This window comes from Capsicum annuum, chromosome 3 (genome assembly GCF_002878395.1).
Source record: "Capsicum annuum cultivar UCD-10X-F1 chromosome 3, UCD10Xv1.1, whole genome shotgun sequence".
NCBI classification, from domain to species: domain Eukaryota; kingdom Viridiplantae; phylum Streptophyta; class Magnoliopsida; order Solanales; family Solanaceae; genus Capsicum; species Capsicum annuum.
In genome coordinates this window covers 34820970-34893058 of record NC_061113.1, presented here as the reverse complement: position 1 = coordinate 34893058, position 72089 = coordinate 34820970, and the positions used below count along the sequence as shown (strand labels likewise).

The 72089-nt window shown below is 35.5% G+C and overlaps 2 protein-coding genes across 6 annotated transcripts; one reads left to right on the top strand and one right to left on the bottom strand.

The window, feature by feature from the left end:
• Nucleotides 1-20450: 20450 nt before the first annotated feature.
• Nucleotides 20451-33605, top strand: LOC107863961 (serine/threonine-protein phosphatase BSL1). Of its 3 annotated transcripts, XM_016710181.2 has the most exons (23): nucleotides 20624-20805; nucleotides 20896-20921; nucleotides 21105-21333; nucleotides 21444-21504; nucleotides 21657-21735; nucleotides 21824-21903; nucleotides 21998-22092; nucleotides 23920-24019; nucleotides 24918-24987; nucleotides 25368-25469; nucleotides 25735-25816; nucleotides 25907-26077; nucleotides 27644-27809; nucleotides 27895-28093; nucleotides 28164-28331; nucleotides 28474-28712; nucleotides 31392-31476; nucleotides 31565-31663; nucleotides 31804-32003; nucleotides 32079-32154; nucleotides 32685-32820; nucleotides 32903-33042; nucleotides 33132-33605. In XM_016710181.2, exons 3-23 carry the CDS (start codon nucleotides 21129-21131, stop codon nucleotides 33213-33215), a joined length of 2637 nt encoding a protein of 878 aa, XP_016565667.1. In that variant the 5' UTR covers nucleotides 20624-20805; nucleotides 20896-20921; nucleotides 21105-21128; the 3' UTR covers nucleotides 33216-33605. The 3 variants fall into 3 exon arrangements, with proteins under 3 accessions (XP_016565665.1, XP_016565667.1, XP_047265250.1); XM_016710179.2 differs by lacking the exon at nucleotides 20896-20921 and having other exon boundaries at nucleotides 20451-20805; XM_047409294.1 differs by lacking the exon at nucleotides 20624-20805 and having other exon boundaries at nucleotides 20896-20955.
• A 57-nt stretch (nucleotides 33606-33662) lies between these two features.
• Nucleotides 33663-60620, bottom strand: LOC107863960 (nodulin homeobox). 3 transcript variants are annotated; one of them, XM_016710176.2, is made up of 18 exons: nucleotides 60477-60620; nucleotides 60268-60367; nucleotides 59123-59248; nucleotides 58855-59013; nucleotides 57953-58036; nucleotides 57746-57865; nucleotides 57398-57616; nucleotides 56473-56604; nucleotides 56254-56349; nucleotides 54826-54987; nucleotides 54386-54677; nucleotides 54186-54320; nucleotides 54039-54108; nucleotides 53713-53776; nucleotides 35468-35992; nucleotides 35338-35372; nucleotides 34344-34858; nucleotides 33663-34145 (listed from the first exon to the last, which is right to left on the bottom strand). In XM_016710176.2, exons 2-17 carry the CDS (start codon nucleotides 60340-60342, stop codon nucleotides 34366-34368), a joined length of 2787 nt encoding a protein of 928 aa, XP_016565662.2. In that variant the 5' UTR covers nucleotides 60343-60367; nucleotides 60477-60620; the 3' UTR covers nucleotides 33663-34145; nucleotides 34344-34365. The 3 variants fall into 3 exon arrangements, with proteins under 3 accessions (XP_016565662.2, XP_016565664.2, XP_047265249.1); XM_016710178.2 differs by having other exon boundaries at nucleotides 54186-54308; XM_047409293.1 differs by lacking the exon at nucleotides 60477-60620 and having other exon boundaries at nucleotides 54186-54308; nucleotides 60268-60461.
• Between the last annotated feature and the right edge of the window lie 11469 nt (nucleotides 60621-72089).

Genomic DNA, 72089 nt, shown 5'->3' with positions numbered 1-72089 from the left:
TCGTTAACCTGGAACTTAGACAACAAAGGACAAGAGTCATACCACAGTCACAAGTGCACACCGTCTAATTATTGGGATGTCCAAATTTAACTATTATTCATGTTTTCAAATGGCACCAAACAAACTAGCAAAAGACTTATGTCGTAGTTGAGAGTGAATGCTAAAAAATGTTTTTCTTGCGAAAGTGATTAGATATCCAGAAAAATATGCTCGATGTAAGCTGGAACAGAGAAGTAACATGACGAAAAAAAGTTTGTTGTATGCTCAAAGTAAGATAGCCATGATGAACCACTTGCCCCTAGTTACAGAAGAGTAACCGAAGAGTTGTCTAGAGGCCATATAATTAATCTGCAATCAAGAACTGAATGTAACCAACCCCACATGGCAACACCTAGTAGGACGACTTCAAAATAGCACATATGTTATTTTTCACATCAAGAAAAATCGATTGTTCCCATACTTTAGAGTGAAATGGTTTAAAGGGTTCATCATGTAGTGAACTCTAACTAAATGGTAAGGAAACCAAAATTTAAACTGCAAATTTTAGTTACAGTTACAGAAACTTCGATTTAGTTGGTTATAAGAGTAACAACATCAGCAAATAGGACCATAAGGGTTCTTAACAGAGAAGTAATCATAATATAGGACCATAAGGGTTCTTAATAGAGAAGTAATCATAATATCTTGATATTCTCAAGATAATATATCTTCTTTCATGCTCACTACGTCAAAGTCACACTTTCACATTTTTTTTAGACTCGATTTCATATGGGACAAATTCATTAGCTAAGTTGTAGCCCAATAAAGTTAAGCTAAAACAGAACTTTTAACAAATCTTTAAGCACCCACATACATAATATTCAGAATAGGAATAGAGACGGGATCATTTAACCTTTAAATTAAGTTTAAGCTCGAAATAAAACTCCATACTTAATTCAACCCTTCTAGACTTGAATTACAATTTCTAAATCACATTGTATGAATAAGCAAAATAGTGACCTACAAGAAGAGTGGCTAGTACAGTTTTAGAGATGTAAAGATGAGTCTTTTCATTCTAATTTGGAAAGCCAAAATCACTTTGCAGGTGCACAACTGATTAAAGACATAACCACCTACCTACCACGATATTCAAATACACAAAACCAAATTCAGAATGCTTTTAGATACTTTTTCATGATAAACCAAAGGTTGTGAACATCTTATGAACACGCGATTATGCACGCAACAAGCTAGACAGCCAGTGCGTCATCAAAAGACATCCATAATGATATAACAGGTATCCCATAATAGGCAGCCAAACTAAAACAACTGTTAAACTTTGTAGAATTTGCTCAGACTAAATCGCAAGTCGCGAGCACTTTTATAAACACATAACACATAGCTTAATGTAAATTAAAAACCAAACTAATTTTGTTTTGCATTTTTCATGCCCAAAATCAGTCGGCTAAATAAACAACATCCTGTCTAGTCGCACAAATAAGCATTTATGAAAAAACTAAGCATGAACATTTGAGACGAGATAGAATTTACCTTGTGTGGGGTAGCGAAGCTGAGGGTTCCTCGTCGAAGATATGAAATCGAACTCTAACTTCGAATGCAAAGGATGAAAAGCAATGAAATTAAATGAAGTGTAATTAAAAATTATAAAATAAAACAAAGTGAGTGAAAGAGTATGGTGCCCAAACAAATTCCCCAATTTTTACCACTTGAACCCCCTCAAGATGAAAAAAAGCCCCCCTTTTATAGGCAAAAATCGAATGGCTTCTTGGAGGAGCCTTGAGAATTTGAAATTTGAATTTGAAAAAGTGATAGTTTAGTGAAGGAAAATCACCTTTTCAGAAGGGATTTGAAAGATTGAGACTTTGATTGAAATTTTGATATAGTAGGCTTGAGTTTTTCAAGAAATGCAAGATTTTTGTCTATCAAGAATGGACCAAAGACCATTGAACCTCCAGTTACCCCCTTTTCAGAGGTTTGCAGTGGAGGATGAGAGAAACTCACTGATGTTCACCATTGTTCAGTGGTCTGAAGATGGTTCGATGTTGTTGGTTGATGTTGTTCGATAGAAATCGGGTTGTTGTTGCTTGTATTGCTGATGTTGTTGTATTGTACGGGTAAAAAGAAAAGGTTATAATATGGGTCGAGTCAGATAGTTATAATTGGACTAGGGTGGTTTTGGTTGTTGGGCTAGACAGGGTTGGTTTTAATTATGTTTTAAGGATTGAAAATTAAAGGAATCGACCCAAGTGAATTAATCTAATTCTCCCAAATTTATTTCACTAACTAATTCAACGATGCTTATTTTGTTCTAATTAATTTTTTCAAAGCCGTACATATACATGCATGCGTGATTGTACATACGTTTAGCTATAATTCAAAAATAAAATAAAATAAAATAAAATAAAATTGCAAAGATATAACCTTAATACGTTAATATGTATTTATTTATTAAAAAAGGTAGTGAACTGATAATTTATTTTAACAAAAAAATATCATTATTACTTTATTTTTCTCCGAGCAAATTTATAAGATGTGTTATTAGTATTTTTAATAGCAATGATAAGGAAAACATCATTTTCAAACTATTAATAAAAAAATATATTTGAAAAATATTGAAGAATCCTAAGCATCGAGAAATTAATTTTATGAAAAAAGAAAGCCAAAATTGGGTGTCAACATGGGTCATCGTAGATCAAATGACCAAATTAGCTGATTTTTCACCTATTTATATTTTCTTCAGTTTTGAGAGGTTAGCCCATATATATGTTCATGAGACAGTTTGCCTTCGTGGGCTACCCATGTCCATTATCTCAGACAAAGGCTCAGTGTTCACTTCTAGCTTTTGGCAGAATTTTTAAGAGGATTTGGGTACTCAGTTTGACCTTAGCACAACTTTCCACTCCTAGACCGATGGTCAGTAAGAACAACATTTGGCTTTGACGAAGATTGCTTATAATAATAACTACATTTTGAGTATTGAGATGGCCACTTTTGATGCTTTGTATGGTAGGCATTGTTGATCTTCTGGTAGTTGGTTTGAGACTTCAGAGATTAGACCTTGTGGTACACTTGCTCAGCGAGTTTTTACATAGGGTTTGGGTGATTCGAGATACGATTCTGGCAGCCCAGAGTATGCAAAATAATTATATGGACCGTAGGTTTTGTGCCTTGAAGTTTGGGATTGGTGATCGAGTTTTCCTTCGTATATCTTTCATGAAGGGCATGATGAGGTTTGGGAAGAGGGGCAAGCTCAGCTTGAGGTACATTAGACCATTTGAGATTCTTTGGACTTTTGGAAAGGTTATTTATGAGTTGGCGTTACCTCCAGGCTTTTTATTCGTTCATCCACTTTTTATGTATTTATGCTTTGGCGCTATAAAGTATCATGTACTTTATTTGAACTCGGTTCAGTTAGATGAGAGGTTGACCTTTATAGAGGAATCGATGTCCATTTTAGCTAGAAACGTTAGACAGTTGTGTTCTAGAGATATCTCTGCAGTTAAGGTTCAGTAGAGACACCATCCTATTGAGGAGGCTACTTAGGAGGTCGAGTCTGACATACGTAGTAGTTACCCTCAGCTCTTTATCAATTCAAGTATTTCCTTGCCTTTTAGTTTAAGGATGAACTAGATTCTTAGTAGTGGATGTTGTAATGACATAATTTATGAAAAACTTTCTTATAACTGCTACATGTTGATTTAGGGTGTTGGATGATTAGCACAATTTTCGACGTGATCGGGGTTGATTTTGATGAGATTGTGATTTATAGAAGCTTAAAAAGCCATATAATTGACTTTGATCAATATTTGATATTTAGAGTGTCGGATGTCAATATGGGCAGCTCCATTAGGTTTGAAATGTCGAATTTTGAGTTAATAGCATGATTGGTTTGGGTCCAGGACCTTTATCTTGTATCTTAACCCTTCGTTTGAAAAATAATAAATAGGGGCTTTGAGGGTTAATTAGGTAAAAATAACTTTTTTAAAAAATTCAATGTTGTCACTGAGTCCGAAACGTCGAAAATAGCCTAGTAGCATAGTTTTTTGGATTCAGGAGATTCCAAATGAATTTTAAAGGGTCAATCGACAACTTTACAACTTCGCAAAGTTGGTGGTGCAGCCGCTTCAGTTGCCAAAATATCTTTTTTGTGGCTAAAATAACTTTTTAGCGGTCAAACTAGACCAGTCTCCTACCACTAAAGTGGGCACTTTACCACTTTAGTAGGCCTTGCCACATAGGTCAGATTGCTTTAGAGGTCACCCATTACTTAAGTGATGATCGGTTAAGAAGTCATTTGAATGCTTAAGCAGCTAGTGCTGGGTTTGTATATCTGACTCATTTTCATGTTTCCTCTATTTTTGGACTTTTGAGCTTCATATTTGGGTGATTCTTGAGGAATTCTTCACCATTTAAGCTTGGATAAACTCCAAAACTCTATTTCCATTATTTTACATCGATTATATCATAAAAAACATCTTTAAATCGTAATTTCAAAATGGAATTTTGAGGATTTTACTAGTAAAGCTTAAAAAGGATTTTTCTTCGATTTGGACCTCGCTTTTAACCTATTTTGCGTGAATTTTCTCTTGTAGACTCCTATACCCTTGAAAAAAGTATTCCTAGAGAGAAATTTCAGTTTTACCCCTTTTATTTTAAAATTTATTTTTCAAATCCATTTTGGATACGACCCAAATATGGACAATATGAGTATCATTAGCTTTTTGGGGCAAAATAGCTCGATGGACCCTTGTACTTGGTTTGATTTGTAAAGTGGATACTTTTACTTATACATTTGTCATCTGGACCCTTGAATTCAATAAAAACGAATCTTTTAAACCCTTTTGCATATGTGGCATTAGCTTGATGACTAGGCAAAGAGCGTGTAAAACACATCATTTTCAGCGAGTGCGGCTAATATTTTTGCCATTAAAATATTTTTTTAAAATAACTGTAATTTTTTTTTGAAAAAAAAATGAATCATCTTCTTTAGCCCCCCTCTCCTCATTCCCTCACCTCCCCAGCCCCTCTCCCCCGCTACCCCCCAACCATTTCCCCCGTCCCACCCCTAGCCCCTCTCTCCCGTTACCCCCAGTTCCCCAGCACCATCTCCCAACTCCACCCACCCACCACTGTAGCCCTAAAGCTCCAACACCATTAGAGCCCCCACTACCACCACTGCAGAAAACATATTTTGTTTCTTTCCTTCCTAATGGTCCTAAGCAAATCTCCAGTGAAATTCCAGCAACCCACTAGTTTTGGGCATAGTCTATGGCATTCCGTTCATGCTCAAAAAAAAAGTCCAGAGAGGTCTAGCGAGTGACAGTGTAAACATAAATGTCCACCACTTTCGGCTTCATTCCCATATAGAGAGCACCAAGAACACAATTGCATTCTTGTTCTCTTCAGAATATCTTGTGTTTAAGCGCCCACCACCACCACCACCACAAAATAAAATAGCTAAACCCACATCGACAAGAATACAAATTATCAGGAATCCAAGTCCACCCTTTAACAAATACACTCACATAATCCATCTTTAATTCATTACACTTGAATTCACCATCATTAACATTTTGGAAAAAAGCATAGGAATAATTTAACTCTTTGTATTTTTGTCTATCTAAGACAACCCATTTGAGAATCCCATTTCTTGAAAGCACCCAACAAGTTTCTAAATGGGTCGGGTTTGGAAAGTGAGTTTATGGTGGTGGGTTGGGGGTGGTCAAGATTTGATTTTAGTGGATGAGGTTGAAGAAGTAAAGTGGGAAATCAAGAAAAGTAGAGAAAAAAGCTACCATAGAAGGAGATCAGTGATAACGCTCAACTTACACGTCAATTTAGTGCAAGACGGTCATTGTCAATATATATTTATCCTACAAGAGTCGGGGTCGAATCCACGAGGAACAATGTGAGTGGAGATTGAGTTAATTCAAAATAGGAGTGCTTAACCAATTCAAACCGAAGTTCCAAAATGGTTTGGGGGGTTTCAATCGTGTTGGATGTGAAAGTAATTCTTGAGCTTCTAAGGGACTAATTTGAAACTAAGAACAATTAGAGTGTAATCAATTAAAACGGATCTTGGGACTGTGCTTTCCTAGGGACAAGATGTGTATGGGAAAATGACAATTTGATGCAGGTTCTAATTATTGATAATATGGTAGGCTAGGTTTAACATCTTTGAGGCTAGTCTTTCAATAAAAATACAAAGATTTCACTCGTTGGATCTTTCGAGCTCCGAACAAATATGTCAATCAAAACTACCAAATACCTCAATTGGGAATCTCTATTTCTAGGATGAAACCTAAGGCATAGTTAACTTCACAACCACCCTTACATTTAAGATAGTGATAGATTCGCAAACTACACATATAATTGTCTACCATTGCTTTGGTCTTCACATTCCTCTTTCGAGGATGATATGGATTCCTAAAGTTCACTCAAAACCTTCTTTCGAAGATGGCCTTGAGCTTTCTAGAGTTTGGAGCTTTCACCCATCAAACCCAATGGGTATTTGGGGCTTTCACCCATCAAATCCCAATCACATTACTCAAACAATAATAGAACTCATCATCAACAAACTAGCATATGCACAAACTAATCACTACCCACATATAATTGCATCCTAATCAAGCATAATCCCAAAAGGTAGATTTAGCAACTCATAATGATAATAAACACAAATAAACCAATATTTCCATCAAAGTTATCCATAGAAAAATAAAGAGAATGCAAACCACACTTTAGAATCTAATGAATCTTCAATGGGTGAAGCCAAATCTACACTTAGAAGTCACTTCAATGTCTTCTTAGCTCAAAATTAGTATAAATTAGGCTCCAAGCTCCAAGAAATTACAAACCCTAATCTAAGCTTAGATGGGAGATAGAGTAGTAGAATGATGGGTGAAAATGAGCTACAAGACCCCTTAAATAAGCCCCACTTGCACATTTGAAAAAAATTACAAAATTGCCACCTTGCTCTTGATCTGCTTGAGTGGATCCAAAGCGGATGGAGAGCAGATGGGAAGCAGCTCCTAAGCAGATACAAAGCATATCCAAAGCAGAAGCAAAGAGGATGGCTCTTTTCCTTCACATTTGGCCTCTTGTTGACTTGAATGACTTGTTCATCTTCCCTTTTTAACTTTTACCTACACAAATGAGCATTAAGTAAGAGATTACCATCAAATCAATGGAAAAGCATGATAATTTAGGCCTAAAAGGTGCTAACAAGTCGTCAAATTGACGACTTATCAACCCCCAAAACTTAAACTATTGCCTGTCCTCAAGCAACCAAGAATAGTTCAATGAGATAGGGTATTCAACTCAAATCCACCCAAAAGAAAGCTATACTAAAGGAACAAGCTAACAAAGCTCTACAAAGACTTTTCAAACACATCATGGCAACAAGTAAACCAAAAATTTTCAATAAGCTCATATTTAAAATGCAAGGATGTAATTTTATATCAAATGAACCTTCCAAATCAACAAAGCATCTTAAGAGGAAACACAAAATTTTCAAAAATTATCTCATTCTTCACAATGCAACTTACTTCACCCATTTACCCAAACCGAAAGTAAGACTTCACCCTCTACCCCAAAGTATCGATGCCGCTCACAAGCAAGAGTTAGATCCACACACACAAAATATATGAAAATATCTAAATGAGCTCAAATAATGAAAGAATTCACACTCACTCTCGCAAAGAAATTCAAGTACAATGCGTAAAACCATAGGCTTGTCCTTTATGTTTTTCACTACTAATGTAGACTTACCTAGTTTGAAATCACCAAGGCCTTGCGGGTCAAGATGAAGATTTAAGGTGCGGGAAGGAATAACTATGGATCAAGTGACTTAAATACCTCCTTCAATAAAATTTCTCACCCTTCTACCCCCAAAATTTTTTAACTCTCACCTTATTCTCCTTCAAATCATTTTCAATATTTCCCTATTTTTTTTAGCATTTACAAAACAATTTAAAACCACCATTTTTTTTCATTTCTTTGTGTTTTTCAAGAGACATCCTTATTGCATTGCATTGCATTTGCACATGCACCTTTCATGATCTCTTTAATTTTCTTGACTTGTGTTTGGTTTCAACGTATTTTTCGTGTATGTTTGCATTTTTTTTTTGCTTATATATTAGAATTGTTAGTTGAGACAGTATGGCTATCGTTTGGGACTTTTCTGCTTGTAGGTGATCGCTTATAGTGTTATTTTACTTATCTTATTTTCTGTTTGCTCAGTCGGTTTATTATACCCATTGAGTACAAGTGGACAGTACTCGCCCCTACTGTGTCCTTTCGGTGCAGATCCTAGCTCGAGTACTTCATGTGGAGGTTGAGGTTTCGAGCGAAGTTGATCAGACTCGAGATATTGGATCGTTCTAGTGTTCAAGGCAAATTCCAAATCTCATTCTATTTTAGCTATGTCTTTATTTAGATTAGAGAGAGATTTTGTATTTTTTTGTTTTGAATTTGCATTTAGATGCTCTTACATTATGACACCACATTTTGGGTGGTTTATGCTACTTCTTTAGATTTTCATTTTATTATATTATGTTATTGGTCTTACTTTGTTCTAGAAGTCTCGTCTTACCAGTTTCATTTTTGTTGAATATTTTCTACTGATTGGTTATTATCTTACTTGGTAAGGTTGGACCGCGACAAGCGTCATCATGATCCATTTTTTGACATTAGATCCTCCGTTCAACTTAATTATACATGTGAGAAAGTGTTAGAGAACACACTTATTCTTTTCTTGTTGTGTAAGAGCTTTTAAAAAAATTAATAATGTTTTGACTACTTCACCCACTGCCTCACAAACTAGAATATAATATATCTCACTCCGAAAATAATGTAATTTATATCGAAGCATTCATAAAATATGCATGCAAACAATTTTCTCGGGACTACATAAAACTCAAAAAAATAGAAGAAAATACTTAGCAATAGTTAAAGTGGAATTGGAATAAAGTCTCTTTTATTATGATTCGTTTTACACATTAAATGAGACTTTTCAACATGAACACTAAATTAGTTAGATAGTCGAAATATATTTTGACACTTATAAGAAACTAAAAAGAAAAGAATCAAAAGAAAAAAACCGTGTTGTAGTTTAAATGTCATTAAACGCGTAACCAAATTAAAAAATTAGCTCTTGTTGACTAGTTCCTAACCAATTAAAGAAATAGCTCTTACTAAAATCACCAGTTTACAAATTATTTTAAAAAGGAAACCTAACTTTTAAAAAATTAAAAACAGCTTGAGTAGTTCCAGGACGGCTGCTAAAAATGTCCATTTTTTTCGACATATAAAATAAAAAGCACATTTTCATTAAACAATTAACTATTGAAGCAACAACAAAAAAAAATCACTTCCCAATCAAATTGAATTTCAAGTGGGCTTAGGTTTCTCGAAAGCAGAAAAGGGACAAGGTAAATATTGGGAAATCTTAGTAGATTAGTTGGTTAGTTACCTGAATTTTCATCTTGTTGGTGAGAGTTTGATTCCCCACATTATACTCCCCTACCTCCAATTTCTTTTTTTTAAAAAAAAAAGAGACAAGATAAATATTATAAACAAAATGATAAGTTAATTAACGAAACTCTTCTTTTTATCCAATGGAGCACTTAAGTTTCCACCGGAGAATATTCTAAGCAAATTTGGAGTAACCGTAATTATCAAATTTGTTTAACCTTGTATTCGAAACTCGGAACCAAAATAAACCATAAAATAAAAAAAGTGATCAAAAGACCACCTATTTAAAAAGTTATCAAAATAGGCTAAATATAATAAATTATTACGTTTTCCACTTTTTTCTTAACGGTCAACTAACGGTCAACATAGTTTGTAAAACGTAATAATTTATTACGTTTTATAAACAGTGTTTGTAGACACGTAATAATTTATTACTTTTGTAGACACGTGATTTTTGACCCTCCACAAGTTTTAACCTATTTTTCGGTATTAGATGTTTATATTTTTATCCAATATCTATTTTAGTTCTTATTTCAATTTTTAATAAATTTTTGTTAAAAAAATAAATAACTAAATGAAGTTAATTTTAGGATATTTTTATTTTTATTCTAATTTTTTTAAAAAATAATAATATGAAAATTTAAAAATATTGTTTCTTTTTAAATTTTAAATAAATAAGCTAGTATTTTTAGTACTATCTTAATTATATTTATTTTTGGCTATTTATAAACTTTTATTGTATTTTTTTTAATATAAAAATTAATTAGTTAATATTTTTTTTATTTATTTATAGTTTTATTATTATTTATTTTTATACTTATTTTAAATTTATTTTAAGAAAAAAAAAAAAAAAGAGAGAGAGAGAAAGAATTCTTATCCTAATCTAACTCCCACCCAAAATCACCCCACTAACCTAAAACTATCCCAACTTCTTTCCCACTATTCCCCAACTTCTTTTCCACTACACACATACACTATATATCTACACACACAGATAGAAGACAGAAGGGGGAGAGGAACACATTTTTAAAAAGAGAACGAGAGAACATTTTGTGATAGAAGGAAAAGTGGAGAAAAGCCGAAAGAGAAAACAGAGAGTGGAAGAAGACAAAAGCGAAAGAAAAACAAAGGGAATTAAAAAAAGAACGAGGAAAATAGTGAGGAGAGAAAAGGAAAAGTAAGGAAAAAATTCTTCCTTACACGCACACGAATTGGACGAAAACAAACGAGGAAAGAAAAGGGTAGAAGTTGTGAGGTTTTGGTTAGAGTTTTCGGATGTCTTTCGTGCTTCTTTTAATTAGTTCAATCTTACAGATTTTTATTAAATTTATACTATTTATTTTTATAAGTTAGTTGTGAATGGAATAATGAATGAAGTTATTAGAATAATATTTTAATATTATTCTGTGTGCCTAATTTATTACTATTATGTAATTCCTGTCTACATCTTTATCTATAACTCGTGTGTTATTTTTTAAAATAATTTCAATTAGATAAATTTTGTTAATGATGCATGCAATGCATGTACAAAAAAAAAAGCAGAAATTTTTGTATTCAATAGTAGTAGTAAGTATTATAGGAAGCACATACACACTAAAGAAAACAATATTTGTTTGCCTTTGTTCTCTTTTAGAATGGTAATGTTAAAAAAAAAAGTAATCATTTAATATAACAATTATATATTAACTAATAATTGTTACTATATTCGTGATAAACGACCCAGTGATTTTCCCCTACATAAATTATACTAGAGTAAAGCATAAGTGTTTAATTTATTTTTCTTTTCTTTTACTTTTTCGTCAATATTTCTTCATCATCATGATTCAGTTGCTATCTCAATGTTGTATGCATAATTAATTACTGTTTCAATTGGTTTTATTTAATTCTATATCTCTTGTCCATTAAACAGTTGTAATACCATATTTATGTATGAAGTAGCATAAAAAATTAAATCATTTTACTTTGTATTTTCAATTTGTTGTTTGTTTGAATTTGTATAGAAGGAAAGAATTAAAAAAAATGAGTACGTTTAGCTATCTCGAATTTATAAGAGTCGAACCAATGCTTTAACGCTAGGCAAATTTTAGATACCTTTAAAATATTGTCTTTAATTGAGGATGCGGCATACGCATCTGTCTGAGACATTTTAAAATTCAAAGATGCTATAATGTACCTTGGCATATATTTTTCAAAAATTAATTTTCACATGATTTATTTAATATAAGATAATACACAAGTTTTCGGTATAATAAAATGAGCGAATTTAGGCCTTCACACAATTTATCGAAATAGTTTTAGTTAAGTATAAGTCAATAAAGCGACCTTGCTAGAACCACAGGACTTGAGGGGTGTCTCACACCTTCCCCTCGGTCAACAGAATTTCTTACCCGATTTTCTGCTTTCGCAGACCAACAAAGAGTCATTTTTTTTATTAGAGGTTCAATAAGGTGACTTGGAACACCACAACTCAATTCCAAGTGACGACTTTATAAATAAACTAATCCCTATTCAAAATCGTCACTTTAATTGGAAAAACCCTTCGACTCGACCCTTCGGGCGAAAAAGGGGTGTGACAACGTTTTCCACAAAGAACAAAAAAAAACAGTGTGCTATCACATCTTCTTTATGTCAAATCATGTAGTTTGTAATAATTTATTACGTTTTACAAACAGTGTTTGTAAAACGTAATAATTTATTACAAACTACAAACAATGTTTGTAAGTTGTAATAAATTATTACAACTTACACATTTATACCTACTCACATCACATTTACTTTTTCCACTTTTAAATTTAACTTACCCACCCCACGTAGAATCCTCCCACCCCATCCCACATAGAACCCTTCCACTCCACGTATTAATACTTTTACAAATTAGAACCGTGTTATTACAATTCAAAAATTGTACGTAACTATTAATTAAGTTTTAAGTCCAACAAAAATTTAAAAAAAGTTATTGCTTCGTTTTGTTAATTCAAGTACTACCTAGCCCACTTTTTTTACTTTTTTTCATAAATAGTATTAAAAAGTTACTTTTTATAAATAAAAAAGTGCTTAATTAAAAATTTCATTTTACAAAAACGTAGTAAAAATTACATTCTTTTCTAAATTTGTCAGTTGAACATATATATATATATATATATATATATTATTGATGTGACCACTAATACACAAGGACTGAATAATTACAAATGTCGTAGTTGAAATTTTTTAAAAAAAATTTGGACTAAAAGCGTAATTAATAGTCACACAAGGACTACGTTTTTGTAAAATAAAATTTTTAATTAAGCATTTTTTTATTTATAAAAAGTAAATTTTTAATACTATTTATGAATAAAAGTCAAAAAAGTAGATTAGGTGGTACTTGAATTAACAAAATGAAGCAATAATATTTTTTAAAATTTTTTTGGACTAAAAACGTAATTAATAGTTACAATTTTTGAATTTTAATAACAAGGTTCTAATTTGTAAAATTATTAATACGTGGGGTGGAAGGATTCTACGTGGGTGGGGTGGGAGGATTCTACCGTGGGGTGGGGTGGGAGGGTTCTAAGTGGGGTGGGGTGGGTTAAATTTAAAAGTGAAAAAAGTAAAGGTGATGTGACGTGGGTAGGTATAAAGGTGTAAGTTGTAATAATTTATTACAACTTACAAACACTGTTTCTAGTTTGTAATATATCATTACGTTTTATAAACATTGTTTGTAAAACGTAATAAATTATTACAAACTACATGATTTGACATAAAGAAGATGTGATAGCACACTGGGTTTTTTTTTGTGAAAAACGTAATAAATTATAACGTTTTACAAACACTGTTGTAAAATATAATAAATTATTATGTTTTACAAACCGTGTTGACCTTTAGTTGACCGTTAAGAAAAAGGTAAAAAACGTAATAATTTATTACATTTAGCCTATTTTGGTAACTTTTAAAATAGGTGACCTATTTTGATCACTTTTTTTATTTTGTGGCTTATTTTGGTTCCGAGTTCTATATTTCGAATATTTATGTATTGCTACCCCAATTTTGATATAGCGAATCTACAATTTAAGGACTAACTATTGAAATAGGAAAAAATACATAAAGTAGCATACTTAAATATTAAATTACAAAAAATAACAACATTTTTATCAAATTACATTTTGTAGCATATGTATTTGTATGTATTTGTATTTTTGTAGAAACAGTTTGCAAAAATACAAAATACATATCGACTATAAGGACAGTAAAAATCATATGTATTTATATTTTTGTAGCAACACTTTGCAAAAATACAAAATACAACTTATTATATTATGTAATTATGAAACTGTTGCTATGAAACTCATAATTAAGGAAATAAGTATGCTATTTCTGAATTTTGGCCATTGAAATACACACGAAAACAATAATGGAATTTAGATTGTGAGAAAATACATTTAATCTGTTTAATTTTCAATGTAAAGTCAATCATATTTTTTGATATTGAAGCCGATTTATGTATATGTGCACATAAAGTTTTTTATATATATAACATTTGCTTCAATCAAAGGGGAATTCAAAATTCAAAAATTTCGAATGTCATGCTGCTTTGAACAGTAATGTATGTAACATTTTGAGAAAGTGTTAAAATAGTGCTAGTTTCCTTAAAAACTATGAATACAACTGAATTCCGACTTGAGTACAGAGGCGGATCCAGAATTCCTAAGTTTCGGGTGCCAAATTGTCCACTAAGATAAACGGGTCGATTTTTTAAAATTTTGAGTTACATTTCGAATTATTTATCTTTTTTATTTTTATATACAAATTAATCGAATATGGATATTTAGTTATATTCTCTTTCAAGATATCTGAGATTCAAGATACCTAATTAGTCCAGCTTCTTTTTACGAATAAGAGAAATTAACTCTAAAACATAAAGAAAAAAATGATGTTAAAAAATCAAACTTTGTATAAACCATCTAATATCGTTACTTCAACATATTCATAGTCCATTATCTTTATATGTTGTTACAGATATATAATTGAGAAGGAGTAAAAATTATAGTTTCAATATAGTAGTTATCTTCACTTAGCGTGAGATTTGATGAAAGATTAAACAGATCTTTAAATTTTAAAAAACTTTAGCATGATAATAAATCATTTTTAAAAACTTAATTTTTTAAAACAATTTGCTATTTTTATATATTTTTATTTGTTCATTGATATGGGATACACTTAGGGTGTGTTTGGTATGAAGGAAAACATTTTCCAGAAAATGTTTTTCAGTTTTCTTATGTTTGGTTGGCTTATATGTTTTGGAATGTTTTCCAAACCAACTTATTTTCCCTAAATCTAAGGAAAATGACTTCTCTTTAAAAAGTAAGGAAAACATTTTTCAAAACTCTCTTTCAACCTCACTTTAAAGTTGAAATGTTCATACAATTCTCAAAATCATCTACTCCGCCCCCAATACCCTATCACCTCAACACCACCCCTACCCCCACCCCACCCCACCCCACCTCCTACCCCTACCTCTATCCTACCCCTACCTCCACCCCCCAAAATTCAATTGTTTTAAAAAGTATTTTAAAATTTTTTCTTAGTCCATCCCCTACCCCCACTCCACTCCTACCTCTACCAGCCCCCCTTCCTAAAATAATATCTACATTTTATTAAAAAATTCAAACTTTTCTCTTACCCCACACCCCTTCCCTCCCCTCCCTCCTTACTAACGCCCTCTCTCATCCCTTTCTCCCACACCCACCCACCCACCTCCAACCTCAAAAAAAAAATCTCTCCTACCCTGACCCCAACTCCTACTACCCCCCTCCACGCACCAATTTTTATTTTTTTTAACAAAAAAATTTAAAAAATTTTCTTACCCCACCCCTACTACCTATTCTGACACCCCCACCCACCTGTCTACCAACCCCTTTCCCAAAAAAGGATTTAATTTTTTTAATTTATTTTTTAAAAATGGATTCTAAAATGTATTTGAATTAGTTAACGCAAAAATTTGAATTAGTAAAGAATAGAAATAAAAAAAGAAAAAGCAATGGAAAAGGAGAAGCAGTGAATGGGTAAAGAAAGAGGGCTGAAGCCCTTCCTAAGCAAGGAAGGACATAAAAAAATATAACAACATGCACCAGGAGGGATTCGAACTCGGATCAGTTGGGTGGCAAGGAACTCTCTTTGCCACTGGAGCTATAAAATTACTCTACCTTAAGGATGGCAAGCTTAATTTATATCTCATTTCTTCTGTGCAGTGGAGGATCTATTTGTACTTGTAATGGCCCGAATTCTGAACCCCGAACGCTACACGGTGCTCATAATCTTGAAGGACCACAAGCTAACCCATGACTGATATCTGCTATAATAACTATATAAAAATACTAAAATATGTGGAAATCTGGCGAAAAACTTGCCATAAGGTTCAAAACTGAAATACAACTGTATAAAGTATAACAATACCAAAACTAAAACAACTGCCTGAAAATACTCTAGTCTGTCTAAACATCTAGTCTGAAAAGCCTCTAAAACCATCTAAACTGTGGAGTTGATGAGACAATCCCCTAACTAACTGTGGCTACTGTAAAAAACTGAATCTAATGCAATAAGGAAATAAGGACCATCTTCGAATAATGAGGACTCACTGCTAAGTCTATTACTGCTAGATAAATCTAGCCGCTAAGGGTGCTCTGGAGCCCGAGCGTCTGAACCTATGGTATGAGACACCATAGCGCAAGAGAAAAGTATGCGTCAATACATGAGAATGTACTGGTATGCTAGATGAGGTAACGCTGGATGCAGGGGTTCATATGCATAAATAATACTGACTGAATAACATAAGTATGTTAAATGAGGATACATGTATGAATGTATAAACTATAATTGAAATCGTTGTAACACTGAATACTGAATTCTAATAACTAGAGTTCTGATAATTGAGTTTATTGATACTGATATCTGAGATTAGGCTTATCTAGTGGGTGATCCCTGAAATTACTGATACTGATTGACTGAATCTGAGATCAGGCCTATCTAGCGGGTGATCTCTAAATCTATGAAACTATCTTAGTCATTTTCTAAGTTGAGTGACTATATCTGACAGTCCTGATTTTTGTAATACTGAACTAATTTTTATTACTGAGACTGAATCTGAAACTGAAACTGTGGGAAGTAATCATCTAATCGACTTGCCTCTTTCTAGCTAATTTGGGGTCCAACTTGTAACCCCAGTTGGAAGGATATAAGTACCGTGCCACGGGTAAATACATCTACTAAGACCAGGATGCCAAGCTTATCTAACGGGTGATACCTGGGCGGAGCCAAGCCTAATCTAACGGGTGACCCCTAGGAGGTAGTCAAGCCTAATCTAATGGGTGACTCCTCATCCTGCACTGGCTACGCAGTTCTGGAGTACAGGGACTGCTACTAATGACTCAACCTAACTAACGGAGAAGTCGTTATCCCTGCCTTCACTCGGTGCTGAATCCTACTCCCAACTGAATAGACACTAAACTGAATTCTTAGACTGTACTAGACTGGGATAAATCTGTTATTGATCATGTTGCTTGACTGATCTAACTGAGCTCACTAGATTTCGTTGACTGACGGAATACTACTGAATTCTGTTAACTAATTGAATGCTACTGAGTTCTGAATTGATTATAGAGCCGGACTGGACTGATACCGAGATTATTGAGTTTTCCTAAATTCTGTGACTGACTGAATTCTACGGATCGTGGCTTGATTGAGAGTATTTTAAAAACTGACACTGGCTCTAGACAATCAGCTAAATTGTTGGGTATTAAATACCCCCAGGACTCGATAGCATAAATTAATAAGACTTTGCAATTCTTTAAATAACATGACAATAGTCAATTACTCGCAATACAATCAATGAGGCATTTTATCAAGCACTTAAAGTTATAAGCTTGCACATGAATAGGAATGCATGCTAACATATCATAATTCATTCACTAAGGCCTTTCAACAAACACTTTACATGCATTAACTTATACATAATTGGGGATTTCTTGTCAACATGCTATAATGACTCTATCTCATTCGTATAGGCATTTTATCAAACATATGGGGAGCACGCTTTGGTCATATAACATTCAATACATCTAATTAGCATGGTTACATCAATCAACATGCATTTTGAAGGGTTTATCATGAACACCACATATGCCATCATATATCTGGATCAAATCTTGGCATTTGTAATCTAAAACATGAATTAACACTCAACAGCAACATGGACATGAACTTCAATTCAAATAAATCATGAAAACTTATAAATATATAATCTTTATAGTTTGAAAAGTATTCTTGAACTCCATGGGTAGAAGGGACCCATGAATCAACATCTAACATACCTTACTGCTTGGATTCTTGAAGATTGATGGAGTACCTTTGAGAATTACTCTTGAAATTGATGTTATAGGATTTAGTTCTTGAGAGCAATTTGAGAGGAAAGAGTATATTTTAGTGAATTAGGGCTAAATCTCTTATTTATGGAGCTAAATAGGGGTAGGAAAATGACCCAAATACCCCTCTGGACATGGGTTTTAAAGACAAAAAAATATGCCCAGCGACGCTATAGCCGACGCGGCGCGTCAAGGGTACCAAGGCAATAACCAACGCGATGCGCTGACATCTCATCGATTCACTGAAAATTGCCTTAAGCTGAGGAACATTTTTTCTATCGACGCGATTGGTGACGCGACGCGCCAACATCGCGTCGACTCACTGTTTTGGTCGATTGAACATGGTCTAAACAAGGTCCAAAGATTTTGAAACTTGTCCGAGAACTCCTACTGACATACCTAATCATGAATCAACTTACAAATAGACATTTAAAGGTTGTATGGATCCTGAAATAAGATTGTCAACTTACGAAGGCTAAAATCAATTCTAAGTGTAAACGCTTAGCTAAAATTTTCAAGTTTGGGACCTCTTTTCAAGCCTTAACGGACTGTATATTCATGCATATAATGCAGAAGAATTGAATATATAATATACTTGTCACCCCATGTACAAAGTGGCAGTTAGTGCCACTGGCAATAGACAGAGAATACCACCCTGTAGACCAAGGATCGAATCCCTGTCAATATGAGCATTGTAATTTTTGCCTCCTTCCCTTGCTTGCACAAAGGGAAGCTGCTCAGCACTTCAGCCACCCCCACTTTATTTTTGTGTCTTTCGTTAGATGTGTGTCAAGGGCTTGGTTGTCTTTTTATTCTCCTTTTTAGTTTTTTTTTTCATTAATTTCATTTAGTTGCTATTTTTTATTAATTTAAATGGGTTATTTTTCTTTAATTAATTCCTGCTTTTCTAAAACTTTCTCTTGATTAATCTCTTGATACTAGTGTTTCATGTGTATTTGTGTGAATTAATGAGTATTAAATCTTAAACGTCACATAAATATTATTAAGAACATATCAAATTTTAAAAAAAAGTTCAAGTCTATAAAATTATGGATATTATTATGTTAGAGATATTAAAATTTACAGTTTTCGATCGTTTGAACTAAGTGAAGATGATTAAGTTGAAACTATAATTTTAATTCTTTCAAATTATATATCTGCAACAACACTCTCAACATATAAAGGTAATGGAATATGAATATATGAAGATAACTATATCATATGGTTTATATAAATTTAAATTTTTAACATGAAAAATATCTTTCTCTCTCTCAAAGTTTTGAACAATAAGACCTCTTATATCGAAAAAAAAATTAAACTACTTAGGAGTTTTTGATCTCAGAATATATAAAAAAAGAACATAACTCGCTAGACGTATTTGATCGATTTGCTTATAAAATAAAAAAATGATAAATAACCCAAATTATAACCCAAAATTAAAAGAATCAACCCACAAATCCTACTTGGACAGCATGACACCCGGTACCTCAAAATCCTGGAACCGCCTCTGCTTCTGTATATATGCATATATAGACAAAGTTTCAGTTGAGGTTATCTGGTGCCGTGGCACCCTCACCCACACACATAGATCCGCCCCTGCTTGCGTAGCAGAGAGTAAAACTTGAGCTTTAACCGTGGTACTTTGAGCTCCACTGTTACTGTGGGTACCACACTTAGCGTTATACAACTCCTTATACATATATATACTGATACGCCTGGTGTAGTGACACCTCATTCTTTAAATAGATTTATCCCTTGAATCAATACAATAAGAAATTATGATGTTCGATTAGTTAAAAATTTTAAAAATATTTTCTCTAGAAAAAGTTGCTTAAAGATAAAGAAAAATAAATTCACTAATGGAAGTAGTAAAAACAAGTTTCACCAGTGATATTCCATATTAATTGTATCCTCTATTCTCCAGCATATTGCGTATTTATCACTATCCTATAGTCTCCATCGGCATCACTCCCCATCTCTACCCACTCTACCTTCCATAGTATTTGGATCCATTTTGGTTATAAAAATGTAAGTAGTTTTTGGGAAAATTTCTTACAAATTATTTGTCAAAAAATTTATCATTTTTTGACAAAAAAAAAATCCAAATTCCAAGAAATTCGGAAAAAATAGTTTTGGGCCAACTCTAGTTTTTGGGTACTTTTAAAAATTTGCCTCCAATTTTTATGTTTTATATAAAAATAAACCCCACTAATTCTTGTCTCTTGTTAACTAATAATGAAAATGTGTACATGTATGCATATTGGTCAAGTCATTAGTAGTTGAAGCTTATAATCTATATTTTTTCAATTACTAAATATAGTTATCACGAAACATATTATTATAAAATGATAATATAAACTTGTGAGTATTTTAAATAATTTTTAGAACTTATCAGTATAAATTATATTTTAATATTTTTTCTTAAAAAGTGAAATATATTTTTCAAAAATTATGGTCAAACGCATGCTGAAACTTCAATCAAAACTGATTTATCAAAAATATTTGAGAATTTATGATCAAACACTAATTTCGTTTAGATTATATATAAATGCTTTTAGAATAAGTAATATTTTTGAACCTACTTGTTTTCTTCTGAACCAAACACACCCTTGACCATAATTACTATTTTGATAATTTCATCTCAATTTATCACCTGTCATAATTTAACATGATTAGGGGGCATTAACCAATTATGCCAAATATCCTCGGATTTTATGTTATTATATACTATCTGATTTCATTTGAGAATCTAGAAGAAAATATGATGAGAATTTAAGTTTATTTCATAGCTTTCAATTGTAGACTTCCAAGTCTAAAATTTGACCAAGTAGTAGGCAGCCATTTTACTTGCACTATTAGTTAGCAACAAAATACTCTTGCTGACTAATCTTCTTCTCCCACACCTTCATTTCCCAAATCAACAACGCCAAAGGTAAAATATTAAATTTATGATTCAACATATATACATTTTATTTTATTTTTTTGCAATTTGTTAATTTTTTATTTTTTATTTTAAATTAAGGCTATTCCCATGCCCAACTTTGGAAAGTGAGTAAGCAAACCCAGCTGCTCCTGTTACCCTGTATTACTTCTTTTATTCATTCATTCATTCATTCATTCCCTTTTTGTGTGGCTTATTTCAAGATTCAGAATCAGTAATTTCAATTGTTGGATCCAAATTCACTTTTATTTTCTGTAGAGTGACAGTTTTTTGCTTTTATTGCAAATAAGGTTGTTGTGGTTGATTAATTTTTGATGATGGGTTCGAAGCCGTGGCTACATCCAGCTCCAACCTATCGTCTGCTAGAAACGTTTTGGGATACGGATGAGGATGCCCCAGGTCCACGTTGTGGTCATACTCTCACTGCTGTAGGTGCCACCAAGACCCATGGTGCCCGGCTTATACTGTTTGGTGGTGCCACTGCTATCGAGGGTGGCAATGGGGCTGCCCCTGGCATAAGTAATTTTCTGTTTTCTACTTTTGCTTTGTGATCCTTTTGTATAAAGATTGATACTTTATTGTTTCTTGGGACTGACATTTAGTTTAATTGTGTATCAATTTGATTTTAGGGCTGGCTGGTGTAACCAATTGTATTCATTCGTTCGATGTTCTTACCAGAAAATGGACTAGGTATGTGTTGTACATATCTAATTCTTCTAGGATCTAATTCTATATCACGTCCTTTTTTGGCTTGCTTGGGCTTTAAGGGGAGAACTGGAAACGAATGTTGATAGTATTTTATGTCGGTGATACTGAGATTTTATGCTCCTTGAATTACACAGACTTAGACCAGCTGGTGAACCACCTTCACCAAGAGCTGCACATGCTGCTGCGGCTGTTGGAACAATGGTTGTATTCCAGGTGATTAAAGTTTACGTTTTTTAATTGTTAGAATTAAAATGATCATTAGAAAGAATGACTACAACATCTATTGTTGTTTTATTACTAGGGTGGGATAGGACCGGCTGGGCATTCAACTGATGATCTTTATGTGCTTGACATGACAAATGAAAAGTTCAAGTGGCACAGGTTAGCTTTTGGATAGGCAGTTGCATTTTGTCTCCCTTTTTCAATTATTACTACAGCTCTTGGTTCATGACTAATTCCTTTTTTTTGTTTCTAGAGTTGTTGTTCAAGGTCAGGGTCCTGGACCACGGTATGGCCATGTAATGGACTTGGTTGCACAAAGATATCTGGTAACTGTCAGTGGCAATGACGGTGAGTGCAATATTTTTTTGAGTTACTAATTGAGTGGATGTGTTTTTCCTTACTACCACATCAGAAGATTAAATTGGCGTTCTTTCATTTGCAACATAATTCACTGCAGGTTATATTCACATGACTATGAGCAGTTAAAATTAGGATTTTAGGACAGATTGAAGTAAGACAAAATATACATTCATTGGCTAGATTACCCCCCACCCCACCCACCCAAAGTAAAATGCTTATTTTGTAGAATATTAATCAGACCAACAATGTTATGCAAGATTAAAGGCCAGCCTCTTAGGTGGAACATACTCATAAGATGAATGTCCTGGAAATGCAAATGTTAAGATTGATATGAAGTAATACAAGTTTGGACAAGACTAGAAAAAATTAAGCTAATGGATGGTGCAATTGGCACATATGAAGACGTTAATAGTCTTACATTGGTTGAGGATATGAGTTGTTGTCTCCTTATATCATGTTAGGTAACCCTCACCTCATATGTTACTTTTAGGATTGAATTAGGCCCAAGGTCCATTTTCTTAAGGCTTAACATGGTATGAAGAGTAAGACCCATCCCTATTTTGATTTACCACAAAATTGGACCCCTATGTAATAGTGTGTTGCTCCTAATGTCTAGTCCTGCTTGTGTGTGGGTGTGGGGTGTTGGGGGGGGGGGGGGGGGGGAGGTATTAGAATCCTACTATTGTCGAGGTATGGGTTGTTTGTCTCCTCATATGGGTTTTTAGGCAATCCTCACTTCATAAGCTAGCTTTTCGGGATACCTAGAGCTAGGGTCTATGTTCTTTACATAAGATAAATGAAGAAAAGATTGCATGTATAGTTTAGTCATGTCCTAGGTAGACCTCTAGATGCTCCAGTCCGTATGAAATGTGAGTAAAAGGTAACAAAAGGAGATGGTGAATGAGTAAAATCACTTGAAGGAGATTTGTCTCAAAATATCTAAAGTCTCTAGGAATCTATACAGATTTAGCCACAATGGAAACCAAATAGGAGCATGATGCAAACAAAGTATCTGTTAGGGGATGCCAACTAGTCGGAACTAAACTGATGGTTCATGTAGAGATAATTATGAGATTTAGAGAACCTCTAATTTGCCTAAGAAAAATTTATTAGTACTCGATGAAATGGGCCTAAAGAGAGCAAAATCATTATAGGCGATTTATATAACTGGCCTGCTCCAATTGATTTGAGATTGAGGCGTAATTCATTGATTGATTGTTTACTGACTGATTATGTAGTCATAAATAAAATACATATTTGGGAGTATATCATGGATAGTTATGTCTTGATCTAGCTTAGTTTTCCACAATTTACTTCGATGGTGTCATAGCATGATCTGACCAATTCCATTTTTCCTAATATCTCAGTAACAGTGTGATGTATCGATAGTAATCTGAATTTTGAAGATTATTAATGCATATTTTATTCACAGTTGTTGGGCATACAACTTACTTTAGGATCAGAAAAAAGAAATATGCAGCTGTAGCATCACTTTATCATCTCACAATTAAACGATAAACTGTTTGATTTTTTTACGTTAATAAATAGCTGTAACGTGACTGATAAAAGATGATCGTAAGACCTCTTCTCCTTGCTGTCCTAACTCCTATATACATCCATAAAGTTGGAACAAGTTGATTTGTTTGAATAGTGAATGCCATAACTCATTTCTGCCAAGTCTAGCTTCTGTAGCTTGCATTTCAGATGCATTAAGAGTTCTATGCTGGAATATGTATGCTTCATGGCATTTTTAGTTCTCTGTCACTAGCCCTCCTTATTATGTATTCTAGATGTTTAATTTTCCCTGATTTCCAGGGAAAAGAGTTCTTTCTGATGGTTGGGCCTTGGATACTGCTCAGAAACCTTATGCATGGCAGAGGCTGAATCCAGAAGGCGATAGACCCTCAGCTAGAATGTGAGTCTACATTGTTTTATCTCAGTTCCAAGAGATCTTAGTGACTGAGAGTCTTCCTGATAGGTTCTTGTTGTTTTTTATTGTTATTAAATCTACATATCTTTAGTTACTTGAATTCATGAAATTCAGACAAGTAGATCTTCTATATCCATTTGGAATACTACCCTATTTTCATGCTAAAAAGCTGTTCTGGGTTGACTATAGAAGCGCTTCTCAGAAACTAGGTGACAAATGATAGAAAGGGTTGACAAAAATAGTTACTCTTTGAGGTTTTGAGATACTTAATTCACCTATGAGCTTATGCAACAATCGCAATGTCCAGAATCCTTTGATTCTCAGCAAGGGCTGGAGTCGCTTGACCTATTTAGGACATCTCCTCCTTAATCTCTCTTGTCAGATCACACAGTGTTTTCTATTCCATACCTTGTCATTGTCTCTGTTGAGCACAACCTGCTACTTTGAAACTTGTGATATTCTTTCAATTCTTTTTATTTGCAGAAGTACATATCCACTTCTATGTATATCTCTTTCCCTCATTTGCTATGAAAATATGTTTTTGTCCTCAAAATTGTCAGTTCTGAAAACTGTCTGATACCACTATCGCCTCCCAGTTATTATTGTTCTTGGCATACTCTCTCTGAAGTAGTTGAGCCTGAAATGTTTTGGCTGATTGCTCCAAGCTGCTGCTTCTAAGATAATTCTCTCCTTCAATCTTCCCACACTAGACTAATTTTTATCTTTCCTCTATGGCTGGCTCTCTCTCTCTCTCTCTCATTCTTTTTACTTATTATTGGTTCTTAGTAGCTTACATACTCATTCATGGTGTGGTTTTCTTACGATTAATGGTACTGTAATTTCCTCCCTCGATACTATCTTTCCGAAATGTATGTTCTTTTAGGTATGCAACAGCTAGTGCTCGGACCGATGGCATGTTTTTGCTTTGCGGTGGTAGAGATGCTTCAGGCACGGTAAGTACTCATATAGTAATCAATGTTCTTACTGATAACTCTTCCACTGGCTTGTTTCTTGCTTCACGATAGCAAGTTCTTTTAAGCTAATGAAACACAGTTAGATTTTAACTTTATTTTGTGTAGCATTTTAAAATGTTAGTCAACTTGTGATATATTGTGGAATTCATAGGAAATTGATGTAGCTGGTTTTAGGTGTCCATAAGCTCAATCTTCTTGGATATGTATCATTCTTTCAGCTGTATATTGCTGTTGAAGCAACTAATAGTCCTAAACAGGAAGGGCCTGTGAACTGTGGGTTACGACCTGGATATAGTGCTTTTGATATGTAGTCTTCTAAATGATGTGGTTGCTGATTCCTGGAGTGCTTCCGTTTGCAGCCCTTAGCAGATGCTTATGGCCTGCTTATGCATAGGAATGGCCAGTGGGAGTGGACTCTCGCACCAGGAGTGGCACCATCACCAAGGTATCAACATGCTGCGGTAAGTACTACTTCCTCCTTTCCATCTTATGTCAAAATGTTTGACTGAGCTTGGTATTTAAGAAATTAAAGAAGATATATACATGTATGTAAGCTAAATATACGTGAAGTACCAAAATTATCCTTTTAAGTGAGTGGTAGTGAGATTTCTATGTATATTTTCATTCTCTCCCCTACCAAAATTATCCTTTTAAGTGAGGCTGTTTGTCCCCCACAGCCCTCACTTTTCTGATATTTTCTGAATTAGCATTTTTGCTGGTGATTAGGTATTTGTTGGTGCAAGACTGCATGTTACAGGGGGTGCTCTTAGAGGTGGTCGTGGAGTAGAAGGTGAAGCAGCTATTGCAGGTGTGAGATTTCATCCTGTTGTGCATAATTTGATTGCTTATACTGTCAATGGATATCATTAAATATTTTCAATTTTACTGCTTTAAAAAGTGTTGGACACTGCTGCTGGAGTTTGGTTAGATAGGCACGGGCTGGTAACTGCTTCACGTGGTAGCAAGGGCCAGAATGAACAAGATCCTTCTTTGGAGCTTATGCGTCGTTGTCGCCATGCAGCTGCATCTGTTGGCGATCGAATATATATCTATGGTGGTCTTAGGGGAGGTAATGAATGCCACTGGCAATATGCAGATTTTAAACTATTCGAATGATGTCTATTCTCCTTTTTAGAACCCCCTTCAACTGGTTAATCTCTGTACTTATCTTGCAGAAAGCTTGATTTAGTGGTAAGTGTATTTACATGAGTTAAGCTATGAGAAAGTTAAGGATTTAAGGGTCTGTGACTAAGCAAAAATTCTCTTAGCATTCCATCTACAAAAGGATTGTCAATTGCTCTGAGTTGATTTACTTTCAGCAACAGATCACAGATGTACCATGACTTTTTTCTTCTTTTTTGCACTTATGTGTACTCATGAGAAATCAAAATTTATACAGACTTTCCGAACAATAGTCCAGCATTACATAAACATTGCAGAGAATGATGAAAAATGAGTTGGGAAATTTAAGCTAATTTTATGGCCATATGTCCTTTCTAAAGTAATAATAAACCACCTAATGAGCTTTTGGTGGTATAGATGACTCTTCTGAGGGTTTTTATGCCTCCCTTTGCTACCACTTTGATGACCATGCAATTTTGCTTTCTGTTGTCTAGTACTAGTATTCCTCATTTCGTCTTTATTTGTTTTTTTTTCTTTTTTAATCATAATAAGCTTAATTCTGGAATATTCTTCAAGTAACATCAAATCAGTTAAATAGGTTTGCACGTGCTGTCATTACCATTAAGATCTTTGGTTTTGAATTCACAATATATTTTTTTTTTATAAGTATTCATAAACGAGACCCCACTTTGTGGAACTACAATGGGTATGTTTTTGTGTTGTTGATAAATATTCATAATATCTTTCTAAGAGTGAGAGCAGATTGATGGTGTATCTAAGATGAATTTTGCAAGTCGATTGGATGGATGATTGTGTTGGTGAAGTAACATTCTATACTCTTGTTGTACCATTTATATGGCACACGTCGATTTTAGGACGTTCCAAAATATCTAAGGTGATCTTTCAGTAACAGTAAAAATTCAAATTCACAGAAACATATCAGCTTTAAACAATGATTCAAATGTCTTGGCTGTTACACTGACTTATCAACGAGTACCCAGTGGTGGATGGAGAGTTTATTACTGGGTTCAACTGAACCCAGCGTTTTCGATATAGAGTACGGATATATGCGTAAAAGAATATTAAAGTTTTGGCAGGCATTATCTTCTGAACCCATAATTTCAAAAGTGATAGGATTTTTATTTTTTTATTTTTATTCTAAAAATAAAAATAATAAGAACATAAAGGTTTAGCTCATTAAATTTGAAATCTAAATCCGCCTCTGCTAGTACTTTCATATTTTTTCTTCTATTATTAGTGCTAACTTTCCTTGTAATACTCCATTCCCCATACTAACTGCATCACATAAAATGAGATGGAGGGAGTACTTGTTTGCTACAGGAATATTAATTTTGCAATGAATCATGAATGGTATTGCGAAAAGGACCTTCATATGGAACCAGATGAACTTCATGATAATGGTGTTATATGCTTTTGCAAGTTGCATGCTGATCATACTCCCTGGGGTCAAGTGTTTTCACGGTGTTCTTAAATCAGATTATCTTTGCTGCAGATACACTTTTGGATGAATGTCTGGTTGCAGAAAATTCTCCACATTCTAGCATCAATTCCCCAGTCATAACGTCTGAGCGAGCCATTGGCATCCCAATATCAAACAACTCAAATTTCTTACCAGATTCTGATGGAAAACCTGTGACCCACCCATCTGGTGGGTTGAGGTATTATTTCACTTCGTCTTTAGTTCTTGGTATCATTTTCTCATTCAGTTCATCCTCATAATTTTAAAGCATCACATGTTAACAGCATGGATAAAGATTCTATGGAAAAATTGACCAAGGATTTTGCTGCTGAAGCTGAGGCTGCTAATGCTGTTTGGCAATTAGCGCAGGCTGCATCTGCCGCTCTTGAAGTAACATCGGTCTCAGACGAGGGCTCTCAAGTTCCAGACACCGCTTCTGAGGGTAGTGACAGTGAGTCAGCTGTCCGCCTTCATCCTAGAGCTGTATGTACTCTGCTCTGTTGTCTAGTGAGTTTATTTGATAGAAGGTGAAATCACTTTCCAAATACTGCAGGTTGTAGTTGCAAAAGAAACTGTCGGGAACCTGGGGGGAATGGTGAGGCAATTGTCATTGGATCAATTTGAAAATGAGAGCAGACGTATGCTTCCCTCATATAATGATATTTCAAATCCAACAAAAAAATTCGCACGGCAGAAATCACCTCAAGGATTGCATAAAAAGGTAACCCCAGCAACCTGCAACAGATTTTTTTTCCTCAAATCTTAATGGTCAACGACAATATCTCTGTTTGTTAAGGTCTCTTGTGTTCTTTTTGCTGATTTTTATTTGTCGGGATATGTAATCTTCTACTGTTGTATTGCAGATCATATCCACTTTGCTTAGACCGAGAAATTGGAAAGCACCTGTAAATAGAAAGTTCTTTCTTGATTCATATGAAGTGGGTGAGCTTTGTTATGCAGCTGAGCAGATCTTCATGCATGAGCCTACAGTTCTTCAATTGAAAGCTCCTGTCAAAGTGTTTGGTGATCTACATGGACAGTTCGGTGATCTGATGCGTCTGTTTGATGAATATGGATTTCCTTCCACTGCTGGAGACATAACGTAAGTTTGAACAAAGCTTGAGAATTAGTTTTTTCTCATTTGCAGTAGCTTGACTGCTCTGAACAATTTCAACTTAAGCTCGGATTTTAAGCTCTAGCATGCTTACCAAATTTAATCATCTCAAACTCCAAATAAAGATGAGTAGAGAAGTCTGGAATATCATACTTTTGGCATTATTTTACCACTATTGTTGGTTTGGCCAAAACTAATCACTAGTAACCATAATCCCCAGTCCCCAAAGCGTTGGTTCAACAACCAAGGTAGTACAATGCGGGATGTGTGATAGGCACACTTCACAGGTTTGAAACCCGAGTGGTGAACCAAATTTGTCCCTTATATTCCGAAGTTCCAAAGAAACAACCAATTTCTAGATTATTGTAAGAAAAAAGGTTATCGAGAATCCCCAGGTCAATGTTGTAAGTTCTTCATCCCTGTTACTAAATACCAAGTAGAAATGCTTTCACTTCCCACGGTGCACAGGTGTGCAACTTGGCCTTTTCCTTATGTAAGAGAGTTTTGGACTTTTCTAATACTTAGAACTTTAGATAAGATCTGAGAGGATGAATAGATGCAGAAAACAAAAAGTACCTGTAACTGATAAGAAGTAAAAAGATTTTGTTGATTAATATTTAATGAAACTCAATAAAAAAAGATAGAATATGGTTAATCTTTTAATCTCTTAGAAAACAAGAATTCCCTTTAATAAGTAGGAGATAATCAATGATAAATACCTAAAGAGAAATGTCGCGAAGTTAAAGATAAACTGACAAAAAAATATTAGTTACATAATTTGTAAATTAAAATAACATTTGGTTTTTCAGAAGCAAACTTTGACTCATTTCCCTGTTAGATTGAAATAAGCTGTGAAAACGTATTAAAGGTATAGGAATTTTGGAAGTATACAACAACAACACAACAACAACAAACCCAGTGTATTCCCACAAAGTAGGGTCTTGGGAGGGTAAGATGTACGCAGTCCATACCGCTACCTCCGAAGAAGTAGAGAGGTTGTTTCCAATAGACCCTCGGCTCAAGATAAAGAATAGTAAACAAGGGGATGTATGACATAACAGAAAAGGCGTAAGAAATAATAAAATATAAATCAGAGAAATACGAAATACGAGCGATAAGGTAACACGAAATAAGAAAATAGGAACTAGGAAATTATGAATGGGGCACCCACCTAAAAGTAACAAACACTCACAAACCAAAGACACCTATATACACAGTCCTAAGGTTACTAACCCGGCTACACAAGATCCCTCCTGACGGCTTGCTACAACCCACACCCTCCCGCTAGCATTCTACCCTTATCCGCGACCTCCACACCTTCCTATCTAGGGCCATGTCCTCAGTAAGCTGCAGCTGTTCCATGTCATGTCTGATCACCTCTCTCCAATATTTCTTTGGCCTACCTCTACTCCTCCTGAAACCATCCAACACCAGCCTCTCACACCTACGAACTGGGGCATCCGCGTCCCTCCTCATCACATGCTCAAACCATCTCAGTCTTCCTTCCCGCATCTTGTCCTCCACCGAAACCACTCCCATTTTCTCCCGAATAATCTCATTCCTAACCCTGTCCCCTCTATTAAGCCCATACATCCAACGCAGCACTCATTTCTGGCACCTTCAATTTTTGGATGTGGGAGTGCTTGACTGGCCAACACTTCGCTTCATACAACATGGCCGGACGGACTGCCACTCTATAGAATTTGCCTTTAAGCTTAAGGGGCACCTTCTTATCACACAACACTCCCGAGACGAGCCTCCACTTCATCCAATCTGCTCCAATACGGTTAGCGACATCCCCATCAATCTCACTATTCCCTTGAATCATAGACCCATTAAAACTATCCCTCTTACAAACATCCTGGGAGTTCAACCTCACCACCACATCGTCCTCCTGCCTTAAGTCACTAAACTTGCATTCCAAATACTCCGTCTTGGGCCTACTCAACCTGAACCCCTTAGACTCAAGGGTTTGCCTCCAAACCTCCAATTTGTCATTCACGCCCCTCCGCGTCTCAGCAATCAGCACTACATCATCCGCAAATACCATACACCAAGGCACCTCGCCTTGAATACTCCGCGTCAACACGTCCATCACCAACGCAAATAGGAGCGGACTAAGAGTTGATCCCTGGTGCAACCCTATCTTGAATTTTGGAAGTATAGCTTTAGAAATTATAAAGACTTCATATTAATGCCATATTAAGTTCTTTAAAAATTCAAGAAAGATAAATGAATAATTTAATTCTTAAAGGGTATAAAAATCCAACTTTTGATGGGCAATTGAGCATTATGGTAATCTAACTCTGCATTAAAGGGCTTCCCACTATTAGTATAAAATATGATGATGATTATATTGCTGGCTAATATGCTGCAGACCGTTTATTATCCTATTAAATACTGTTTCTTGTGCCTGAAAGGCCAATGTCATGATCCCTGAGGTCTTCTATTATTTGCAAAATTGGTTCTGCTTTAATTTCATCGTTTATAAACTAAGAAGTTTGATGTTTCTCTTTCTGAGGCTAGAAAACGTCAACAATTTGTAACAATAAAGAAAATACTGATAGTTTGAAGCTTTTTAACTATTAATGTAATATTTTCTATTTTACTCAAATTTCTTCTTATCAATTTCTCGTGTCTGATGACCACTCTTTGTGTGGCTTTCAGTTATATCGACTATTTGTTCCTGGGTGATTACGTTGATCGAGGGCAGCACAGCTTGGAGACAATCACTTTACTCCTAGCTCTAAAGGTAATCCTTGTTGTCTAACACGATACTTTCCTGTCATGTATTGACATCCCTTTATCTAACCAAATAACTCACCTGTTCTGAATTTCAGATTGAATATCCAGAGAATGTACATTTGATAAGGGGGAATCATGAAGCTGCTGATATTAATGCTCTTTTTGGCTTCCGTATTGAATGCATTGAGAGAATGGTAAGTTATAATGTCAAATATATGTACTACAGTTGTCAAATCTCAAGTTTGAAGGCGCTGTTGTGTGTGTGTGCGCACGCGCGCGCGCGTCTGTGTCTGTCAAATGTATCGGGCTATACTGATGGAAGACATCCATGTAGGGAGAGAGTGATGGGATCTGGGCATGGACGCGTTTCAATCAACTTTTTAACTATCTTCCATTGGCTGCCCTCATCGAAAAGAAAATCATCTGCATGCATGGTGGCATAGGGAGGTCAATAAATTCACTTGAGCAGATAGAGAAGATAGAGAGGCCAATAACAATGGATGCTGGTTCGATAGTTCTAATGGATTTGCTATGGTATGTTGCTTTTTTTTCAGAACCGTCTGGCAGGACAATTTAGAGAAGATTCTTATGTCATTGATTTATTTGCAGGTCTGATCCCACAGAAAATGACAGTGTAGAAGGCTTAAGACCTAATGCCAGAGGTCCTGGTCTCGTAACATTTGGGGTCTGTCCGTTTTCTTTGAATGAAGTTCACCAGACAATTTCAGCGAGTCTGCGATAAGATAAAACATTTTTGGGAGTCAAATTTCTTATTTTTTGTTAAATCATTTTGAATGTCAAATTTTTTATTTTTTGTTAAATCATTTTGAATGTCAAATTTCTTATTTTTTGTTAAGTCATTTTTGAAAGTCAAATTCCGTATTTTTTGCTCGAATTTTTGTGCTCGTCACTGAATTATTTTTTAAATTTTAAGCTCAACTTTTATTCATCTAAGTTGCGTAGACTCTTCACTTTTGATGCCGCACCCGTGTTGGATTCTCTAAAAGTTCACTACTTTTTGGAGAATCCGAGGCACCCGCTGACATTGTTGAAGAGTCCCAGCCACATAGTTATTCATTATTCGTGATTATATCCACTGTACTGTGGATTCCTACAAAGATGCACGTCTATTTTCATATGGAATCTAATATTTTTCATGTCAAGATTCACATACAAAGCTACAATGTGGTCTTACATTAATTGTGGACTTCGCAGCCTGATCGTGTAACTGAATTCTGCAAGAAAAACAAACTGCAGCTGATTATTAGAGCGCACGAGTGTGTCATGGATGGATTTGAAAGATTTGCCCAGGGGCAGCTGATCACTCTTTTTTCTGCCACCAACTATTGTGGTATGCATTAAAGAGTACAGTTTTTTCTTTCCCTTGTATGAGAGTGCATTCTAATAATTTCTAACCAAGAAAATACATTCAGGAACTGCCAACAATGCCGGTGCTATCCTAGTAGTAGGCAGAGGTTTGGTTATAGTTCCAAAGTTGATCCATCCTTTGCCGCCTCCTCTTCAATCCCCTGAAACATCTCCAGAACGAGTCATGGAGGACACTTGGATGCAGGTACCAGGATGCTTGCTTTTCTTGTTATTCCCTATTCGAGCTTACAGTTGTTACATTATTTCCTACTAAGATGCATTCTGTGTGTTTAGGAACTCAACATTCAAAGACCACCTACTCCTACCAGGGGTCGTCCACAACCAGATCATGACCGGAGCTCACTTGCCTATATTTGATGCGTGGTCATCTATTCTGGCCATCTGATTTTGTTCTGTTCTATTCTGTTCTGGGGTCGCAAATTCCATTGGTGATGCATTCATTCATAAGTTGGTTGATAATTCAGCACAAATTGCCCACGTATATTCTATAGGCTTCAAAACGCTGGATGCATTCCACAGATACCAGTCAGAATGCATCCAACATTGTAAAATAGCTGGAGTGGTAGAATTTGAGCTGTTAAAGAGTGAAAAGTTGATATAGATAGTATTATTTACAGTGAAAAAGGAGTATTGTTTAGCAGAGTGCTAGGCGTTTTGGATGTAAAAAGCTAGAGATATTTTATTCTCAAACTTGATATTTTCAGTGTGGTTTCTATATATAACGTCTTCAAATATTTTTCGTTGAAAGTTTGAGAAGTCTACGTTGATGTTTGCCAGATATATAGAGTGCATCGCAACTTCACATTGATAAGCAATTCAGACTAGAGTAAAAGAAACAAATACACTGTTTTGTAAGGTCAAATTATGCAACAATATCATATCATTTTTCAAATTACTTTAACAAGTTATACAGGATGTTGTATGAAAACAGTAATCTTGTACATCCTAAACCTCCAGAATGTACAGGGAGCAAATGACTGAGGCTTGTCTTTCAGAACCTGGGCATGCTTTCTGTAGAAGATCATCACGACCTGCCTGCACCATGCTTGGATGGGGACTATCCCGAGAAATCTGGCAGTCCCCACAAGACACACCAGGATAGTAACACCTTTCAGGAGGACTGGATAATTTTCCAGTTAAAGCATCAGATATAATGGCCTGCTCAGAGATAGCATGGGAAAATAGAATGCAAGGCCTTCCACAATATTCACAGGACTGCCCAACATGTGGACCTCAAATTTTCCTCTGGAACTATCAAATCTGTAACGATCAGCAATGCTATTCCAGCTGAAGAAAAATATAGACAATTAAACAAAAATCTTAAGGAGAAACACACACCCAGCTTTTGTTTTTTCTGAAGTTCTTGGAACATGAATCCAGTGTGCAAACATTGTAATGCGGGTTCGGTTCTATAATCTATACACAATCAAACAAGTATAGGCTAGAAGTTTCAAGAGGTAACAGAGAGAGTCAAGTAATTCTTACCCAGAACTGAGATGCTTTTGATTCACCGAGCAGGCAACACATAGAGTTTGCTGGACTGCCACAAGACTCGCATGAAACCAAATTTTCTTTCAGCCTGATCAAATGATGTTCCAGTTAGGTCTGATGGGTAAGGAAGCTTAGCAGACCTCTCAACCTTGAGATCAATAATATCCACAACACAGGTCCCTAACTCCTCCAGGTCCCTCTGATACCACTTGCCACTGACTTGGCAAACCTTTCCTCTTCCAATCTCTTCTGCCTTCTCATTTATAAGCACAACGTACTGCCCTGCCCTACACTTCGCAGATTCTGCTGAAGCTACCGGTGCCGAGCCAGTTACCCTCTGTGCATTTTCTCTAGCAGCAGAGAGGATACCAACATCCTCGACAGGACTTCCAGGTGAGTCACAAGGAGGCAGATTAAGCACCCCACCTTGTTTGTCAATATTATCCCCTTCAGACAGCATGCGCCCATCCTTGGCAGCACGAGCTAGCCTTGCTTTCCGATTGTTTAACCTGTATGTGTTCAAAATGGAAATGATTCTCCAGCATGAGGACAAGATCAGAGACACACCTCATTAAATCAATCGAGACCTATTTGTATGTCTTTTTTTCTTTTGTTCTCTCTCACAGAATAAACGACTTGTTTGTGCATTTTTTCAATAGACAGCACACTTATTAGATAGAACATGCAGCAAACTAAAGTTGCATTTTAATACATTCAGTAAAACTCAGATAGGCTCTTAGATAATTTTGTTGACTCAGCACGCCATTGGACAGGCATCTTTCACAAAGTAATAGATATGTAACAGTATCTTGGATATTCATGGATGTTGGCACTCATAGTGGGAAAGCAGTAAACAGGTTTACAAAAGATTAAATCATTTAGGTACCTCGTATTAAACATATTTAGACCCACACCATTCTAGCAATAAAATAGCTTAAGATGAACTATTCAAAGGTGTTAACAAAAATAAAAGAAATATCACTCTTACCAATTCTTGAGCTGCGATTTTGTTACCTCTGATCCCTGGAAACAAAATAGGAACATGTTAGGGAGGAAAGGCTAATTAATTGACAGAGCAGAAACGGGAAAAAGGAAAAAAAAACTGCATGGGGACATACATGAACACTTAATTCTGCAGCCCAATAGTCTAACAACGTTTTATTTCGCTGCATATCAGGTTCATCCATCAGGGCCTTCTCAATGAGCGATATCTGTTTTTCGTTCATTATAGTTCGCTTCCGTTTCCTTTGTTGCTTCTCTTCATGCTGTGCAGCTTCAACCATTTCATCCTCTCTAACCTCTCCAGGAGCATTGTACTTTATCTGCTCAACTTTCCCAACTTGATCTGTTGGGTGCCTACTTCGTGTGGAGCTGGAATCGGATCCACTAGTCTCCACATTCTGAGTCTCAATATCCTTCATCTCTATAGATGTACCTAGAAATCTTTCGTGTTCAGTCATTTCACCTTTCGTCCCAGCCTCACCTGATGGACCTTCGCCATTGACCCTGGAATTGAGTTGGTTCAATCTTCGCAGAGACGAATTATCTGGTATATCCTCTCTTGAGGTTGCACTTCTGTTGGTAAGATCCAGGGTCGCTTCCCCGAGTTGAGGGGTTAAGTATGCCCCCAGGTTCTGAGCCTCCTGGAGAAAAAGAAAATATTAATTCCTTCCTATAAATCAAATTTAAGCCCAAGTAAAGAATCAAAACAAAAATCACTAGAATAAACTGGTAAATTAAACTTCAGGCCATCATTATGTCCAATTTAACAGCATTCTAAAGTCAATTGAGTCACTTGAAAGCAAAATATTTATTTCTGCAAACACAGTGGTCGCATTTTGCAGGAACAATCATGTGTAGTCCACAAGAAATTCATATTCATTATCTTATTTTATTTTTAGATCTAAATTCATATTCATTATTTTCTCCCTGATGAGATCTCCAGATTATTGAGGAGACATGCATAATTGCATACACAGCTTCTTATCTCTTTGTCAAACAGCAAAATTTATGTGCATTTGACCATATCACCTAAAGTACACACAACCACTGCTCTCCTCTTCTCAGCGAACTTTATGTGCATATGATGATTTCCCGTAGAATATACTACACCACTTCCCTCCCCTCAGGCCAACTGCTCTTCTCCCTCTGTGTCTAGTTCATTTTTTCACGTTGTTACTGTATGATAAACTGTCTTGAGCCGGGGGTTTATCGGAAACAGCCTCTCTACTTCCCCGGAGGTAGTGGTATGGACTGCGTACATTTTATCCTCCCCAGACCCCACTAGGTGGGAATATACTGGGTTTGTTGTTGTTGTTGTTGTTGTTGTTACTGTATGATAAACTACATCTCCAAGTTGACAGGGAGACAATCCTCTAGAAAAGAAGGATCAGAAAGATTTAAAATGTCCAACTCGGTGCTCTCTAACAGTTCTGCCAGATAAAGCTGCAAACCAGAAATAGTCAGGATTCCATGTTGTCGTTATTCTCCCCGACTAACCAAAACCAGCATACTTCAAGGATAAAGAGTAAAGAGCCGCAGAGGTTCCCTAGAACTATTTAAAGAAAGAAACCAGTATCCTTGAACCACAATTTACTTATGTTAGATCCTAGACACATTTATAAAGAAGTGAAATAGTACCCTCGAAACACATTTTACTTGTGATAATATAATAAGACAGAGTACAGCAGCTTAAGCAGGCAGGACATGGTCAACATGCCTGCTAGCTCCGAAGGACAGTTTTGTCATTTCCTGCATGCTGATTCCTTTTGCTGAAATTGCCTGAAAATCTGTGGGCCCACCTGATTTTCATGTGCTACATCCTTTGCCTTGCAGCATTTTGAACTATTACTCTATTGTGGATCCATTAACCTTTCAGGTGCGAAAACGTGTATCTATTAAGTATAAGTTCGTAATAAACTTTGCAGCATTTTCATGAAGCTACTTGATAAGTCGTCAATTTGACGACGTGCTAGCACCTTTTAAGCCTAAATTATCATGCTTTTCCATTGATTTGATGATACTCTCTCTCTTAATGCTCATTTATGTAGGTAAAAGTAAAAAGGGAAGATGGACAAGTCATTCAAGTCATCAAGAGGCCAAATGTGAAGGAAAAGAGTCATCCGCTTCGCATCTGCTTTGAAGCTGCTAGCCATCTACTCTCAATCTGCTCTCCATCCGCTTTGGATCCGCTCAAGCAGATCAAGAACAAGGCGGCAGTTTTGTAATTTTCATCAAATGTAGAGTGGAGTTTAAAAAGAGGACTTTAGCTCATTTTTCAAAACTAGCCTTCATCTTTTGAGCATAGCATCTCTCTTAGCTTTTTAGCTTCTCTTCTCAACTTAACATCTATCTTTTCATCTTTAATTCTCAAAGCTTGAATGAAAAATATATGCTAGTGATTTTCCATTGAAGAATTATTGAAACCCCAAGTGTGGAACTACATTATCTCTATTTCTCATGTATGAAGTCGATGATAACTTTGGTATATTCTTATCCCTTTTATCTATGAGTAGCTAATTCTAAATCTTGGGGTTATGCTTGCTTAGGTTGTGGTAGTGCATGGGTTTTAGCTAATTATTTTTCTAATTAGTTAGTTGTGATGGGTGTTGCATTTATTTCATGAATTAACAAAGAATTGGGGGTTGCAAACCCAATCACCCTAGAACCCATGTCATTCTTGAAAGAGGGAACATGGGTGAGGAATAAATGCAACTAATAACTTGATTCATTTCATTTAATGATATCTCTTAGACATAAGGATGTCGATTGAGGCAATAGATGTGGAAAATTGTCACACTTGTGAGGTGTTCGAAAGAACTCATTTGTGAAATTTGGTGTTGTAATTGAAAGATTGACACTAATACATTGACATCTAGCCTACCCATGACTTTTAACTAAAAGTTGGATACCCATGCATGAACCCACACCTAGAATTGCATAACCCCAAGGCTTATTCTCAATTGAATTCACTTTTAGCATTTTTCAATGTCAAGATAGTGCACTAAAATTGAAGTAGTTGTCATTTATAAACACAAACTAAATCCCCCATTTTACATTTATGTTTGTTTTATTCACACTACGGGTCATCTTTTAGTAGACTATCAATACTTTTGAGTTTTGAATTCCATGCTTTCACTCCTTGTGGATTCGACCCCGACCTAAGTTGGGTTATTATATTGACAACGATCGCTTACACCCATTTAAGAGTGTAATTTGAGCGTTATCAAAAATGGCGCCGCTGTCGGGGAGTGAAACATAGTTTTCACTCTTGTAGTATTTTTAGTTACTTTGGGTTAGCCGTAGTGTTTTATTTTACATTGTTTGGTGTTTTTGTCCTTTCTCAGGTGTGCATAATAGTATACACGATACTATGAGTCAACACGGTAGTTATACCGGGACAATTGATGGGTATCATGAGGATCACCTCGGTGATGTGGGCCGAGCTAGTGCTATTCATATTCCACTGACGGAAGGAAATGGAGTATTCCACGTTACTAGCGTGATGATTCACTTGCTTCAAATGAAAGGGTTATTTGGAGGCCAAGCACATGAGGATGCTAATCTACACTTGACGAATTTTATTGAGGTGTGTTCTCCATTTGACATGCCCCACATATCTCAAGAGTCAATCTGGTCACGTTTTTTCCCATTCTCTTTAACGGGAGAAGCAGTCTTATGGTTGCGGTCTTTGCCCGCGGGGTCTATTACTTCATGGGTTAGGCTCATGGAGGCATTCTTGGAAAGATACTTTCCCCCTTCTCGGATGTTGCAACTAAGGGATGAAGTTAATGCAATGCCCAAATCATGAGGTTCCGGATAAAATGCTCCTTCAAATTTTCTATAGGGCATTGGATCAATTGAACAAGACGGTAGACGAAAATGCGGCCAGGAGTTCTCTTGTGAGATTATCGTATGGTATTGCATCAACTTAATTAGATCAAGTGGCCAAGCAAAGTAGAGGGTGGCACACAAGAGATACCGAGGTGGTCGTGGGGGCTCCCTCCGCATCTTTTGTGAGTCAAGAGCAAAAGAAAAAGGATGAACAAAGAGATCAAATATGGCTAAAGTGACGACGCAACTTGATCTTCTCAATATGATGGGAGCTCCTCCTAAGGCGGTTAACGTTGTTGCTTCTAAGAGTGCTAAAGCTTATGATGATAAGGAAACAGAGTCCCTTGACGAAGAAATTCGGTTCTTGTTGAACCAATCGGGGGGTTCCCGCCCTACATATCAAAGGCAAGGTGGGAATCAAGGTTGGAAGGAAAGAGATCGTGATAGAGATTGGCGTTATAGAGATCGGGATTGGAGAGATAAGGAGAGAGATTATGATCGGTACATACCTCCACATGATTGAGCAAAGGGTAAAGAGTCAAGTTCCATTGACCCGGATAAGCTCAAAAATAAAGATGTCCTTGCTCGGATTTTAATAGGTGTTGAGGGGATCGACAAGATGGTGAGAGATAAAAGGTGACTTCTCACAACTAAATCAAACGGTGACATCTTACTCGGCCTCTATCAAGCAACTTGAAACTCAATTGGGCCAAATCTCGGCACAACTTAATGCAAGACCAAAGGGTGGATTACCTAGTGACACAGTTGTCAATCCTAAAAATAATGTTCACATCATGGCTATTGTCACTAGGAGTGGTCGGACTTTTGGTAAAGATATTGATCTTGGTGAAGACCCCAACGAAAAGGCAAATGAAGAACAAGCCAATGCAAAGAGAAAGCGGCTAGAAGAGCCAATTGATAATGATCCAAAGCCTAATGAGACAAGTGTTGAACGGCCAATGGTAGTTGAAGAAAATATTAAAAGTGAGAAAACTCCAAAGGAGGTTTCTGATGATATTCCAAAAGTGGATGAAACTCCAATTGTTCCATTGCCATAAATCAAAATTCCTCCCCCATTCCCACAAAGGCTCAAGAAGAAGGATAATGATACCAAGTTCAAGAAGTTTCTTGCGAAGTTTAGCAATTTATCGGTGAATATTCCTTTGCTAGAAGTCTTACAAAAAATGCCCGGGTATGCTAAATTTATGAAGGACTTGATTACAAAGAAGCAAGTCATGGATTTTGAAACAATTGAGGTAACCCACAATTGTAGTGCTATAATGTCTAGCACAATGGTGGTGAAGAAAGAAGACCTGGACGCATTTACTATTCCTTGCACTATCGGGGTCTACAAATTCGGAAAAGCGTTGTGTGATCTAAGAGCAAGTATTAATTTGATGTCATTCGCCGTGTTTCGAAAGTTAGGCATGGGTGCTCCTAAGCCTACCACTACAAGGCTTCTAATGGCCGATCGTTCAATCAAAAAGCCCATGGGTGTGTTGTATGATGTTTTGGTGAAAGTTGACCGGTTTATCTTTTCGGCCAACTTCGTTATTCTCGATTGTGAGATTGATCATGAGGTTCCAATCATTCTTGGTAGACCATTCTTAGCTACCAAAAGGGCCTTAGTGGATGTGGAATGTGGGGAGATGAAATTTTGGGTGAACAATGAAGAAGTATCCTTCAATGTGTGTAAGTCCATGAAGCAACCTATGGACTTGCAAGTTATTTCGGTGATTGATGTGGTTGATGATGAGGTAGCTAACACTGTAGAAATGGATCTTGTGAATGACCCCTTGGTAGGTGTATTGTGGAACCTTGGGAGTGAGGTGGTTGAAGAATATGATGAGGTGGTAGCTTCGTTGACGGGTCTTGGATCTTACACCAAGAACCAGATCAACTGGGATGTTGATTTGAAAAAACGCGAGAGTCTACCCTCCAAGCCGTCTATTATTGAACCACGTCAACTCGAACTTAAGTCATTACCATCCCCTTCCAATATGTTTTCTTGGGTGAGGATCAGTGTTGTAAAAAGCGAGCGCCTCGTAGCCAATGGCGAATGGCGAGGCGAGGCGAGGCCTGATCGCCTCTTCACGGCGTGGCGCTACGACATTCAAAAGGCGTCGCGTTTGCGAGAAAGGCGACATGGCGACAAAGACGTCGCCTTTTAATTTTTTTAAAAAAAATTAGGGTTTTAGGTATATAAGCTAATTTTAGGACTTATTTACCCATTTTGGCTTTACCAACTTACTAATTGGTGACTGTGGCTGCTACCATTTATCTCACAATTTCGATTCCGGTGACTCCCGCTACTTCGGTAAGCAGTGAACTACCGGTTTCTATTTTTTTTCTTCTTTTTTCTTCTTCTTAATCCAGCGTCCAATACTTGTATTTTGGTTGTGTTTTTTGTTCTTCCTGTTTTTCTCTTCTTCTATTTTCCTTCCGACTTCCACTGTAATACTGTATTCTATAATAGTGTTACAACCTTACACTATAACAGTAACCAGTAAGTTGTAGCCTTATTATGTAATTTTTTTTTAATAACTTATATAAAATTAACATAGTATGATAGTAATATACTAATTGAATTGTTGAGTCATTTAAGTTCTAGACTTTTAGCATCTATCTACTATCTATTTTTAATTCTTGACTTGAAATATTTCCTAATATATTAGTGTTGTTGAAATTTTGATCATTTACATATTATTTTAATTTTTTATATTAATTATCGCCATACATTCAAAAGGTTATCGCCTCGCCTCGCCGCTCGGCGAGGCAGGGCCTTGTCGCCTTTCGCCGTCCAAAACACTGGTGAGGATAATAAATTGCCAATCATTGTAGCAGGTGATCTTGAACCTTGTCAAGTGGATTCCTTCAAATCAATTATGAAAAAGTTCATTCGTGCTATCGGATGGACTATCGCGGACATTATAGGCATTCCTCCCGGAATTTGTTCTCATAAAATCAAGCTAAATGTTGATCATGTTCCTAGCGTGGAACACCAAAGGAGACTAAACCAACCGATGCAAGAGGTGGTCAAGAAGGAAATCATTAAGTGGCTTGATGCGAGAGTTGTCTACCTAATTTCAAATAGCACGTGGGTGAGTCCGGTTCAATGTGTTCCTAAGAAGGGCGGCATGACGGTGGTCCCGAATGAGAATAACGATCTTGTACCTATGCACTCGGTCACGGGTCGGAGAGTGTATGGATTATCACAAATTGAACTCACGGACCGAGAAAGACCACTTTCACATGCCCTTTATGGATCAAATGTTGGATAGACTAGCCAGTCGAGGTTGGTATTGCTTCCTTGATGGTTACTCGGGGTACAATCAAATTTGCATCGCCCCGGAAGACCAAGAAAAGACCACTTTCACTTGTCCCTATGGCACATTTGCTTTCAAGTGCATGCCCTTTGGGTTATCCAACGCGCCAGCCACGTTCCAACGATGCATGTTGTCCATTTTTGCCGATATGGTAGAGGATACAATGGAGGTTTTCATGGATGACTTCTCCGTGGTTGGGGATTCATTTGATTCTTACCTCGCTCACTTAAGTAAAGTCTTTGAACGATGTGTGGAGACTAATCTTGTTTGGAATTGCGAAAAATATCACTTCATGGTCAAGGAAGGCATTGTTCTAGGCCACAAAATTTCGGAAAAGGGCATCTAAGTGGATCAAGCAAAAGTTGAGGTAATTGCTAAGTTACCCCATCGATCTCCGTGAAGGGCGTTAGAAGTTTTCTTGGTCATGCCGGGTTCTATCGGCGTTTCATTAAGGATTTCTCAAAGATCGCTCATCCTTTGTGCAAGCTTCTTGAAAAGGAGGCAAAATTTGAATTTGATGATGATTGTGTAAAGGTTTTTAATTGCCTCAAGGAACTGCTTGTGTCGGCTCCTATCATAGTAGCTCCAGATTGGTCATTGCCCTTTGAATTAATGTGTGTGCAAGTGGTGTTGCTCTAGGTGCGGTTTTGGGCCAAAGAAAAGAGAAGTTGTTCCACCCAATTTACTATGCAAGCAAGACGTTGAATGATGCTCAACGTAATTATACGGTTACGGAACAAGAGTTGTTAGCGCTGGTCTATGCTTTCGAAAAGTTTCGGGCCTATTTGTTGGGCAAGAAAGTGGTTATGCACACGGACCATGCTGCTCTTAGATCTCTCATGGAAAAGAAAGAGGCAAAACCTCGATTGATTAGGTGGATATTGCTCTTGCAAGAGTTCGATTTTGAAGTGAAAGATCGAAAGGGGTGTGAGAATCAAGTAGCCGACCACCTTTCACGCCTTGAATTCAATCATGAGAAGTTGGGTGAGATTGATATTGATGACACCTTCCCCGATGAGCTAGTTATGTCACTTTCGGGGAGCATTACACCTAGGTATGCGGATTATGCTAACTATATTGTGAGTGGTGTGCTTCCCGACAAGCTAAATCATTATCAAAAGAAGCAGTTCCTATTTGATGTGTTTGGGATGAACCGTTCTTGTTTAGGGAGTGTGCGGATGGTGTGATCCATCGGTGTGTCATGGAGGCGGAAATGAGAGATATTCTCGAGGCATGTCACTCCTCTCCGTTCGGTGGTCATCATGGTGGGATCCAAACGACCGCTAAGGTTCTTCAAAGTGGATACTATTGGCCTGCCCTTCATAGAATGCTTATGAGTTGGTGTTTCGAGGAAGCATGAGATGCCTCTTAAGCCCAATCTCGAGGTTGAACTATTTGATGTGTGGGGGATCGACTTCATGGGTCCCTTTGTGAGCTCATATCGTAATAAATATATCTTGGTAGCCGTAGATTATGTCTCGAAGTGGGTGGAAGCCATTGCTTTATCGAACAATGAAGGCAAGAGTGTCACTTTTTTCTTGAAGAAGTACATCTTTACAATGTTCGGGACTCCAAGGGCAATTATTAGTGATGGCGGCTCTCATTTTTGTAATTGGGTCTTCGGTGCTTTGCTTGATAAGTATGGGGTGAAGCATAAGGTTGCTACTCCTCCCCAAACTAGTGGCCAAGTTGAAGTTTCAAATCGTGAAATCAAGTCCATCCTTGAGAAAACTGTGAATATTGGTCGTATGAATTGGGCGAGACAACTCGATGATGCTCTTTAGGCATATAGAACGGCATATAAAACTCCTATTGGTATGTCCCCCTACCAATTGGTGTTTGGGGAAGCTTGTCACTTACCCGTTGAGTTAGACCATAAGGTTTTATGGGCTTTGAAAAAGTTGAATATGGATTGGGAGGATGCTTCAAAATTGAGGGTGAATCAACTTTATGAGTTAGAAGAGTTTCGGCTCAAGGCATATGAAAGCTTCGTGTTGTACAAAGAGAAGATGAAGAGGTGGCATGATGCCAAAATCTTAAAGCGAGAGTTTCATGTGGGTGATGATGTCCTCCTCTTCAATTCAAGATTGAAACTCTTCGCGGGGAAGCTTAGATCGAAGTGTTCAAGCCCGTTCGTGATCTCAAATGTTTAACCTAGTGAGGCTATTGAGTTGGAAGATCACGAGAAGAAGAAATTTGTGGTGAATGGGCAACGATTGAAGCACTATCATGTGGGTGGACCCGGAGCGACTAAGGTTGAGGCGTTTCGCTTCAAAGATCCAAAATGATGAGTAAATGATGTCGTGCCGCGACTTTAACTAAGGCGCTTCTTGGGAGGCAACCCAAGATTTATTTTCGATGTTTTTAATGTTTTTGATATTAATTTTAGCTTAGTTTTGATTGATGCAGGTAATATAGAAAAATTGGGGTGCAAGAAGATTGGCTCGGAGGCTCGAAACTAAGCTCCGAACCAAGAACTTTGTGAAGAAAAATCGTGTGCCAAGCTGGAACAACCTGCGCTGCACCAGCTTGAGCAGGTCAGACGCAGGTGAGGAGCAAATGGAAGGCAGATTCAGAGATGTTTACTGCCTAGACCTGCGCTGGAGTTGCTGCAGCATTCCAGTCGCAGGCCAGGCTCATCTTGGACGCAGGTGGCCTGAAATTGACGACAAAAAACTGTCCCTCACTGCCTCGACCTGTGCTAGAACTGCTCAAGCAGTTCCAGGCGCAGGTCCAACACACTTTGGATGCACTTCAGCTGCTATAAACTGCCGCAGGTGCAAAGCACTTGGCATGCAGGTTAAGTCTAAAAGCTGTAGTGTTTCTAAACGGGTCAGATTTTGTTGGGCTGACCCGCCCTGGTCAGACCAAAATCTCTTTAAACGCGTAAACAAGAGACAAAACCAGTGAACACTTCAACTTTTCTCATTACAACTCTTTTCCAACGTTCCTTTCTCTCAAACTTAACATTCTCCCTTTCTTTAACAAAAATTGAGCTAACAAGAATTGCGATAATTCTTTTGGACTTGTGCTTCACTTTTCCTCTCTTAAATCAAGAAAGGTATGCTCCTTCATAGTTTCACTTTTAAATTCTCTTAAAAATGGACATAGTGCTTCATAACTCAAGATGATTTGTCACTTGAATTAAGTTTGTGTGAGTTTGTTGGGATGATTTTTACTTGTTAGAATAATTATGTTGTCATTGGTGCCTTGTTTCACTAGTTTGATTCATGATACTCTCTCAAATGAAGCTAGTGCACCATGTGTTTGACAAAATATCCCTTAAACCTTTCTTGCTTGTTTTGTGTGGTGGGTGGCTCAAGTATGATAATATGAGCATCTTGACTGTGTTTGGAGATGATTTGGTGAGATGGGCTTGTTGGTCACTATGCCTAACCGGGAGACATGAATGGACAAGAATGCTTGCCTTACGCAATGATAGATTGAATGACATCATTCTTAAGGGTATTGGTCATTCTTGTTTCCATTAGAGGTTTTGGATGTCCTATGAACTAGTTTTGTGAAATGTGAAGAATGTGAGATAATTTAGAGCCCAAATGATCAAGTGTTGTAATGAATGCATCCCATGGGCTCTAATGATGAAATTGCCTTGCATCTATCAAGCAAACATTTTATTTTCTTATCTTTAATTTTCTTTCTTAACATACAAAATTCCAAAAACATGTTTTACCTTTTCTCTTTTGTTTTGGTTTCGTTTTGTTTCTTTCTCATAGGTATGTCTCCAAGGAAGAACTTGCCACGAGAAGCTAGAAAGGGTAATGCCCCGGATAAAGGCAACGCAAAGGCTACTTCCGCAAAGGGAAAAGAACCGGTCTCCAAAAATAGTTCGAAAGTCCCGGATGTCCAAGCTACCATTGATCGTACACAGGAGGTTGGAAAGGAGGCGGATCGAATCCGATTTAGTGTGGATGGTGTGAAGGAGTTATATGATGATTGGGTAACTACTCGGGGCTTCCATCCCGAGAAGGTCTTTAGCATGAAGGGAGTTGACACCTATTTCCCCGAAATCATCGCCGAGGTTAAAGAACGGGTATGGGAACTCTTCAAGGATATGACGCCTTCTACTCACCCACTATGCTACTTCCCCGATATTGTTTGTGAGTTCTATGCTTCCTACGTTGTTCGGCACAATGAACAAAAATATAAAATTCCAATTGTCGAACAACCGTGTCTCGAGAGTGTATTAATTCGAGGGGTGGAAGTTCCTTGCACGGCCTCGGAGATCAATGTGCTCTATTTTGCTTGTGACTTAGATTCCGCGGTGAAGTGCAAGAAGATGATATTTGCGGACGTCAAAGTTTTTCGTGGCTTGCTAAGGTGATTGCTAAGGGCTTTCCTCCATGGGCTAATGGTGAAGGTCAAATCAAGAGGAGATCTTTCGGTTCAAGACAAACATTGGCTTGGATTTGTGGGTAATCGTTTACTCCCCTGAAGAAATGACCAAGATGTCAAGGTTGATAGGGCTATCATTGTCGGATGCATCACGGATAAAATTGCGATCAATCCGGGAAAGTTGATAGCAGAAACGATGAAGGTCAGGGCAAAGCAACTGGGCACTTTATTGCCCTTTTCGGCACTCATATCTATGCTTTGCCTTCAGTTCAAAGTCCCGCTACTCTCTAAGATTGACAGACGGGTTATATGCACCGGAGTCATTGACATCACATATTGCAAGGATGAGGATAACCCTACGGGCATAAAGAGGAAAGCTTTGGTTTTGGTAGACTCGGGTGCGGAAGGGTTGCCGAGCTCAGAGGGAATGGAAATCTCTCTGTATTCTACACTTGATGCTGAGACTCGTCATGATTCCACCGATACTCTTCCATCATCAAGCACCACACCACTACCTAAGTCCACACAATTGGCACGGTCTTCTACGGTGACGTTTGCCAAGGTTGCTTCCATGAATTTGGCAAACAATGCTACTCTTACCCAATTGGTGGCGGACATTCCCCAATTTATTCAGGCTATTATAGCACCTCTTCGTGCCAGCGTAGCGAAGTTAGAGCAGAGAGTGGCCACGCTTGAGGCGAGGGGAAATTGTGAGGGGGTGGCATCTGAGAGGGCAGAACTTGATAGTTTACGGGCGGAGATTCACTCCGGACAGCCCTCATTCGGTCTTGATGAGGCGGAGCTTGCTTTTCCGCCGGAGACTTCAGGCCTAGTACTTCCATTTGATGATTTGTTCGGAGAGGGTCATGAGGACACTGATGATGAGACCGAGGTTGATCTTATAGAGGGGCTACCTGAGGCCCGACAGGTTGAGCTCGCCTTGCAATTATCCAGGGATGAGGAGTATGCACGGATGGTTGGGGCTAGTTCTAGCACTCGACATGATGATGAGTCACCCTTCATAGCAGACTCGATGAGAGGAGCCCAGTCTGACGAGGCTTCTATTGAGACAGTGAGATCATTCACCTACAGGGATCCGAGCGCCTAGTGCGCCACAGGGAGTCTCTCCCCTCCTCTACTCTCTTTTACTTTCGCATTGGGGACAATGCAATATCTTTAGTGGGGGGTGGGACAGTTTTATGATTTGTTTGATGATCGAAACTTATTGTTTCCCTTTATGGTGTTTGGTTGGAAAGCTTGTATGGACATCCTCTATGTTATTACTTTGATGTTTATGTGTAGACACTATATTTTGTCATGTTTTTATATTTTGTCATGTTTTTATGTTTGTTTTTTTTTTCTTTTGTTATTATTATTGACATTGCTTTGGATGAGCCCTTGTCGGGCATTTTGATAATAATGTCGAATATTGTCGTTTTGTTGTTGAATTAGTGCCATGCACTTAATTTAAATGTGGTATCCAATTGTGCGCACTACTCTTGTCGCCTTTTGTAAATACGTGTCTAATAAACTCCAAGGGTTTTCTTCGAAACTCGGTTCTTTCCTAAGGAGCAAATTTCAATGTTCTGTTCCGTGTTCCGTGTTCCATGTTTGTTACGAATCTGTGTGCTTTCCTCTGCTTTATATTCCTGCATTCCTGCTTTACTCTGTTCTATATTCCTTATGGCTGCAGTATCTATGTTATGTCATCTGCTTCTGTGCTGTACTATGTGTTTGTTTGATATCTCGTAACTTGAGCCGGGGGTCTTTCGGAAACAGCCTTTCTACTTCATCAGAGGTAGAGGTATGGACTGCGTACATCTTACCCCCCCAGACCCACTGGGTTTGTTGTTGTTGTTGTTGTTAGTTTCTTTGTCGAACCGAGTGATAATTCACCCATGAGGGATGACGAGGCGACATCCTTAGGTAAAGTATCTAGTCATTTTGGTTAACTAGGAAGAAGCAAAAATTCAAAAATACTTCCAAAATGTCATTGACAAGGAATGAAATGTTTTTGAGAAAAATTGAAAATTATGTAAGATGCAAGATGTTTTGAGTTTTCTTTTGAGTGAGACCATTACGCTCAATTTTTTGCTCTCTCTTTACAAGGATGAGTTGTTGAGTCGGAGTATCTTATGAAGCTCAAATTGGTTCGGAGACTAACTTTTTGCTCTATGAGTACGATGCCATGAGTGGTGAGATTTTTGAATAATTATTGTACATATGTGTAGTCTAGAACTTGCCCCGAGTGTATTCAAAGCGAAATTCTAGGCAACTTGGTTTGGAGGATGACCCGAGGCCCTTTTTGACCCGTCTCATAGCCAAATTCCCCCCTTAAAGTTGTTCCCTAGTTAACCCATTTGAACTTTTTTGCCCTTCTTTCTTTCTTATTGTCATGATAACTATGCTAAAACACCTAAACCCTTTTGAAAATCTCTCTTGTGGCACTTAACCTCCTATGATGCATTGCATGATTCTAAATAATGGATTATAGGCAAAGGCCTAAGTTTTGAGGATTGTGTATTTGGGAGAAGATGGTCAAAGAAAAGATAAGAAAGGTGTATGTAAGGTTGTCAACACATGTGCTAAAAAGACAAAAGATGTGCTTGATGATAAAGTTGAATAGCCTAGCCCATAGAACTTGAAAAAAAAAATTGGAGTGAGGGGCTAAGAAAGGCTTATAGGTAGAAAATCTCTAGAAAAAGTCAAAGAAGTGAAAGAAAGAAAATGGTAGCTTTGAATTGTTTGGTAAATGTTAAACAAAAAAGTAGGACAATATGGGAAATGATTTGAAAAAGAATAAGGTGGGTAGTTTGAAATTTTGGGGGTAGAAAAGATTGAACGATTGCATCAAAGGAGGTCTTTTAGTCACTTGATCCATATATATTCCTTCCCGCACCTTAAACCTTCATCTTGACCCACAAGACCTTGGTGATTCCAAAGTAAGTCAGTCTACATTAGTAGTGAAAAAACACAAAGGGCAAACCTATGGTTCTATTCGATGTACTTGAATTTCTTTATGAGAGTGAGCGTGAATTCTTTCTTTATTTGAGCTCCCTTAAGAATTGAAATATCTTTGGTGTGTAGAGCTAATTCTTGCATGTGAGCAACATCAGTACTTTTGGGTAGAGGGTGACGTTTTACTATCGGTTTGGGTAAATGAGTGAAATAAGTTGCATTGTGAAGATTGAGACAAACTTTGATGATTTTGTGTCTTATCTTAAGATGTTTTGTGATTTGAAAAATTCATTTGATACAAACTTGCATCCTTGCTTCATAAATATGTGCTTATTGAAAAGTTTTGGTTTACTTGTTGCCATGACATGTGTGGAAAATGTTTGTAGAGCTTTGTTAACTTATTCCTTTAGTATAGCTTTCTTCTAGGTGGATTTGAGTTAAATACCCTATCTCATTGAATTATTCTTGGTTGCTTGAGGACAAGAAATAGTATAAGTTTGGGGGTTGCTAAGTCGTCAATTTGACGACTTGCTAGCACCTTTTAAGCCTAAATTATCATGTTTTTCCATTGACTTAATGGTACTCTCTTACTTAATGCTCATTTATGTAGGTAAAAGTAAGAAAGGAAGATGGACAAGTCATTCAAGTCATCAAGAGGCCAAATGTGAAGGAAAAGAGTCATCCGCTTCGTATCTGCTTTGAAGCTGCTAGTCATCTGCTCTCTATCCGCTTTGGATCCTCTCAAGCAGATCAAGAACAAGGTGGCAGTTTTGTAATTTTCATCAAATGTAGAGTGGAGTTTAAAAAGAGGACTTTAGCTCATTTTTCAAGACCTAACCTTCATCTTTTGAACATAGCATCTCTCTTAGCTTTTTAGCTTTTCTCTTCTCAACTTAGCATCTATCTTTTCATCTTTTGAGAATTTTGTACTAAGCTTGAATGAAAAATATATGTTAGTGATTTTCCATTGAAGAATTATTGAAACCCCAAGTGTGGAACTACATTATCTCTATTTCTCATGGATGAAGTCAATGATAACTTTGGTATATTCTTATCCCTTTTATCTATGAGTAGCTAATTCTAAATCTTGGGGTTATGCTTGCTTAGGTTGTGGTAGTGCATGGGTTTTAGCTAATTATTGTTCTAATTAGTTAGTTGTGGTGGGTGTTGCATTTATTTCATGAATTAACTAAGAGTGGGGGTTGCAAACCCCAACCACCCTAGAACCCATGTCATTCTTGAAAGAGGGGACATGGGTGAGGAATAAATGCAACCAGTAACTTGATTCATTTCATTTAATGATATCTCTTATACATAAGGATGTCAATTAAGGCAATAGATGTGGAAAATTGTCACACTTGTGAGGTGTTCGAAAGAACTCATTTGTGAAATTTGGTGTTGTAATTGAAAGATTGACACCAATACATTCACATCAAACCTACCCATGACTTTTAACTAAAAGTTGGATAAATAGCCAAGTACCCATGCATGAACTCACACCTAGAATTGCATAACCCCAAGGCTTATTCTCAATTGAATTCACTCTTAGCATTTTTCAACGTCAAGATAGTGCACTAAAATTGAAGTAGTTGTCATTTATAAACACTTTCAAACTAAATCCCCCATTTTACATTTATGTCTGTTTTATTCACACTACGGGTCATCTTTTAGTAGACTATCAATACTCTTGAGTTTTGAATTCCATGCTTTCACTCCTTGTGGATTCGACCCCGGCCTAAGTCGGGTTATTATATTAACAACGATCGCTTACACCCATTCAAGAGTGTAATTTGAGCGTTACACTACTAGGGTACTAAATAAATAGTAGTGCTCCTAAGCAAAGGTAATTAAGAAAAATAATAAATAATTTCTTAAGCAAAGAAAAATGGTGAATATTAATAAAATAAATTACTAAAAGTACATCGAATACAAGTAATTTAATTATTTAAGGGAGTAAATCATCAAACTACTTTACAACGCGTTCCACTTGTTAGATTGGCTTTCCAAAATTGAATGTATCGTGACTTAGTCCGTGAGTAGCACGGGTGAACCCATCTAGTACTTATGATAGGTCCTTGAAATGTTAAGTTCTCAAAGGAGTTTCTCCCTGCCAATTTTGCCACAAAACGGTCCAAGTGTACACCATGTCACCAAACAAAGACCAACTTTGTAAAACTTAATCTCCTACTTACTGATTATTTATTTAAAACCTAATCTCCCAAATTATTGATTTGTTTGTTTAAAACTTACTTCCTATGTCCCAATTTATATGACACAACAACAACAAACCCAGTGTATTCCCACATAGTAGGGTCTGAGGAGGGTCGAATGTATGCAGTTAATACCACTACCTCCAGAGAAGTGTATTCCCACTACCCAGTGTCCCAATTTATATGAAGCACTTTCCATTTTAGTCAGTCTCAAAAAGAATGATAAATTTTATATTTAGTAAAAATTTGACTTTAAAATCCAAATTTCACTGTTAAATGAGATGATTTATAGCCACACAAACACCTATGATTTATTTAGACAAAAAATTTCAAAAGTCTTCCCATAATTTTTTAAACTCTGTGCACAATCAAACTAAATCATATAAATTGGGATGGAGGGAGTAATATCCCAACTTATTGATTATTTGGTTAAACCTCAAGCTCCCAACTAATTGGTCAGTCGTTTAAACCTTAAGCTCCCAACTTATTGGTTATTTGTGTATAATATATTTGATTTAAAAGAATACTATTCTGTGGATCCTACTTTGCCCTCTCCTCCATGCCATGTTGTGTCCCTTATTCCTCTTCCAACCAGGAAGATAGACAACAGACACATTACTGAAAGTTACCTCCTAGCACCCCAAAACACATCTACCTAAATTTTTTTAAAATAAAAAGGGAATGATGAACAATTGACCAAAGTGCCAAACTCCACTCCATCTCATCTCTAAAACTGTAAATCAGCATCATCATTCTACAGTATCTTTTCAGGAAGCAGCACCATAGTCCATACCTATTCCTCATCAACGACTCCTTTGATTAGAAATCCAAATCTTACCCTTCAGGTTTTCAACATGAATTGTTCAAAAGTTTCCTGTCCGTTCTACCCATGGCTTTTTAATCTTTCTACTCTGCGCACGTCTTTATTTTGCTTTTATTGATTTCATTTGCTTTAATTGATACAAGATCCATTTATATTTTGTATTTTGTATTTCTTGCATCATGAAGAATTTTTTCCTTTTTGAGCATAGATTTTTCTTAGATCATGAAATTGCACGGGGCTGAAGGGCAAAGGGAGGTAGAGGTGGCTGTAAGGAGGTTGGTGGTGTCAGAGGCTGCCTGGAAGTTGAGGTCGACAATGAAGGTAGACAGGCAAACTAGGAAGAAGAGTTCCTTTTTTGGTTTCAATTAGGAGGAAGAGCATACAAGATTATAGTTTAGTTATCTTATGCATGCCACTACTAGTGACAAAACTGATAAAATTTCACACTCCTTAACTAAGAATTAATATGACATTTGCTCAACTACAAAATGAGCCTCACGTTTAGTCCAAAGAATAGACAATTAATTCACCAAGAAATACAGCGTACAGGAGAAAAGTCATTGGATTACACCAACTGAAGTTCCAGAATACACCTAATAATCTTCTGAGACTGAGTTTTGACAGCTTTGTTACGAGACAATGATTCCTCAAACATGCTTCCTTAAATTTTATCCAGCAGCATAGTTCAATAACACATTGAATTAGGACAAAATGACAATATCAACAAAACTAACAAGAAGGGACAGTGGATGCTCCACGGCAGGAGTTCAGTAAATAAATAATGCAGTGATATAGTGATATAACTAAGGGCAAAGAAGGATTTACCCAAAGAAAAACATATGAGAGATTAGAGGATTTACCTGAACTCGATTTTCTCCGAATGCACGGGGAGTAATCAGAGATTCTAACTGTGTGATGAACACCCTTCAGAAAAAATGTGGCAACATTAGTATTAATATATTAGAAAAGAAAATGATCTAATTGAGTTTCTTCCATAATTTTTTTACAGGATACAGAGCACTCTCTAGAGGATGTGGTCGTTAAGTCTAATTGATCAAGCAACACAAGGTACCATAATGAGCATGATATTACAGTTACGGAACATGTCCACCACAAAGCAAATCATACAAGATGGAAACTTAAGGTTCAAATGTGAGAATAAGAAAGAAGCCAGATAATTAGTCACCTTAAAAGCTGAACGTCCTCGTCATTCAGAAAAGTAGGTATCAGAGACTCTGCGTGACTTAACAAGGAACCTACCAGGCAAAAGTAAGTCAATGGTAAAGCACATGACTTAACACTGGAAGACATTCTACAAAATAGAGATGCGTACCAAGGTTTCGGCTAACAGTAGCTGCTTTTTGAGGATCAGAAATGGATTTAAACCCTTCTGGGCCTGCAGAAAGTTTTGTTCTTACACACTGAAGAAACTTGTTAAGAAAAAGATCCTTCTCCTCTGCAGTCAGAACTAAGCATGATTCAGCAAATAGTCAGGCAGCAGTACTATACATCAAGAGAGTCCAACATGTATACCTTTGCAGATATCAGGAACAAAACAGTGGAGATTTGCTAATACTTTGACCAACAATGATGTTCTTTGATGTGGATAAGACGGTCTAGGTACATTGGAAGGAACAAAAGTTGACTCTGTACTCATTGCATTTAACTGATCAGAAAATGGGGACAAATCCAATACCCATCCAGCTGCTGTGAAAGGATCATATTCCAAAGTAGCATCTTCTTCACGTATAGGAAAGTCAGATGAGCACCAAGTAGAAAGGAACTCTCCATGTGTGACAGAAAAGATTTCCGTCAAAACTTCAGTCTGAAGGAACGTATAATAAGGCAAATATGAAAATTGGATCTCTTGAGAGTTAAGAACAGCCATGGACATGGTGCAGAATTTCCAAAAACGTAATATTCTTACAGAAAAGAACTTTAGCAACTATTACAAGGGAAAAATATCTTCTTACAAAGTGAGTGGTGATAAATGACCTAAAATTTGAGTCATCGGAGAAGATGTCAGCTAGCCGCATTGCATTGAGTTGTAACTGTCCTTTTGGATAAATTTTGTCAGATGGAGTGACAGATGGTAGGAAATTCGTCCCTAACATTTTCTTCAGTACATTAAGAACCTAGACAAACAAAATTGCATCAAACAAACTGTCTGCTTTAATAAGTTCAAAGTTCCCGCAACAAAGATAACTAGCAGTATAGACATCAGCACACTAGCATGCCTTTCGAGACTTATTTGCATCTTATCAAGCATTACGCAGGCTATAATGTATAGTATCTTAATGACTCATCTTAACCTTTTAAAGCAGCTGTTGTTTCTGGTGGGAACTGTTGAGCTTTCAAAGTGATTTCCGTAAGTTGCCTTTCCATCACAAGCAAGGTAAGGCTGAGTACAACAAACCCTTGTGGTTCGGCCTTTCCCCAGACCCCATGCATGGAGGGAGATTTAATTACACCAAAGTGCCTTTCCATCGAAAGCAGGGGCAATGCCCACCTCATGCCATTTTTTTCAATGAGTGATTCTTTTATTTTGTCTGTAAATACCCCTTCCTATATAATGCCATTTCCAATCAGTTGCCTACTTTGTAACAAGGAATTAAGCATAAAGGGACAGTACACAATCCCCCCTTATGCTGGGTTTTCTTTAAGATAAGAGTGCACATGATCCATCAACAAACCATCAACCCACATATTATAAAAAATCAAAATTTTGAAGTATCCTGGATTTTCCATGACATGGTCACCTCGTCACATGAAAGAGGATTCGGAACTTTTATAGCTCCAAAGAGCCATTGACTTTAAGTTTATCTTTAACAGTACGTAATTAAAACAATTGTATCACCTTTCTAGTTTTCATGACTTATTAATGTCCTTGTTCTATCCATTGTTGCACATTATTAAGGTCATAATTAACATTTCCAGAGAACGAGATTATAAGTAACATAAGAACAGGTACTGTCAAAACAAATATGGAATGCATTAAGTAGGCTCATGCCAACAAGATGAACTGCAAATGAATGAGGTTGAGATTCTACAGGAATATCAGTTAATGTCGTCTATTGTCTATTTTGGTGTCTGCATACAGGATACAGAATTTAATTGAACAATCACATCTTGGTCCTTATCACTCTGATAAGTTGATAGCCGAAAGGATAATACAACTCAGTGCGATGAGTTTTAATTAGGGAAAGAGAAGATAAATCTCACTTTCTTTTACAAATCAAGAACAGTTAGTCATTAAAGGGCCAGAGGGAAATCAAACCGTTCACTGGTCACACCCAATAGTGAATCATCAACAAGAGAAACTACTTGTATATCACTAAATTATTCATCTCGTGGAATAGCAATTTTAAAAGAGAAAAAGACGAAAGTTTCCAGAGACAGACCTCGAGAGCAACAGATTTTGCTAAATCAAGGCTTGCTGGAGTACTAGCAACTTCATCCAAGTAAGATAAACTCTCTATTTCACAAAGATTCAACAACTGCAGAAAACAGTGCATCAAAATTCATTTCCACAGAAAAGGCTTATACTAACTGTTCTCAGCAAATTTATAAAGCCTCAAGCAATAAGAATAGCCGAAGCTCCCACTATCAGCTGGACTTACAATAGATAATACTTTAGATTTCAATCTTGATACAGCAGCAATGATTGAGGAGGATACAGTAACTAAGGGAGATACAACTACGCGCATGACAACTTGTGCCAACAAAAGAACTCTGCCTTTGCTGCTCAACTCCTGGCATAGATTAAGAACATCCAATTCATTAAGAAGAAAACACACAAAATTGAAAATAAGAAACCCTTGCAATCATCACATAAGACAGTTAAGAAACACATTGAAAACTTCAAATGCTTGCACAAATTATGAACAAAATTCATCATAAAAAATATTAAGAAAATCAGTTTTCAGCAATTACTACTACTACTAGACCTCTATCTGTTTTATAATGCTGGCAAATAGATTCATTGTGCTGTAAATACAAAAAAGGAATGGACACCGGTGGACGCCCACATCGGTGGGTTAAAGGGTCCTTGGTCTCCTTATATGGTCTTAGGCAATCCTCCCCTCATGAGCTAGCTTTTGAGGTTGAGTTAGGCCCAAGGTCCATTTCTTTATCAGACACATACGAACAACTTAAGTTAGGTACACAGCAAACTTATAGTATAAATGTTGTAGTATGAGTTGGGACCAAGACAGAAAGAGGAAGTTGAAGATAGGTAATCCACTGCTCTCTCTTGAACTTGCAGAAGTTACATTTGGTCAAATTAATTCTGTTTTATATCACATTGTTCTCGTGAGATAAGAAACTTTATTCCTTATCCACTTTATATCATAAAGCATGTAAAGGGAACAAGGATGACGAGTAAAGAAAGCAGGTTCATTTTTGCATCATGTTTCTTTCTCTATTAGAAACTGTACATTCACCCTACTTGGGCTGAACCTGGACTACAAAAGGCATTCTTTTTCCAAGTTTCCAGAAGTCATTTTCGTTTCAGGTACTATATCTATATAATTCTTTGGGAAAAACCTTATTCTTAACAAGACGCTCCCGAAATGATTTCTGCTGACATAGTGACTGAAGAAACTGTATAGAAGCCTCGCACTGCTGGCAGAGATGGTTTAAAGTTTCTTCAGCTTTAAGACCATACTCCTGCCGGGAATGAGCATGATCAGCTGATAAATTCCTCTGCAGAATTTTAATATCAGCAGTAACAGCCGCAAAGGCTGCATCCATGAGTACATCTACCTGCCAAAGAAAGCGGACGCTCCTCAACCTGAGAACAATCTTTCAAATACAAAAGTAATGCATACAAGTAGCACATTCTTGTTTTAATCCGGCATGATGGTCTTTCATTATTCATACACAGAAACTAACCTTGTTATATGCAAGTAAAACTTGAGCAAGGTCTTGCCATTGTGAAGATATACAGACCGTCAATAAGTAGAGACTGGAAGCAACCAGCGTAGAATGCAGAAGAACCATATCATTTGAAACCTGAAAATTTGAGATAGTGTTAGATAGTCCTCATCACAGTTAATATAGGATTATAAAGATTAAAAATTCAGGTGAGGAGAAAACAACCTTATTGTAAGTACAGAGATTAACAAGTGAATAGAAGACTAGATCAAGCAGCTGTTCTGATACTTTCACATCATCAAGCAATATCTGGAACAAGTAAATCAAGAGTTCAGTATGATCTTGTCCTATGTCACAAGATACAATGGCAAATGTTCATGATCAGCTGGCGTTTCCACCAACACAAAGAAAAATGGAAATATAGAAATATGCATGCACTCACAACTATTCAGCATGAAAGAACTGTATGTGTATATATTCTATAGGAATCTTAAGTTATGTTCCTTAATTATATAGATGTAGAATGTCAAAAGAGCAAAGAAACAAATTGACCGGTCACAAGTTTAGCAACTCGAGACGACTAACATGCAAAACAGCAACATATAACAAACATAATCATGATAGATGCAAACCCTTGCTGAAATATACTCTTTTTATCCCGTATAGAATAATGATTTCGGAATACAAGGCTTGAAGTACGTAATTTTGGTACAACTCCAGATATCGATTCCTTAAATTTACATGAAATAGATTCTATATGTTTAAAAACTACATTGTTCAATACATTTGTGAATTTAAGAGATAACAACAGTCAACATAAAACCATGTAACTCCCCAAATAGTAATAGCATCATCAAAATGAGCCACACAAACTACTAACTGTTTCTGATTTCTTTGGTATTATCCTGCTTGACAACCTTTCCTATTTTTTCTCCTTTTTTATCTCAATACCTTAATACTATAGAGAGATACAAACACTCCATTTGGTCCACAGAGAGAAAGGGAGGAGCAAGACAATGGAATATAACAACCAGTAAATCGGCTGGTGTACTACCTAAAAGCTATGTAAAACGAAAGAAGAAATGTAGCTGACCACATAAGTAAATAAGAAAATAAGAAGGTGCCACCTGTTCTATTTTTGGATGGCGTGATGCTATATCAGTTAAGGAGTGCAACAGTTGAAAACCAGATAGCAAGTACTTGAGTCTGCATGAATTTGCTTCCAACGCCAAAATCACCGCAATAAGGTGCAAAGGAAGATATCTTGCAAGTTTTTCTACGTCAATCTACAAATTTAAGAATCTATCAAAAAGCCTAAAAGACTAAAAGCATAATTTAACCCTAATGGAATAATAAAGAAGATAACACAGTGCCATGGCCATCAAGAGTTCCAACCTGTATGTTTAATCCATTTTCAGGTATGTGCTGAAGGATATTATTTTCAGCTTCTCTTATAAGTCTGCTCAACTCCTGAGAGCTGAGACTATGCAGGCCTTTCACAGCTGAAAGCATGTCAAGTGCCTATTATCAAAAGAATTATATGAGATAAACATGCACAGTTACAGCATAGCTGAACTGTTGATAAGTGGTCATATGACTCGCAATCACAAACTAGTTCGGGTTGGCTATGTGAATCCTCCATATTCCATTCTGTTTTATTTGCGCTGATTTCATTCCAATGCATATCCCATCTTACTACTGCTTATCCAAAACCCCTTACACAATTAATTTGATGGCGCACAACGTATACAAGTACCAGAAGCTCAGACAAAATTCAACTATGTTTACTATTTATTAAGCATAACAACAACAATATACTCAGTATAATCCCACAAGTCAGGTCTGAGGAGGCTAGAATATATGCAAACCTTATCACTACCTATGTGGGGTAGAGAGGCCATTTTTGATAGACCCTCAGCTCAAAAAGAAATGTTTACTATTTTTAAGCATGCAACATAAATTTCCCTCTTTATGATTCCATAAGACTGGTAAATAATTTCAGCACGTTGTTAGAATTATTGCTTTTGAATTGCTTTAGTTTTATTGCATAAATCCTAGTTAATAGGTTGTTAGCTAGATTTTCCTATTACTTAAGTAATTAGGAATTAGTTAGTTAAGAAATATTTTCTAGAGATATTCTAGGCTAGTTTATAAATGTAGAGTTCAACAAAGCTGAATTAAAGAATTCCCTTTGCCCTCATTGCAGTATTTTTTCTCTCAATATTTTGCTAGATAAAAACCAACAGAAGTAAACACATAGGCAGAAAAAAAAAAAGTGATTGCCTCCCATTTATCCTAGCACTGGTGGACAGTATAACAGTACTTGTTGTTGGTGAGAAGTAGCATTTATCTCGTGGAATTAGGTGCGCGGAAGTTATTAAAAAAAAAACATAAACATACACAATAGTACTACCTGTTCCTTTGGGGTTATTTCCTTCTCTCTTTTTTTTTTTTTTTTTTCTATTCTCCTTCCCATTTAACTATCAGACATGCACCGAAAATTTCTTGAGAAAAAATAATAATGATGATAATTAACTTACAGGGTGGATGGGTATTGCAGTAGAGCTTAATGGGTCAGTACTGCATGATGTTCCGTCTTCTTTCAGAAACCTCATATTTCAAATCCCGCAAGAAACCCAACTGATAACGAGTACACAATAGGGTTAAAATTCTTTCTTACCAAATAAGTATCTCAAAAACGAAAAAAGAATAGCACTAAGATTTATAGCAAAAAAATAAGAATGCTTACCAAGATTTATATGCTTTTCGATTTATAATATACTGTAGTAATTACTCAGAGAGTCCAGTTGACTGTTAAATCTTCTAGGTACTACTTTCTCAGCGGAAGTTTTATTTATTTTCTTTATATATATTTCAAAATGAGAAAAGTACATCATATTATGGCATTTTCTGCACTTTAAAGCGATGCAAAATACTTTTTTTTTATAAATAATTTTCATTGTTTATCTTATAAGGTATAGTCGAACCTGAAAAGTTCGTAATTGTTATAATAATTTATTATTATATATGAATAGTGTTATTTAGATTATATTCAACTGTTATAAATTAAAATTAGAAAGAGTATGAATATAAAAAAGATAAATACTATTATATAAATATAATTTTTTTTGTTTAGATATTAGTAATGAAATTTATGTGATGATTGAAATAAATTTTTTAATATAATGCTTTTTACAAAATATTAATATACTATATGTAAGTATTGTTGTTATAGAAGACTAATTTTATAAGTAATATATATATATATATATATATATATATATATATATATACCGTCATAATGAATAATATTACTTTTACAGGTAGAATATTGCTATAAGAAAGTAAAATATAATATAAAAATTAAATTTAGATAAAATTAGGTTGTTATCATGAAATGTCCTTATAACAAGGTGTTGTTACAAATAATTTTAACTATTTCTCTCTTTTTTATTTTTTATTTGATAACTAATATACATATTAGAGTCCAATTAAATCAAATTCCCATCAACAAGTCGTACCGTGGGAATAAAGCCTCCCTACCAATGGCAAGACGTCATACTTAGGCTCGATTTTAAAATTTCTAATTAAAATAATGGAACACTTATCCTTCCACTAAATCTTTGATGGTATAAGTTTGAATGTCTTTGACGTTGATGCAACATTCACTTTTAGTAACTAATATTTTTAGGTCAAACCTATCGATGGCCCCTACACTTGGCACGAACTTTTACTTAGGCATCTCAAGTGGACGTTGTTCACTTTTAGCACCTCAAGTAGCCACAAAGTGTGTTACTTTAACACCTTTCGATATCAACACTGGTGAGTGTGTCTCACTCGCTGTCAGCGTAGAAAAAATGGTCAATTAATTTGTGTCAACTCATTTAAATTGTCACATCAATATACATACCTATAATTTTTTATTATTATCATTGAAAAAAAAATTAAAACACATGGAAAGAGACCAATTATAAAAAGACTTTTGTCATTTTTATAAAAATAATTTTTATATTATTAATTTAAATAAAAAATATTAATAACCCCACCCCCACGTTATATCATCTTCCTAAGCACCCCACGCCACCCCATATCATCTTTCTCGACCCACCCCACCCCCTAAATCGCTTGCCGCCACCCTACCTCCACCCATCCACCCCTTTCATATTGTCTTCTTCAATCCACAAACGCCCGCCTCCGCCCCTCCACCCCCACCCCCACCCCAAATATTTTCTTTTCCCTTTTTTCTATTCATACATTTTTCTTCCATACCCACTATCAAATTTCCATTATCACCATAGCATCACAATCACTAAACTTAATCACCGAAACAATTACCATTGAAACTGTCATCATCAGTGGAGGTAGAAATTTTCAGATTCTTGAAGAGTTAATTATCATGTTAATACAATATTTTACTCTTTGTTTTTGAATTAGTAACTCAATTTTTTTGAACTAAGGTCAGTTTAATTGAGCATAAATCTCAAAGTCTAAATTATTTTGAAGCATAAATCTCAGAATCTGAAAGCTCAACTTGATTGAGGTTCTTACATTTCTGGAGATGTGTTAAAATCAATAAGCAAGAGAGATGGGGTGAGAAAAATAATTTCTAACACAAAACTTGGAGCTCCATAAAATATATGCGAACGATTATGTATACTTGGAGTGTTTTGGACATTGATTCATAGGTTGGGTGAGGGTGGGGGCGCTAAGGTGTTTGGAGAAGAAGGACATTTGTTTGGGTAGGGGCTGGGTATTTGGAGAAGATGATTTTGGTAAGTGGGTGGGAGTGTTTGGAGAAGATGGGTTTTGGGGGTAGGGGTGAATGGAGGTGTTTGATTATTTTTTTATTTAAAAATTATTTGAAAAAAAAATAGGAGAAAATGGTAATATTAAATAAAAAATGAGCGAAAATACAGTTACTACGCATCAAACCGCAAGTGTAATACACTCTCTTTATTGAATCAGCAAAAAGTATCAAAGTGACACAGTTTATGGCTACTTGAGGTGCCAAAAGTGAACAACGTCCACTTAAGGTGCCTAAGTGAAAGTTCGTGTCAAGTTTAGGGAGGTCACCGATGGGTTTGGCCATATTTTTATATTCTCTTTCACATTATTTATATGTTATTCTTTAAACGGAAAAGGCTCAAAAATACCCCTGAACTATTTGAAATAGCTCAAAAATGCTCCTCATTAGATTTTTGGCTCAAAAATACCCTTCCCTCTAACGGAACTCGGAAAAGGATCAAAAATACCCTGAACTATCTGAAAGGACTCAAAAATACCCCTCTGTTAAATATTTGGCTAAAAAATACCCCTTCCCTTAACGAAATTCCACCAAGCATGCCACTTAGATAAAAAAAACTACGTGACTGCCACATTACCATCCACATATAAAATGTTATTATTTTCTAATTATATGACATTCTTTTCTTCTTTATTTTTATTTTATTTTATTTAAAAGCGTCAGTGAAACGAATAAAATTTACACGATTTTTTCATTTTTAATCAAAGTAGACAAACGGTGGTTACTTAATATTTTTTTTGAAAAAAATTATTATATGTAACATCGCTATTATCAAATTCCTTTGATCATCTAGAAAACAAGTTTTTTTCTTGTTAATAGGTTTAAAAGTGTGAAACCTAACAAAAGAGTCTTATTAAACTGATAAACCCATTAATTATTAGGCCAGTATAAAAGTTAAAATTAAGATTTACTCGTAAAAGTAACAAATTTCAAACTAAACTTCAAATTAGTTACTCAAAAGATGTGTCTGGCTTTGCTAGCTTTTATTCAAAATGCTTATGTTAAAATGATTTTATAAATACCTCCTCTAATCTAAAATTAATGAATCTTTGAATGTGACGCACATCTTCAAAAATTTAACGAATGACATAATTAAATAATAATTTATCAATATTAAGTATCATTTTACTTCTTTTCAAACTTGTTCTAAAAATAATAAGATTATTCATCAAAACTGAATTTAGAAAAATGAATTCATTTCGAATGATTAAATAAGTGTCAAAAGGAATTCATTTATTTTGAAAAAGAATTTGCATATAGTAAATTCAACTCAATTATTAGTACATCAACATTTGCTAGCTTAAAAGTTAAAATTCTAGCTCCTCCTTTGAGTCAACATCAGATCAAGATTAAGTTGTCCCTCATCCCAAACGACAATAACAAGATGAAATTTAGAACTTTTAAAACACTAATGAAAAGGTGAAATCTAGAACTTTTAAAACACTAATGAAGAAATTAGCAAAAGATTGGTTTTTTGGTTTTTCCGTTTCACTGCTTTGCAAAAAAATAAAAATAAAAATAAAAATAAAGAAGAAAGGAATGTCATATAATTAAAAAATATTAACATTTTACATGTGGATGGTAATGTGGCATAGTCACGTGTTTTTTTTTTTATCTAGATGGCATGCTTGGTGGAATTTCGTTAAAGGGAGGGGTATTTTTTAGCCAAATATTTAACAGAGGGGTATTTTTGAGTCATTTCAAGTAGTTCAGGGGTATTTTTGATTCTTTTCCGAATTTCATTAGAGGAAGGGATATTTTTTAGCCAAATATTTGACGGAGAAGTATTTTTGAGCCAAAAATATAACGAGGGACATTTTTAAGCTATTTCAAATAGTTCAGGGATATTTTTGAACTTTTTCCCTTCTTTAAATCATGTTAACCTCTTAAATTTTATATTCATTCAAATCTCATGATATAAATAAAATAGAATCATTCAAATCCTCAGCGGTAACCCTTTTGTTGATACATTAAAGAATCGTTTGGTAGGATGCATAAAAAAATAATGTGGAGTATAATGTATAGTAATTTTTGTATTAGTAATATATAATGGTTAGTTATACTTGTATTAATTTTATTGAGATTTTTCTATTGTATTAAAAATAACATGTATTATATAAATTCTAAAAAAAATTATTTATAAAATAATCTTCACAAATATGATACAAAGGATGTGAAAAAGGTTTTGAGGGGTAATTATATCTTTAACAAATGCTAAATATAATATGTGTATTAGAACTCAATGCATTACTATTGTCATGGTTATACACACCTTAATTACTCTACCAAATGACCCTTGAGTTAAGTCTTTTTTATCAGTACAATCATACACATTTTTTGTTTTCCTTTATAAATAATTATATATATGTATGCTTTCAAGATATATTTTGTTTATTGTTGTTCATATTCAAAAACCTTGGAAAAGAATAGTATCCCTTTCATATAAAAAGAAGGTTTAAAAAATTGTTAATCGTTTTTATAGGAATCGAATAGGTTGATATTTCTGAGTTCTGATAGTAAAATTAAAAAGTAACTTGAAAATGTTTAAGTTATAATATTTATAGCTTATTACGATATTATGTTTAGTCTAAGTCATAAAAAAAAATCACAGAATGGATATCTACATTAATAGCTTATAGTTTAGTTTTAAAAAAAAAGTTCACTGAGTTATCTTTTTTTTGTTTCTTGATTTGTGCTTCAACCTAGCGGTTAATATTATGAATGTGAAAGTTCTTATTCTTTTTTTAAATCATAATATTTATAAATTTGATATTGTTTAATAATAAATCTAAATTACTTATAATATTTGTAGTCTTTTGAATTTGTTTATTTGATAGTCTTTAACTCTTTGGGATGATCTCCTGAAAAAAAAAACACAAGCTATCACATGAATTTTTTGTTCATGTTTTTTTTTCCTTATTTTTTGTAAGATTCATAATTTTTTATATTATTTTGGGGATAAATTTTAAAAAATGATTGGAACTTCATTATTAAACTATGTTTCTTACTTGGTTAAATAGTAAAGCTTTATTGGGGAATCTTAGTAGCTTGGTTAGTTAGTTACATGAACTTCCACCTTACTGATGAAGATTCGATTCCTCACCTTATAATCCCCTCCCCCATTCCCCTTCCCCTACCCCCAATTTTTTTTTTTTTTAAATACTTTATTCAAGCTTTATACATTTGGCTAGAAAAAAATATATATACAATTGAAATATATTAGCTATAAATTATAATGCATAGTTGAAACTTCGTAATAATTATAGCTAAAGCATATCGTTTGGCTAATAAAAGCTACAAATTTTAGCCAATAATTTTTATGGAAGAAATAAAATTAAATAAAAAATATTAAAACTCATTATTTTATTCAAAATTTTTGTTTGATTAAACAAAATAAATCTCTTTTACCTGTTTGACCTAGAATATATATATATATATATATATATGTATATGTATATATATATATATATATGTATATGTATGTATATATATATATGTATGTATGTATATATATATAATGAAACGAAGATTGCAAAAAAATACATAATTGGTATTTCGTTGTTTTTCCAATAAAAAATTATTTCGCTACAAATAATGGAGTTTCAACTAATATTTGCATATATTTAATTAAAAAAAGTATACACTTAGTTGTTTTTAAAGAAGAAATAAAAAAACATAAGGGTAAGAACTGACGCTGTGCAGGCTCCGAATGAAAAGAAACAATCAAGTGGAAGGGCATACCTCAAGGGCACTAATCTCAAACAACAAAGATCTATCTGTCCAAAGTCAGCTTGTGAATTGAAAGGAAGACGAAGAAAAGGAAAATGATTGAAGAAAGTCAATGAGATATACAGATGGAAAGTACGCAAAGTACGCAGAAGAGTGACTATTAGGGTTTCTAATAGTGATAGTTGCATTAAATATAAAGAGACCTTTTTTCTATTTTTTTAAAAAGAAAATGTAATAAATATATATGTGTGTGTGTTAGCCTTTTTATTAATATGTTTGGTATATTATTGAACACTTTTAAGGAATATTTGAGATTTTACTATGATAACTATTCATCTTTATAGTGGATATGATAGTAAGGATAACTATATTGAATGTTGTTCAATCTATTGTTACATTAATAAGTAATCGCTTCAAAACTAATCTACTCTTATGTAGATTTACAACAAGAAAATAAAAGAAACTTAGCATCACCAAATTATAGATATTATATCTACATTTTAAGCAAAAATTAAAGATTATAAATGAGTTATATTGATTTATATTTCCATTGAATATTTGAGTAGGACGTGTCTTTAACTTTATCAACATTAAAGTATCATTGCTTTGTAATTTCAAGATTTGTATAATTATGATAATAAAATAATTTTAAAAAAAAATTATTAACTCTCGAAAACTCAATATAATAATACTTTTTTTATCCATGTAATTCTTCTAGCTCTGTAATATTTATTAGTCCTATTTTCAAATTATCATTAATGTGCTATTATTTTTTTGATGAATGTTTAAAACATAATTCTTATTATAAAATAAAAGTAATATTGCAAGAACTAAATAACTAGCAAGAGTTTAAAATATAAAATATAAAGAGAGTAATAAAAAATAAGAGCAAGGTAGGTTAACGCTTTTTTCTTTTACGCAATTATGTATCTTATCATCTATTATACAAAATAATTTATAGTGTTATCAAATGATCGGGTTGGATTGAAATTGAAAAACATAAATTGAGTTGAATAAAAATTGGGTTGGATTATGATCCATTCAAATTTACTTTGGGCTAAAATTAGATTAGGTCATGACCCATTCGATTTGATATGCTTAATCTAAATAATTCTAATACACTATCATACATCTTGTATACAAATTGAATTCCAACTTAAGAAAGTTTTGCAGTAATTTATTGTATTCATTAATTTCACAAAAAGAAAAAACACGAAAAGAAGAAAGAAAAAACATAAAGAAATATTCTCATACACAACAAAAGAAGAAATTCAAATAATACACTTACCTAATAGGGAAAAGACAAGGCATGAGCTAGGGTTGCTTCAATATTGAAGCCCTAATTTGCTACCTCCCTAGGGGACGATTGTAAAAATTGGTTGAATTTATTGGCCATTTGAGATAACTAAAGGGTAAAGCCGATGAAGTTACCGTAGATGAACTATTTGATCAAAGTTTCAAAGGGGTTTTTACTTTGTTGATGAGAGAAATTAAGAGTTTCTAAAACTGAAGACGGCAAATGGAAGAGCATGAAGAGAAGTTAATTGCAGAAAATATTTGGGAACCATATTATAAGCGAGCTAAATTGGGCCCAGTTAAATATATATCTTTCTAAAATCGGTTACGTGGGTTAAGATTGACCCAATTTTAAATTATCTCGAGCCAACCCATAAAATTTCGAACCGATTGGGCGTTATCTGTAGTTGGGCTCAAATCAATAGCCCTTTTGAAAAATAGGACAATTCTCATAAATTCTGCCAGTTTAGTATGTAATTACATAAAGTTTTGACTGTTTTTATATTTTATAAAATTTTGATTTTCCATTCATTGTCGCAATACATAGCCAAGACTCGCAATATATCACTGTAACGATCCGAGACTACCCCCTAGTCATCACACGGTTCTTAGGACCACAAGTGATCCCAAGCTAACCCTTGTATTGACATAACTCATGAGCACCTGAAATAAATACATAAGTTCGAAATGAAATAAGCGGAAGATAAATCTTTAGCTGAACATCTTCAAAACAAACTATTAAAATAATTACAACTATGCTTTATACAAAACCAAAATTGAAATTCAATATATTAACTCTACTGACTGTCTATGAAGCCTCTACTAGTAATGACTATAGGTAGCCGGGACATGACCCCCAACTATCCCGAATCAGTACGACTAAATAAAGAAAAATTAAATACTACTCAAACTATATGACTGACTCGAGTCCTTGAATCAAAAGGACTCATCACCTGCTGACGAGAAACTGTAAGCTATCTAAATATGATGAGCACGCTACAACTCGTACCTACATTATGAGACAATGTAGCACATAGACATATATGTGGATCAGTACTTTTGGAATGTACTGAGCATGTGGGGGTGAATGCATAAGTAAAAATTGTAACTAATTTTATATATAACTTGTAAATAATGCATGCTAAGTGTAAATGACTCACATTGGCTTGAATAACTCAAAGCTGAAAATTATGAATCGTGAATAACAAAGCATACTGCATAAATCTTGTGAGCCATAACTCTTAGTTCTAAAAGCTGTACTTTTACTCTTTCTATTAGTGGAATAAGTAGGACTAAAGTCAAGTCTGTTTTCAAATCATGCAGGCTAAGTGTGAAAGGACTCACCTTTATCATCTGTAAATTGAAAGCTGAAAATCTCATATCTAATGTCTTATGTAAAACAATCTCTGAATGAAATTGTGAGCCTTTACACTTAGTTTCTAAAAGCTTTTCTGTTATTTTTTCCTATTAGGTTTTAGGCTATAGGGAGGTTCTTCTAACCGACATAAATTATGTGAGCTGTCATGGAGTCCAGCGTCTTACCCACGTTGGGGAAAGCTATTCTACCCTTGCCATTAGAATAGAACCTTATCTTAAGTTATCACTATCTTAGCCCACTATGGGCAAATCTTAAACCTACGGTGGTGATGTTGGGTGTATTTATGCATTCTAGCGCTATTATTCTAGCCTATTTAGCCTTGTTTTGAGGATGATTCATGTGATTAATAGGTTTAAAATGATATAAATGAGCATTTATGTGTCCAAGTATGTGTTTACAATGTTTAATGGTGGTTTCACATGATTTTTGATTCAATTTGAGCATTTAGAGTTCAACCGAAAAAACTAGTGTAACCATCTTGAGTTAGGTATTTTTTTAGTCTATTGTGTTGGGTTCTAATGTGTTTTAATGAGTTACTAAGGTTGTTATTATGTATTTATATGTGAAACAACTTATTTATAATGTTCAAGGGTCAATTGGATTAAGAAAAAAGTCAAAACAATAAGTTAAAGCTTAATGTGAATTTAGCCTATCTTAGCTCGTGTTTCTAGTTCATCGTTGAGGATGTTGTGTTGTTTTGAGCTCAAATTATTATGTTTAATGCTATAAGATGCTTGGTTAATGTAGTGATGATATATGAAGGATTTACAAGCTTTAAATCAAGTGGAAACAACTCAAAAAGACTTAGAATGGATCACGGAAGCACAAAACACGGCTTGATGCCAATTTGGACACTAGAAAAGTATTGGGTGAGTGTGGGCACGTGTAAAGGAGTATGGAAGTGTGCTACACTTCAATGTATTCATAAGGCACCTAAAATAGTGAACTAACACGATTTAGACGTGACGCGATGCCCCCCAATGCGATAATCAATGCGGCGCGTCACTGGATGCACAAATGACCAGAAATTGTTTTCTTGTTCAACAAGGCATGGGATATTTCTTCTACTATAAATAAGACCTTATACATATTTTTTATGACTTTTGGACAGCCTTGGAAGATATTGGAGGCTACCACAACTTCTTTTTAGGGTTCTTATCATTCTTTAATTTTAGTTTCTTTCATGGTTTGTATCATCAATCCAAGGGATTGGATGATGAATATTTTCATTAAAGGCTAAAACTCTTTTTTTCGGGGTTAAGGCCATGTTCATGATTACTTTTGTTTTGAATTAAGTTTGTTGAATTGCTTATCATTGTTGGTTGTTTGTTTATTCTTGTTTTAACTATTTTAAGGATTAGCTACCCTTAGAATACATCAATTGTCAACCTTGTGAACTCGGGAGGGGGAATAGGGCGATAGAACATGGGAATAAACAAAGTATGGTTTGTATTCTTTTATGAACTAAAGAATTCAAATTAGTGTCTAGGACAGGGATGTACTTAGATACCTTACTTGCTTCACACGTAGGATAATATCTTTAAAGAACTTAAGTGGACTGTTACATCCCCGCTCAACAATGTAGTTGTAAGGTTCAACTTAGGTAAAGGGTTAGAGGTTGGGAGACGATGATCGTGCAATTAACCCTACGAATCAACAACCAAGATAAGCAATCTAACGAATGAGGTTCAATAACGTAGTATGATTGTTCTTAAGCCTTAACCCTGGGCTTCTATCCATTGATTATCCTAAGTTATTTACTTTTCTCCATTAGTTTAGTTTCTTTTTAGTTTACAATTCTTAAACCTCCTTGTTTACTTTTTCTCAATGGTTAAACTAGAATTGGATAGGCGGGCGAACGCAATTCCCTGAGAGATTGATGCTTGGGCTTTCTTGAAGCCACTTTACTACTTGATAAAACCACGTACACTTGCGTGTGCGCTTGGGCGCTATCAAGTTTTTGGCGCTGTTGCCGGAGACTTGTAACTAGGCAATTATCTTATTTTTAGTTTTTCTATATTGAGTTGTAAATAGTTTTTGTTTAGTTTTATTTTTATTTTTTTATTTCTCTTTTTATCACACTTTTTGACATAGCAGCCTGGGATAGATGGTGTTCAAGTGATGACGATTCTATATGGTGTATGGTTTGTAGAATTAGTGGTCATTCTGAAGATATATGTGCTATCAATCCTGATTTAGTAATGTTTGTGGGCTATGATCAAAAGCAATACTATGTGAACGCCTACAATCAGCTGCAATAATTTCAACAGCCCCAGGTTTAGAATTACTAAGCCCCGATTCAAACGAGCAATATGAAAAAAATATTGAAATAAGTCAGTTAATCAAGCACAGTTGTCAGCAGATATAAGAGTAATGCGGCCATTTTAGAGCATGAGAAAATTGTCATGAGGAACTTGGTGATGCAGGTAGGGCAAGTGCAATGGGTATATAATACCAGACTTCATGGTGATTTGTCAAGTGACAGTGAACAAATAATTGAAATCACTTTGAGGAATGGTACAAAGCTCAATGAAGAACCTTCAAAGACAACTAAAAAGGTAGATGCAGGGTTGGCTTTCTAACCCACTGAAGATAAAGTTGCTGACAATTTGAGGAAGTTTGAGTACTCAGAAACTGAAATTATTGAAATTATTAAGGAGATGCTACCACCACCATATGAATCGCAACCGTTCGACTGTCATCTTTTTCTTGATACTGAAATTGAGGAAGTGAATAAGAGTGAAGGTTTTGAGGATAGTGTAAATTTTAAAGTAGGATTTGTTGGGCCGCACTCAAAGCACTTTTCTATATTATGTTTAGATGATGTCTTGTCTGTAGAATCATTTAATGTAATGGAAAAGTGTGAAAATAAGGAACAAGAATCTTATATTCTTGATTTTACACTGGATGAGCAACATAAAAACACACCTCACTTCATGATCGAGCGGTTTACTGATACGAATACGACTATGAGGATGGACGAGAACGAGTGCGTATTGAATCTGTCCAAGAAAGTGCACAAGTGAACTGTGAAAGAGGGCTTAACTGCACTAAAAACAGCCGCTAAGTTACACTTGATGGGCACCTCACTCTTGAGGCGTATTGTGGTCATTTTGTATATTATGCGTATTGTGGTCATTTTGTATTCTATTTTG

Coding starts and splice junctions, on each gene's coding strand:
- LOC107863961 (XM_016710179.2), top strand. CDS start 21,129: ATGATGGGTTCGAAGCCGTGGCTACATCCAGCTCCAACCTATCGTCTG. Junction 21,505..21,656: donor CTTACCAGAAAATGGACTAG/GTATGTGTTGTA, acceptor TGAATTACACAG/ACTTAGACCAGCTGGTGAAC. Junction 22,093..23,919: donor AACTGTCAGTGGCAATGACG/GTGAGTGCAATA, acceptor CCTGATTTCCAG/GGAAAAGAGTTCTTTCTGAT.
- LOC107863960 (XM_016710176.2), bottom strand. CDS start 60,342: ATGAGGTTTCTGAAAGAAGACGGAACATCATGCAGTACTGACCCATTA. Junction 57,617..57,745: donor TTTTACTTGCATATAACAAG/GTTAGTTTCTGT, acceptor TTTCTTTGGCAG/GTAGATGTACTCATGGATGC. Junction 54,678..54,825: donor CATTTATCACCACTCACTTT/GTAAGAAGATAT, acceptor ACGTTCCTTCAG/ACTGAAGTTTTGACGGAAAT.